Raw genomic sequence first — 72,089 nt, forward strand, 5'->3', positions numbered from 1 at the left:
AATTCTATATAAAAATCCTTGCTCGTTTCAATTTAAAAGGGTTTCAAACCGATTCATAGATTTTTTGATAAATGAGGGAAATTTTTTATTTAAGTAATATAAATTTATGATTTATGAATAAAAAAATAATAAATACAATTTCGACAAGTGATATAATAAACAGTTCCATCTGCATTCATAACACAGACTGAATAATTTTATAGGTAAATGCGTCAGTTTTTAGATTATTATTTGATTTTATGTGGTAGTTAATAATGATATTACACTTGGTGCATAGTACCTTAAGAAAAGTTAGACTAATTCTATACAGTAGTTCCATATAGTTTTTAGTAGTATGACTAGTAATGACGCCAGAGGTGGTACGAGTATGATTAATTGTAAGACAACTAGAGACGTATTTCTCGCGCCACTAGTACATTTCAATAAAATGTATTTTAATAGAAAAGTAATCCGTAATTGTTTGTTATATGCCATGTGAATATAAATTTAATAAACCCATATTATTTTCTGTTACTTTAATTAAATATTATACCATAATTTTCTTAGAGAGTACTACCCATACAACCTTACACAACATTCACAGTGTGGTTGTTTGCGGAAAATAGTTCAGGAGTTTTAACTTTACTGATTGTGTTTGGCGTGAGATATAGCATTCTCCTTTTTCTGAGTGTAATTCTTTAATGGTGCTTTTTTATTTACTGCATATTGTGTAAAAACCGTATAAGTAGACTCGCCAGCGAAATAGAACGGCTTAAACAAAGCGTACATATTCTCAAAACTTATTTGTACAAGATTTTATTTCCCGGATATGTAAGTTTAACTTAAGTAAAATTTATAATATTTAAATATTGTAATTTCATTTACATATTAGCGCAACAAATACAAACTAGTTGTTATTGGTATTTTGCCTTGAGGCAAGTTACATGAACTTCCAGATTTGTGTAAATAATCGACCTAATTAATAAAAGTAAATTAATTTATGAGTGATTAAAAGTATTCCGAGTTGATTTATTACACATAATTGAAAACAAACGAACACGTTCACTCGGAGAAAAATATCTATCTACATTTAGTATTTTCTAAAAGCAATATTTCAAAAATCAACCATTTTTATAATTGAGCCAGTTTCCATAGGACTTTAATGGTTTAGTATGTAATCTAACGTTATACCAAGTAAATCGTCTAATTTTAGTTTTAGCAAACATAAAAAAAACTACTCATTTTCTCAAACTTTGATGAATTTTTAAAATTAAACTAATTGTCGAAATGCCATAATATTTCAGTACGTTCTATAAGACCATGATATATATATATATATCACCAAAAAAAGTTCCATAAAAATCGGCTTATTTTTTTTTCAACAGTTAATTATAAGAAACCGGCTCGGTAGATTTTCACATAAAGCTAATCAGTATCGTTCCCAGCCAATATCTTTTGAACAGTTTTTGATTTTTTAAAATCGATTCTGTAGTATGAGCGTAAATGTGGGAGAAAAGTTTAACACTGCTTGGCAGATTGTCGCACAAAACAAACAATTGTCCTCATCGAGATACATCGAATGGTTTTTAAATGATTGAAATGGGTCCAGCTATTTTTGAGAAAACGTCGATTTACGGCAAAAAATCTGTTTGCACACACACACCCACACACATTTCAAATTTGATCTCATTCGATTCAGAATGGTTTGAAACGTCGGTTTTTTTTATGAAAATATAAACTTCTTTTTTGGGAAGTTAATAACAATGAACTAAGAACAATATTACAATATTATTATAATAAACATATAAGGCTGATTAGTCTTATAGGTATAACTTTTTTAAAAAAAACAATAATTCCAAAATTAAAATTTAAAAAAATATTACTATACTTCAAACTTTCTATTAATTACAAATAAAATAGCAATTTTATATGATGTGTGACTAAACAAATTAGTAATCTTTCTTTAGAAAACTTTTGTGGGTACATATTACAAGTCGTACACTAAACATCATGCTGTAGAGACAATTTACTTAGTTTTGGAAGTAAAACTTTAACATTATACTTAATTAGGTACCTCGTTCAAGTAACTTTATGCCGTATTTAGATTTAACTATTTATGCTTGGCTTGTATTGAAATATTTCTTGTTAAATTGTTTTCAAAGTAGATAATTGGCAGTACTACAACAATTACAAATAGTAGATTGCAAATTACCTAACATATTGTGTAAATACAAATACCGACGGACAAGATTATAAGTTGAAAATATTTTCATTACGCGATATGAAGTCTATCAATATGGATCTTAAAGTTTGGTGCCTAGATTCTTTATGTATCAAATCCAGTATAAATGTTAATATTTTGAAGTAAATTTATTTGATTTGATAAAGAAATCAAAGTAAAACGATTTAAATTATGTTTCAAACAACGCAATCCTAAAAGCTATTTGAATGGATATCATATGAATAAATCAATTTATTCGTAAATGCATGCTATCTTAAATTATTTATATATTCGGAACTGGAAATGTGTCTGTCGTAAATCTTCTTCACCAGAATCATCCACTTATATTTTAAGCGGTTTCAAAAACCTATTTATATTGGCTCAGGAAATATAATGGTATGGTAACAAACGGACAAGCAAATAAAATGACAGAATAAGGGTATTAGATTATATATACGGTCTTATATGGGAAACACATTTTCTTCAAAGCGTTAACATAAAATAAAACTGCCAATGCATTATTAATTTTGTAAACAATCTATGTATGAATAAAATTCTTCAGTAATTAAAAAATTATACAAAATTAAATTGAAAATGAAAAGGTAACATACAATATAGTTAGTATTATATTTAATATTTTTTAAAAAATTTGTATGTACAATAATATATATTTATATATATATATATATATATATATATATATATATATATTATATATATAGGGTAGTGCGGGGCACAATAGTCCTATTTGAGCAACAACTAAAGTAATTATGTTGTTTAAACAAAGTGAAATTCCCTGTTAATTTCTAGTTATAGAAATGTATTTTTACTGTTTTTTTTTTTGGATAAAAGTGCTGGATAAAAATAGCCAGGGGGCAAACAGACCTAATGTCGCGATTTTAAATTAAAAGGAATTATACAAAATAATATCCACAATATTTAACCAATGCAAAATATAAATCTTTAGGACATATTTTTTCACAAAGAAAACACTGTTTATAACTTTGATTTGGAATTTTACCAAAAATATCTATCAGCAAAGTTGGTTTATCAGCAACACTATTAATTTAATTTTAAAAGTGCCTTTTTTATTTAAACTAACTCTTTAGTTACTGTTTTTATTTGTTTATACCTTTGCCAAGGTAAAGTTACGCCAACCATATTGTGTAAGCTTTTATAGAGGTAAAAAAACTGCTGGATCTAATAACAATACATTTTATAAAACAATTGAATGTCTTTATATCTCCGAATAGCGATGTTGCTGATTACACATAATTTTCCCACTATTTTCAAATATTGTTGTTAAAAAATTCCTGACTTTACTTCATAAACAATAAATTACTAAAACAACTCTCTCTAACTTAAAGTACATGTTATTCAAATGAAAACTGGCAACAAATAATTCATTTAGTCATTTTACTATAACTTGTTCAAGTGCTTATAACTCCCACTGAATCCCCGAGATGTAAATATTCATTTTATACACAAAATCTGTATTAAATTTCTTGAATTAAATTTCATTATTCGAATGTAAAATAAATATAATTACAGAGTACTTCGGTCATGAATAGAACAGATTTTTCAGTCCGTATAATTTCATTAGGTTACTCGAGCGGAATCCGGGAACTTTTGCGTCAATTTAATTGGTAAAAGTTTCACTTTTTAATACAATATAATTTATGGAAAAGTTACGGAAACAAAATGTACGTATTTATTTCTTTCTGTTGACATGTTCATACATTTAATATTAATAAAAATATATGTACATTATACATAAATATAATATACTATAATGAGTGGTACTGTACTAGAGTAGATCCATAAGTTAAACTCTAACTCGATTCAGTGAAGAATAGCGTGAGAGATTGTTGATTGCCATTTCACACCGCAGTGCTCGAAATGACTATTTTCAATTAGAAATATTTTTCATCTATATTATATCTATATATATATATATATATATATATATATATATATATATATATATATATATATATTAAAAACAGTCGAACCAACAATATATTTAGGAAGAAAGACTTTTCTGGAATTTTTTATTAGATTATATGTCATAATTTCTTTGGATACAAATTTATTATGCATAAATTTTAAATTATTATAATGTTTAATTTTTGTTCAATTAAAGAAGAGTTTTTGGCAAATTACAGCAATATTTTTTCCTGAATATCGCATTATGAATTCGATTTTATCACTTCAAAAGTGACATATGTGTCTGTGTCAAAAACACGCGCGCCCAACGGCCTGTCATAAGATATTGACTTTTATGTGCTTTTCTTTTTTTGGAAATAAGTTTTTTATAAGAAGTTTATTATGTAAAATATTCTTATTTTTAGTATATTAAATACTGATAAATATGTATAATTATTTAACACACTAGTTAATACATTTAGTATATGAATTATATGCGGACTGTCCTAGACCTTAACATCAACCCGAAACGGAGTGATAGTATTGACCTTAACAGTCCTGAAAAAAATCAAGAAAGAAAATATTTTATGTTGTTTCGAAATTATCAGTTAATTTCAAGTGAAACCTAAAGCTTTGGTGAAATTATGACCATTTTTCGCTTATGATGGTAAATTTTGATTAATATTGTTCAATTGAACTTTCGGTCAAAAATAATAACACAATTGTGCTCAAGTTTTCAATAATTATTAAAACTTTTTGTTGAAATATGAATTCAAATTTCTCAAATCGGTCGACACTGAGATGCCCTCCATAAAAAAACATGAACTAAAGTGTATTGACAAGTTTATCAAACGTTAATCAGGCGCAATTAATCAGGATTCATTTGAACCAATAACAATAGTATTTTTAATTCATGAGCACTCAAAATTCAATGTCGACAAATATGTTGTCATGGATAATCCCTTCGAGAAATCAGCATCTTATATAACGGTTGGTACTCTAGGTATGAAAAGTGGAATCGTCTTTCTCAAACTATATATTTTTTACTCAAACCTGCATTTTTTCTACAAAAAGTAAATAAAAATGGGGAGTGTCATATACACATTATCCTGATTAAATTTCATGGGTTTGAATGGTCAGTGTTTTTGTTAACAAGTTTTAAAATTAAAAATATGTATAATAGTTAAAAACAATAATGTAATTAAAGTCATACTTCAAATATGGCATGATCGGTTTGTCATTGTAATTAGCATTTAGAAATGAACCTTTGTTAGAGAAATAAAGTAATTGCTGATTAATAACTTCTATAAAATTCGTTCACACAGTGGCTTATGTTAAACGACGCCTAAACAGATTGTTTTCGCAACTTCACTCATCATGTAATAATTGCGTTTGAAGAACTTCATGTAGTTAAAATTAAGATACATTAATTGACTGATGGTATTTGTTTTACTGGAGATATAATCTCATTTCTATACAGCTATAATATCTGTTTTGCCTAAAAGATATTTTCCATTTCAATAACTTCAAAGATTTGTAGAAACTACGACTAATAAAGAAATTATTTCAATAAACTTATGTTTCATACACGGCGCAAATAAGAATAAAATATTCATCTCAAAACCAAGATTTGTACTACGATTTAACTTCAAAATGTTTATTTATCTATGCCGATTTTCTTGTTGATATCGGAACGCATCGCATCACAACTTTGAGGCCGGCATGCATACACCGACAGATCTTTATTCACATACGCAACGACTAATCACAATAGACCCGTACAGAAATGATATCATCGAGAGCGAATGACAAATTCAAAAATTAAAATTATCAATAGTTTAACTCATGGCGATAAATGTTGAAGCAAAGCCCGGCATAGAAAATGTCGTCTATGGACAACATCCGTAGACACAGGTAGCGGAGATGATATCGTCCATGGACGACGTTAGTAGCCAAAGGGTTAATAACTGTTGTAAACGTCGAAATCCAAATATTCGCGTTCATCTAAAACGAATATAAAGTTGTTTGGAATTCCTTTGCAAACCTTTTGCACAATAATTCTCGATCTCTCTTGTATCTATGACCTTCGAAATAATTCTACGTACATCGAATAATAATAGATTCAAAATAATACCCTATTGAGGGCATGACACTACCGTTCTATGCTAAGTCGAGCAGAAGACCTGTTCGCCCACAAAACATGCCGTCGCTTATAATGAATCGCCTTCAAACTTGAGGGGGCTCTAAAAATAATCTCAATAATATTATTATGCTTTACATTTCACAAGGTAACACGAACATTCTTCCCTGATGTTTAAGTTAAACGAATCAATATTTTTATCACGGTTCAGAATAACTCAGTTAGGAGAGATCTGCTTATGTATCTCTTGAACGAGTTTACGCTTATTATCCTCGTATACATTATGCATGTATTTATACAATAGAATATAAGAAGATGATAAAATGGAATGTACTAACAAAACTTTTAATGAAATTTTTAATAAATAATAAAGTATATATATATACATATTTTAATTTCAACTTTCTTGTGAATGATAAGTATGTACTTTGATTTTATGAAATACATAAAATAGAAGGAATAAGTAAAATTTTATGAAAATAATATATATATATATATATATATATATATATATATATATATAAAATATAAATGTAATATATATATTATGAAATATACGAGGTGTGTTCAAAAAGTACCCGGAATTACTAATAATTAAATTTCGCGGGTCTGGAGTGTCTGATTGTCAAATTTTTTTTTTATTGTGTTGGTATACATGCCCCTAAAGTATGATGAAATTTTCAGCTATATTCACTGTTTACTTTGTCTGTGGTAGTCGCTAAGGTTCGACGTGTTTTTCTGAGCTCGGCGATTTTTACAATGGAAGAATTGAAAAGTCAAAGAATTTGTATTAAATTTTGCGTAAAAAATGAAATAAAGTGTTGCAAAGTGCAAAAATTCACCAGATATGGCTCCGTGTGACTTTTTCCTATTCCCAAAGTTGAAGAGACCCATGAAAGGACGGCGGTTTTCCTCGATTGAAGAAAATCGCTGAGAGTGCTCAAGGACATATCAAAAAGTGAATATCAAGGGTGCTTCGAAAATTGGAAAAAACGCTGGCATAAGTGTATTATATCTGGGGGGGACTACTTTGAAGGGGACCACATTAATGTAGACGAATAAATAAATATTTTTTTGAAAAAACGAAAATTCCGGGTACTTTTTGAACAGACCTCGTATATATATATATATATATATATATATATATATATATATATTAATAATAAAGTAGACACGTCTTCAATAAGTTTTATTCGATTAAATTTATATATTATGTTATTAAAATGAATTAATTATGCTTATGATTGTGAATTAATTATTAAATGACACATAGAATAACTTGGTAATCGTATTGTGTTACTCAAATTTATATACATATATCTTATTTGAGTTTAAAAATCGGGCGTAACATCAATAAAAAATAGTATGAAAGTTTTTAGAAGTTTATTTAAAATTTATACGTTTCGGCTAGCGTCTTAGCCTTTATTTAGTGACAATCAATTTAAAGTTTTGTATCCTAATATAACAGATGAAAACATTATTAACCCATGGTATGAGTATGTGCACAGTGGTAAAATATATATATCTTTTGACATCACAAATGGCAAAACACACGAATAAACACAAATAACTTTTAATGAGTTGTCAAAAAAGTGTATTTACTATTCGGAGTCTAAGATGGAAATGTATGTATATTATATATATACATAGCTGGGCACCGTTAATCAAATAGTTAACTTCGTTAATCGTTAATCCGCTACAAAAAAAGTTAGCTTCGTTAAACGTTAAAGCGTTACATTTCGGAAGAATTAACGCAAGTTAACGTTAATCGTTAATCCGTTAATATGTGTAAAATTACATTTTTATATCCTTGCGTTAGTGAACTTATAAAACTTATTAACTTCCCGTAGGGCAAGTTATAGTAATCGCAAAAAAATCGAAAATGAAAATTTTTATATATCTTCACGTTTCAAAGGTTTCTGAACATTTTGGCATACCTCAGAAAAAATGGATGTATGTGGGTCATTTTTTTACAAATCGTACGAATTTTCAAAAAAATAAAATGTCACATTTTACAATTGTCTGAAATTTTTTTACAAATATCATACATAAAATCATTTGACACGTATTTCAAGATTTTGTTGAAAAAAATTTTTTTGTAAATATTTACGATTGAAATATGGATTTTTTGCTCAATTTCTATGAACATCATCTGCGGTAATTAATTATCTCCAGTTGTGCTGATCGGATCAGTATTATTTTTTTTATTACACTCATATTGAAGCGAACTTTGTAATGATTAAATTTTTTTTTATTTCTGCAATTTTCTTAACTTCTTAAACAATAATAACCCTTAAATATATACAAAGGTTTTACTCAGTCTTACCCCAACTTGAACCGATCCAAAAAAAAACATTTTTTTTTTCTCTGCAACAAAATTCTTTTTACAATTTGTTGGAGACTTTGTTACATCAAAAGATATTAAATATTTTCAAGCGCGAGCCGCGCTTTACACTTCGGGGAGCTCAAAGACTTGTACTCATTTGTCACTTTCGAATGGCAATCTTATTGTTTTTGAATTGCATCGTTGAACGAGTCTTTTGATTTCATGTCCAGCCACATTTTAACGAGACTTTGCGCTTTATTTTTTAAAGAGTTGGAGCTCTTTGGTTTTTCTATAGACTGAGTGACAGAATTGAAAAAGTCTTCCTCCTCGTCATCATCGTTGTTACTCGCATTGCTTCCTCCGCCACTTAAACTATCTCTGTCCTTCGAATGTCCCGCTGCTTCTTGCCTTAAGGAAGAAGCCATATTTTTTCAGCCATATCAAGCGGAACTTTGGGTGCAATGCCGCGGCAAGTTGGCACTGTTTATCATTCAGAAGTGGTCCAAATCTTTTCTCTATGTTATTTAATAAGGCATTGGCGAAAGCTGTGCCGTGCGGTAAATAGTAGGCATTGGATTAACGGTTAACGGACTTCTACGATTTTAACGGAAGTTAACGTGTCCGTTAACATTTTTCAAAGTTAACTTAAAAGTTAATCCGTTAATCAAAATGTTAACTTCGTTAATTAACGATTAACGGATTAACGAGTTAATGCCCAGCTATGTATATATATATATATATATATATATATATATATATCACGATTCGGAAAATCGGATATAACTCAGTAGTGATATCCAGTTTTACTTGAAAATATCAATCAATCATTTGTCTTCTATTGAAAATAGCTCATTCGAGACTACGGTATAAAATGGCAACAGGAAATCTCTCACACTAAACTTCTCTGATTCCAATTGGTGTTCAAATCGGTTCTCGGATCTACTTCTGAGCAGAGTTTTTATTATATATACCTTCAGGCACATTTTTATACATTTGGTAAACCTAAGATCAATAAAACTACTACACTTTTGCCAAATCCATCTCAGAAAGATATTTTTTTTAATTCTTGTATTGTTGTAAACCTTGTATTACATTTTTTAAATTTTCATTATTTCACTAGACAGTAACGTATTTTATTTCACTAGTAATTTAAATATTACTTGCGTATTAAGTATTAATAAAGGAAATACGTATATTGTTTTTTTTAATTATTTTATTGATGAGATAATTTTATCAATGTATATTGAATTTTCAAATTGCTGCTCACTATATTGCCCACCAAAGTGGTGAATTAGTAAAACGGTTAATCGAAAAACTTTTTTATGTTTAAAAATTAATTTAATATATTAGGGTAGGGCGGGGCACAAAGGTTTCATTTCCCAACCAAATGAATTATATCACAATGCATCACACGTATCAAATATGCAACTAATGTTCAGTAAAATTCCTATTTAATTTCTATTTATAGTATGGTAGAGCGGGGCTTAAAAGGGCAAAATGTCTACCATCACATGAAGTATAGAATATGATAGTAATATGGTTTTTTACTATTTATCTAAAATTTGTCAACTTTTCTTTATATAAAAAGGAATAAATACGTTGCAACCAAGTGAAATGTCTTATTTTAATTTTGTAAGAATATTTCAAAATAATAGCTATATTATTCAACGATTTCGAAATATAAATTCTCTGGGCATATTTTTTACAAATACTACACTGTACATATGCTAGATTATGAACTAAATAAAAGAGCTCAAAATCAACAACTGCGAATGAAAGAAAATACTGTTGTTATGTTATACATGTTAAAAATTTCCATACTTTACTTATTTTTGAGATAATGGTGGTAGACCTTATTACCCGCGGATTTATAAACCCCGCTCTACCCTACTTACTTGGACATAAAAGATTTGTTGCTTTTTAGCAACCCTTCACAAAAAATAATTATAATTATATAATCTATGTTTACCTACACCTTCTAGCGAGAGCATGTTACTTCATTATCAGGTATGAAGACGATGATATGGTTTTTTACAGTATTTGTTTTTGTTAATTTTGAACAGCAATCAGAACCTAATAGTCCTATAAGCTGTTGTGCTGATTTTAACTTAATACTAGTCTGTTTTATAGATGGCAACCCGTACAGTTGTCACTTCTCTATATGATATATTATTATTATAACTTCTGTAACAGGGCAAATATTTTTATTGGTGCATCAATGCCGAGTGAGGGCTTTTTTTACTTGGAAGCATATTGCTATCTATATTTCCAAGTGAAAATCGTTGTCACTGCTGCCTGTCAACAGGCTGCTCGAAGTGGGTATCGGACTCGGAATCAAGTCATATCGCTTTTTACAGTGAGTCCTTATACAGTATTTAAAATTAATTTATTACTTATTTAAACGCTATAAGAGTAAAGCTTTATTTTTGTCAAACTTTCAAAAGCTTTGAAACCAAGAGAGGTTAACTAGTTAACCATCATTGCAAGTATTATCAATTTGGTTTATACAGTACTGAACATGAAGTGAATGCTTTGTGGTATTTTTATTCGTGTCTAATTGGAGTCGTCGTCCATGGTGCCCGCGTCGCCTCAGATTGTTGTAGTTCATTAACTCTATCCCCGTCCAGAGGGTGTGGATTAGCGCGCTTGCTATTGATTCTTCGACAAAAAAGTAAAGAAAATTATTCGACCCACGGCTCATTGGCTACTCCAGAATCCGGATATTGCGCCCTCGGCTAATACATGATGTTTTTCTTCGTTTGGTTTTTACATTAATCACATCTAATTGGATTGTATGACTCGGATAGTTCGGAAAAACGACAGCCGGCTGATTGAGTTTTCTTTAATTATCTAGTTTGAGTATATCTACTGATACACGACGTAGAGGAGACTGGGTACGATTGTGCCAGGGTACGATAGTGACAGTCGTCATAACAGCTAAACTAAACAGATTTTGAGATAGGGTCCAAAAGAAGAAAGATAAAGTATGTTTGTTCAAACGAGTTATCATTATTGCTTGCAGTAATTGTCTTACGCTAACATGATCTGCAGACCGCATTGCTTTTAAAGCGTCCAAGGTAAAGTTATCATGTTCGAACTATTTGAATCATAATATAACTTGCTCATTGTGTACAGATAGATTTCTTTTTTGTTATTTTGTTGTATGTTGAATATCAGTAGATATTCTTTTCGATAATTAATTAGTTTTTTTTAGATAATTTAGCTCAGTAATGATGATGATTTGTTTTCAAAAATGTGCGTTGGGTGCGGTTGTGACTTTTTTTGCGTACAGTTGTGGCATGTATTTCTTGACCTTAGGATGAAGAATAAAAACATAAAAAAAATCTAACTTAACTGAGACAAAATACGAAAAAAAAGTAAAATTCAATACAAGAAAAAAACAGATTTTACAAAGAATTCTTATTAATTTTATTTCAAAAATCATGTTTTGTTATATATTCTTATGTTATTCATATTATTACATATTATTTTTATTAACAAAAATAAATGTCATTATAAATCATTTTATTGTTCTTAGCTATTGTTTTTAATTTTTTATTGGACGGTTGTGACACTCGCTCGTTACTTGTATAATTTGATTTTATTACTAATTCATTGTATTTAAGGACAGTATTTCAGTATTTCGACGTACTCAAATGTCCAATTCTCATTTAATTTACTTTTCTCTTAGCTCACTGACAAATTATCAAGATTATGCCTGAGCAAAAAAGTGGCATAATAGTTGCCAGTCTCCCCTACTCTCAAAAACATTAACGATCTAGTTGTTTAAAAAAAACATTATGAAGAAAAATTAGCTAAAAGTTATTAAGTTATATTTTTTAATTTAAAAATGACTATAAATATAATGCAAGCATACTAAAAGCTACAGCTGGCACATGTTTCGAGATATTGAATAATTGACAATTAAATTTTAAATTTAATTTTCACTTGGCTTTTATAATTAAACATTTAATGAAGTGAATAAGTACATTGTAACTACAAAAGTTCCGTGAAATATAATCAGAGACTTCATATTAAAAATATCTTTTTTTTGCATTTTTTATCATCTAGTGACAATAAGTATTACATAAATGAATTGAAGCAATAATAACCTAGGGGCCGTTCAAGTATTACGTAAGCACTATAGGGGTGCGGGGGAGGGTTGTTGATTTGCTTATTTTGGGTTGACATGGGGGGCAGGGAAGTCTCGATGATGATTACGTCATAGGTAGTATTTTTAATTTTTTACATTAATTGCAGAATGTTTACGTAAGCCTGGGGGTAGGGGGTAAGAGCTTTGCTTACTTTTGCTTACAAGGGGGATGGGGTGGTAAATAATTGTAATAAACCTGCTTACGTAATATTTGAACAATCTCCTACGAGTTTTATTAAGAACAATAATTTAATGAAATAATTTACGTCGTAAATTTTTTTCAAGATTTTGAAATTTTCTCATAATAATGAAAAAAAAATTAAAAAACGACGATTTTATAATTTACATAATTTCATCATTTTTAAATTTGCAAACAAAATCGCATCTACAAATGAATCAGATAAATTATCATATTTGATTCATCTAATTGTTGTTCGAATATTATACAAAATTAAATTGAATTAATATAAAAAGAACATAACGTTGAATAGGCATTTTTATTTTTAACTTAGTATTTGTTTATTTTATTGTTGTATCTTTTTAATTTTTAGACCAATTGCTCTCATTAGACAAATATTATATTAAATTATTTTTTTACAAATTTAATTATTTGAAAATTTCGGTGTGAATATATATTTTATATTATGTTCATAATGCAGTTTGAATTAATATTTTGTTCCAGAATATGCAATTTTTTTTAACTTTTTTGAAGTATTTTGAACTTTTTTCAAATTTCGGTAAAAAATATTTATACGTAAAAGGACATCAGGAAGATGCACCTATGTATAAATTGTTATTTGACGTTTGTAGGTTAGGTTTTATGTGTGAAACGCCTGATCGCCCAGAAAATACATAGTTTTTTGACAGTTTGTTTCTACTATTCATACGAATATATACTCGTAACATAGCATTATTAATATATTTCTATTATTTTACATATTTTTTCGGCTAGCAAGTATTATTATTTTCAGCTTCTCGGGCAGGGTAAGTAATAGTAATGGCAAAAAACCAAAAATATTTTTTTTATATATTCACGTTTCAAAGGTTTCTGAACATTCTAGCATACCATAGACAAATTGAATGTATGTGTGTTTGTATGTTTGTGCTGATACAATATTTCGTCGATGTTTTCCAGAGCACAGATCAACCGATTTGAATGTTTTAACTAGCTGTAAGTGGAATTCTGTCTTAATGCAATTAGGGCATCGTGCCTTAAGGCAAATTGCTGGTACTTCCCGTACCAAAAATTATTATTTTTTTAAAAACGATTAACATTTTTGAAAAAAATTTACTTCGAAATAATTAGATTTTTGAGAAACTAGGAATATGACAAAAAATTACTTTTTTTTGAAAAAAAATTTTTTATTTGAAAAAAAAAATTTTTTTTTGAAAGAAATTTTTTTTTTTTGAAAACAAACTATTTTTTTGAAAAGAAAAATGTTTTCTTCATTTTGACATATTTTGGAAATTCTGAACTTTTTTCAAAGCAATCGTACTGCTTGAACTGCATAGAGACGAATTGTCACAGCGCAAGTGCCGCGCCGCCGTCTAACGCATAAACATTGGTACGGAACCCATAGAAATGTAAAAAACTAGCTGTAAGTGGAATTCTGTCTTAAGGCAATTAGGGCATCGTGCCTTAAGGCAAATTGGTGGAACTTCCCGTACCAAAAATTATTATTTTTTTTTAAAACGATTAACATTTTTGAAAAAAAATTAGTTTTAAAAAATAAGATTTTTGAGAAACTATAAATTGGACAAAAAATTAGTTTTTTTTGAAAAAAAAAATTTTTTTTAAAAATTTTTTTTTAAAAAAATTTTTTTTTTTTTGAAAAAAATTTTTTTTTCTTTATTTTGACATATTGTGGAAGATCTGAACTTTTTTTTCAAAGCAATCGTACTGCTTTAACTACCTAGGGACAAAATATAAAGCGCGTAAGCGCCGCGTCGCTGTCTAACGCATAAGCATTGGTACGGAACCGATAGGAATGTTAACAAAATGTATACTTATTGTTAAAATCTCTATAAAATGTCTGATAATTTGATGTGCATATGTCTAATGATCATTTTTGACCGCCAAATGGCTCATTTTTTTACTTTTTCCTCTATATCTCCGAAACCGCTGGACCTACCTTCATGAAAGTTGTATCGATTTTTCACCTTGTCAATACAAATAAAATGTTTTTTGAATTATTAAAATCGGACGCTCCGTTCTCTTAAAAACTGAGCTACCGTTTTCGGAACTTTTTGCCCCGTATCTTCGGAACGGCTTGACCTGCCTTTGCCAAAAACTAATCAGCACGTCTCCTTATCAATACGGATCGAATGTTTTTTGAATTATTCAAATCGGTTGATCCGTGTTCCCGAAATCGTCGACGAAAATTTGTATCCGCACATACATACACACACATACATACATACACACACACATACACACACACACACACATACATCCATTTTTTCTAAGGTATGCCAAAATGTTCAGAAACCTCTGAAACGTAAAGATATATAAAAATTTTCATTTTCGATTTTTTTGCGATTACTATAACTTGCCCTACGGGAAGTTAAAAAACATTCGATTTATATTGATAAGAAAACGTGTTGATTAGTTTTTGTCAAAGGCAGGTCCAGCCGCTTCAAAGATACATGGCAAAAGTGCCAAGAATGACAATTCAGTTTTTGAGAGAACGAAGCGTTCGGTTTGAATGATTCAGAAAACATTTTACTTTTATTAACAAAATAAGGAATTGTTTAAATTTTTAGGAAGACAGGTCCAGCAGTTTCGGAGATCGAATGAAAAAAGTAAAAGAAAGTGGTCATAAATGATCATAAGATACATTTGCATCACATTATCAGATATTTTATAGGAATTGCAATAATAAGTACAAATTTTGTTTTTATTTTTATGGGTTTCGTACCAAGATTTATAATGTTTAACCCTAAGACGGCAATACGGCGCTTTCGCGTTTCGATATTTGGTCCCTATAACAACAACGTAGCGTCAGTTATAAAAAAAATCCAAAAATTTATAAATTACTAAAGTACGGAAAGTACTAAATTACGGTACGGGAAGTATCAGCAATTTGCCTTAAGGCACGATGCCATGCACCATGTTCTAAATCTTCATCATCTCATCTTCGTATTATTTGTGTGTCATGGACGAATTGAATTTAGGCTTGCGGGTCTTATTCAGTTATAAAGCGAACTCTGGTGTGCCTGGATTTGATGTATAGTCGATTAGGTTATTATCATACATCAGTGCATAACTTGTCTTAAATATACGTGTCAACCCAGTTCGGCTGGTAATGTCAAGTCACGTTAATATCACACACAACGTTGATGGCGAAGCGTGATCAATAATTAGCGAAGCACTTACAAACAGATAAACCGCAGCCGAACATATAATAATGTTACATCACTCGGAGGATTTCAAAACATCACGCCATCAGGATTATTGAAACGTGATCATAATGATTGTAGCAGACACTATTATTTTCATGGTCATTGTTTATTATGCAATTCACTCTGTTTTATAACAACCTCGTTTGTAAGAATTTTAGGATCGGACAATAACTGTATCATATACTTTAACAAGAGCTATAATGCAAAAACTTTTTAGAAGTAACTTTCGTATGCTGAGGATCATTAAGTTCAAAGTCAGTTTAAATTGTCTTCTTTCAATTTATTATTCAAATTTTTATTCGCATGTCGCATATGGAATACAATTCGCGAAAATTTCATTATCAAGAAGAATATATTTAAACTGTAAAAAAGCTCAAAAAATAGTTGGTTTTCTTAGTTCATACATCTACAGTATATGATATAACTGCGTATTATTTTTCATACTTTACTATATTAATAATAAACAGAAATAGTAATAAGTTATACGCCGGAAGACAAACCACGTTCTGTCCTGTCTGTAAACATGTTCTTCATTTTTCTTTTGCTTACAGTCTCCTCTCGTTTTCCAATAATAATACACACAATACTAATATATATTTATATGTTTATGCACAATTGTAAGAAAACTGGTGATGCAAGGCATCGTGGCTTAAAGCAAATTGCAGCAACTTACCGTACCATAATTTAAAATTTTGAAAAAAAAATAGATTTTTTTTGAGTTCTGATTTTTTTTGAACATTTATAAATAAAACGACTTTTTCGAATATATTTCAATATTTTGAAAGTTTTGAAACCCATTCAAGTGTCGAAAATGTCAAATGAGGAAAATTGGTTGAACTATATAAATGAATTTTAAACACTCTAAATTTGATGTGAAACCCTAAGAACAAAATTTATACTTTGTTAACGCCTTATTCAACCCTGGTCTAATGGAATAATATTATTATATTTTATTACCTTCATACAGGATAGCAATAATAACCCTCATCCCTTATTATAGAAGTTAGAACTATTAAATAATCCCTCTTATTGTCATGCATCCTGTCCCTAAAATTATCATTATACCATTAATCCATTTTTCTAAGAAGTTCTAATCACATGTTCCCGATGAATTCCACGTACCATGGAATCACCGGTTAATACTTGATTGGTCAAAAATGTAATGGGATGTCGCTTGAACCCACAAAAACGAACCAATCAGAAAAGTCATATAAAATTGCAAAATCTTTATAATTTAGTAATTTTTTCGAAAATATAAATAAAGTGCAAGTTTTTTTAATAGGGTTCGGCAGCTTCTCGTTACGAACTTCTACATACTTTTAATCTGTCTATCCTGTCACAACATATTTTTGGTTCATTCGAACCGGATGGTTAAAAAATGAACATACTTACTATTAAAATCTCTATAAAACATCTGATAATTTGATGTGCAAACGGTGTCTAATGATAATTTTTGACCGTTAAATGACATTTTCATTTATCTTTTTCTGCGAAATCGCTGTACCTACCGTCAGAAAAATTTCATCAATTATTCACTAAATACAAGTAAAATGTTTTTTGAATCTTTCAAATCGGGCGCTCCGTTCTCACAAAAACTGAATTGCTATTGTTGGTATTTTTGCTCCGTATTATTGAAACGGCTGGACCTTTCTTTGCCAAAAACTAATTGGCCAAAACTTGATTGATCCGTGCTGCCAATATCTTCGACACAAAATTGTATTCGCACATGCATTCACTGTGTATCCACAGTGGAGTACAGTGGTCCTGTATAATACACATACTCATATGTACATCCATTTTTTATGAGGTATGCCAAAATGTGCAGAAATTTTTCAAACGTAAAGATGTGAAAAACTTTTCATTTTTGATTTTTCTGAAATTACTATAACTTATCATACGAGAAGTTGATGAATATTATGCATTTTTATTATTTATATAGCATGATATTATAAATACTCATTCACGCTTCAGTTATTCGCATTCATTTTAATTTCAGTATAAAAAGAACAACAAAAATCGATTTGCTTTATATCATGGTCATATTTAAACGTTTTTATTTAGGTCACTATACCACATCTGTGCACATCATATAATTGGCGATATATTGCCAATTATTTGCAAATGCTCTAGCACAGTGGTCGGGGAACTTTTGGAACTGTTACCCCAAAATGTTTTTGTGCAACCTCTCATTACCCCACAAAGAAAAATTAACTAAAAGAGCCTATAATTGGAATCTGTTTGCAACATATTTTTGTATAACCTGCCATAACCCGCAGATTAACGGTTTGCTACATTGTTCGTTACTTCTAAACTTTGAAAAAGGCTGAAACAAAGGGTTTGAAAGAAACAATAAGTAAAAATTATATTCATTATGAATAAATATATTTTTCATGAATATCCTACTAATACATGAATAAACTAGTTGGTTTGTTATTTAGCCTTGAGGCAAGTTACATGAACTTTCCGATATGAGTAAATAATCGACTTAATCAATAAAAACTAAATTAATTTATGAGTGATTGAAAGTATTCCGAGTGAATTTATTATACATAATTGAAAACAAACAAACAGATTAACTCGGAGTATTTTCTAAAAGTAAATTTTCAGAAATCAATAATTTTTATAATTGAACCAGTTTCCAGGACTTTAATGGTTTATTATGTTCAAGACCAAGTACTCTATCATTATACCAAGTAAATAGCCTAATTTTAATTTTAACAAATGTCAAAAGAACTACTCATTTTCTCAAACTTTGACGATTTTTTAAAATCAAACTATTAGTCGTAAGGCCGTAATATTTCAGTAAATTCTATAGGACCATAGTATATATCGCTAAAAAAACTTCATAAAAATCGGCTTAAATTTTTTTTTCAACAGTTAATTACAAGAAAACGGCTCGGTAGATTTTCACCTAAAACTAATCAGTATCATTCCCAACTAATATCTTTCGAACTGTTTTTGATTTTTTAAAATCGATTCGGTAGGATGAGCTTAAATGTGGACGAAAAGTTTAACACTTTTTTTCAAATTACAAAGAAACGGCTTGGTAGATCGTCGCCCAAAACTGACAAACGATAGTCCTCGCCGAAATACATCAAATGGCTTTTAAATTTCTGAAATCGGTTCAGGCGTTTTTGAGAAAACGTCGATCAAAGGTCTAATTTTGACAAATGTCAAAAAAACGATACCAATTTTTGCAAACTTTGACGAATTTTTAAAGCTAAACAATTAGTCATAGGGCCGTAATATATTAGTATGATCTAGAAGACTATGGTATCTACCGTCAAAAAAATAATCATAAAAATCGTCGAATTTTTTTTTTTGAAACTTTATTACAAGAGAACGGCCGGGCCGATCTCTACCAAAAACTAATCAGCACGATTCCAATATCTTTCGAATGGTTTTTGAATTTTCAAAATCGGTTCAGAATTGCGGGCTAAAACGTAGACGAAAAAATTTTCACGTTTGTGCGATTTATAAAGAAACGGCTTGGCCGATGGTCGCACAAAACTGACAAACAATAGTCCTCGTCGAGATACATCGAATGGCTTTTAAATTTTACACACACACACACACACACACACATACTTTTTCCAAATTTGGTCTCATTTGATTCAGAATGGTTTGAAACGTCGAGAAAACGTAAAATTAGCGAATCGGATTTTTTGATGAAAACATAAACTTCTCCTTCGGGAAGTTAACTAGTGGTATATGGTATCATGCGTTAAGGCAAATTTTGCGTGACGAAATTTTCGAGGAATTTTAAATGTTTCCAATTAGATTATTATAAATACTGTAACATTGTATAATATTTATAAGATATATATAAGCTGAATCACAAAATTAAAAAAAATATATTTATTCGAAGAATATAAGTGACCTTTAGGACTTTAGCCAGAATCAGAATTAAAATATGAATTATTTTCGATATACAAAGAAACATTTTTTGAAATATTTTTCTTTCCCAAAAGTAATTGTTTTGTCAACATAAACAGCAAGTTTTTTTAATCATTCCAATCGGATGCTTAGTTCTCTCAAAAACTGCCATTTTTGTACATTTAGCTCTGCATCTTCGAAATGGATGGACATGCCTTTGCCAAAACCTAATCACTTTTTCTCCCAATCCATACAAATTGAATGTTTTTTGGATCATTCATATGGGATACCCCGTTCTCTTAAAAACTCGATTTCTATTTTTGGCACTCTTTACTCCGTATCTCCGTTACGGCTGAACCTGCCTTTGCCAAATACTAATCAGAATATCTCCTTATCAATAGGAATCGAATGTTGAATGAACCATTCAAATCGGTTTATCCGTGCGCTCGAAAACGTGAACGAAAAAATGCGGACACACAAAACACACACAAACACACATCCATTTCTTCTGAGGTATGGCAAAATGTTCAAAAACCTCTGAAACGTGAAGAAATGCAAAAATTTTCATTTTCGGCCCATTCCCATAACTTACCCTACGCATACATGTAATATAAGAACATTACGATTTGGAGAAATGGTGTTGCTTCATCTTTGACACAATTTCTTCAAAATTTCAAGTCTGCTAAATATGCGAGATATGCAACCCTGGAAGCGTTTTTCAAATTTTCAGCAAGAATATTTTTTTGAGAAACCATAGAGATTTCAGCTTCATTTTTAAGAGTCCATACTCAATTCAAAATATTTTCGCGTAAGAGCCACCATACTTCTGTATAATAAAGAAGGTAAGTCTCAGCTTCACCACGCAAAATATTTAGTTTGTTTTAATGCAAAAACTTCACATTTTTTGCTAATGCAGATTTTCTTTTCGTTAGTAGGTTTTACTCAAGCTGATTTAGTGCTTTGCAAATATATACTTTTTACCCCCAAAAATTCCTCTTTTACCCCATTTGGGGTAATTTACCCCGGTTCCCCGACCACTGCTCTAGCAGTATGCAGTTATCTAATAAAATTTCAAACTGAAACTGTCATTTTGTGACCATCACGTAGCTGACAATATTGCTCGAATGCTCGATAGGAAGGCGGAACTTCGTATCGGCATTTCACACGGCACGATGAGTTCATCATTGAAAGCATTTCCATCAGATATCATCTTGTATCAATATATATGTATTATATATATATATAAATATATATATATATATATATATATGTTATGTTAAAATGACATGAAAATTGCATGTTTATCGATGTGTAAACCAAACAACTTGGCATGTCAGATATTTATATAAAAGACTGCAATTTTTCTCTTCTTACAAAACATTTTATTCATTATTAGAAAGTGCTCGGTTTCCAATTCTGGCTTTACGAGGTATTTGCACATTCATAAAAATTTCACCCAAATTCTACAATTATGCTACAAAACGTATTCATGTATGACAGCAATTGCCTCATACGGCACGTCATCATATGTTCAGATATTAAACTTTTATTCCTGACGTCCAACGTGACCTAAATAAAAATGTAGAACAAAAACGGCTTGCACGTGTCATATTCCACAAGGCGTATATTTTCTTTGATCTTAAGTACACGTTCATATCATTTCCGGGTTTGCAGTTCAGTGCATCCGACGGCCACTCTTCTTCTCATAGAGGCTGCGGAAGTACCGCACATATTTCACGTTTCAAGAGTTTCCTAACGAAAATGAAATCTTATTGAATTTTCAAGTGCTCTATAATTTAATTTGAAGGCATGAAAATAATATAACTAAATATAAATAAATTAATTAACCTATCTATCAGAAGCAAAGTGAGTCCCAACATGGTCTCGACATATGGATGAATCTGATAAAGTGCTAAATTTAGAGTGTGGACATGTAAGGATCAAGAGCATGTACTCTATGGAACATTAGCAAAAATGTTTCAAAAATTTCAAGATTTGGTGTTAAAGAAGAATGCGGAAGATAAAATAGTAACAAGTACTAATAAAAGTGGTGAGGGAAGAAGTCAACTGGATATGATTGTGAGAAAAATATTACTTCTTCTAATTGTGAAAGAAGTGCTTTCAGCAAGACTTTACCGAAGATTAAAAGAAACAGGACGCATATAAATATAGGTAATGGATGACATACACGAGAAGAAAAAATATAAGAAAAGATATGGACATAAATGTTCAAGAAGTAAAATGTGAGTATAGGGTTATTCTATATGTAGTGCTCTCATATAACGCAATCGAGAGATTATCAAAAATAAATCTGTCACAATAGTTTGCTTCCAGTCTTAACAACATAGGATTATAAAATTTGAACGCGTATTATGTTGAATCCACTGCTTAAGACTGTCTTGTTAATTGATATTATCACTGGGATAATCAATATTGTCGCCTGAAAAACATTAACTCCAGGGTGAATCAACCCCATTTTTAACGTCTACGGCATGCAAATACTTGGGGTCTAACAGGAATAGTTTCTTGAGGTCCAATCATTAAAAGCTTCATAGTCCTTTTAATATAGAACACAATGTATACTGATTGTAATTCATGAGTAAAAGAATGCTCTTACTGAAGAAGCTATGCCAAATCTCTCGACTATATTCATTCGTTTCTTATTTTTTGTTTTATTTAATAAATCTATTTAACTAAATGTTTACGTTTGGAACCAAATGAATCTCTTACCATCGAACTTTTAACTCCTTAACTTACAATTTAGATCCGAAAATGTCGGCCAAAATTTGTTCAAGCTGGCGCGGCGTTATGACTATATTCCCTCATAGTTTACGGTTTATCACAAAAATAAAAATAATTTTGTGTTTTATAGTTTTGTATGAATAAATATTTTATAATACTTGCGTTCACCATACCAGGCCATGACCGAAATGCGTAATGTTTGCTTCTGTCCCGAATATCGTACGCGGGCTATGCCCGTAATATTCACTTTTGGCCTAGCAATCGCACGCGGGCTCTGCTTGTGATTTTAAGTTAAGGGGTCAACATTTAAGATATCATTGCAATTTATGTTTTCATCCTAAGATTTTATTTACTTATTTGTATTATGTGTTTAAAAAATTACTCATTCAAGTTACCGTAAAAATAACCTTGCATACTTTGGTTGTGCTGTTGGTGTAGCGCTGGTGCAATAAATATTTCACTATCTTAAACCATATTCCACACATCTGATCGGGAACATTTGAAAATTATGATCTCGTAATGCAAATAATATAAAAAATATAAATTCGAAACTCGTTCAATCGTCGACCTCATTCTTCCCACGAACGCTGCGCTGCCACTCGCTATAAATCTGCTTTCATGCATTTCTTCGAGGCGATTTTTCTCGAAAAGAAAAGCGAATTGCTTCTTGTCTTTTATTGCGCTATCAAAGATGAAGTTAGACAGAAACTAAGAACACACCTTTATAAAATGAAATACTAGAAGCACCAATATATATATATATATATATATATATATATATATATATATATATAAATTTAAAAATATGAACAAACAACACTCCTTTTTTCACTAATTTATTAAATGATAATTTCACAAACGTTTTGAGATTAGGTTTGTCTCATCATCAGTGTGTTATAATTTAAAATCTAAAATATGGAAACCTATATTAGCATTATACTTGTAACGGATAACACATAATGCTAAGGTTTCCATAATTTAGATTTTAAATTATAACACACTGGTGATGAGACAAACCTAGTCTCGAAACGTTTGTGAAATTATTATTTAATAAATTAGTGCAAAAAAGTGTTGTTTGATGATATTTTTAAATTAATATTTATCTATCCACTCAAAATACATTTGTTCTCGTATATATATACATATATATATATATATATATATATATATATATATATATATATATATATATGTATATATATATATATATACTCGTATATACAGAGCATAAAGGTCCAATTTGACTTCAAGTAATTATGCTGTCTAAACTAAATTAATTACACAACAACACTTAACACGTATTAAACAAGCAACTATCAAACTATGTTCAGTTAAATTTTCAGTTAATTTCTAATTATTGAAATATATTTTTTTTGCTATTTTTCTAAAACATGTCATCTGTCCCTTTTTATCTTATAAGCTGGGTAAATATTACAGCTATTTGCCAAACAGATACAATGTTTTATTTTTAATTTTGAAGAAATTTGACAAAATAATAACTTAATTATTTAACCAATGCAATATAAATATTTCATGGACTCATTTTTTATGAAGCTTACACATTATATACCTTGATCTAGTATTTCGACAGAAATATTTATCAGAAGTGTTGGAATTACTATTTATTCAATTTATCTCTTATAAAATTGCATTTTTTAACTTGATTTACTTTTTTATAAACTATTTTTTATTTTTACACCTTTGCCTGCGTGAAGGTTCAGTTGGTACTTTTTACCCTTCTCACTTCTCACATGTAAAACCTTTTATAGAGGTTACATAAAAAAATGTTGAAACCACCAAAAAAACAATACACCTTAAGAAACAATTTAGTAGCGTATACATAAATATTGTATTAAGGTCTCGTAGACTAAAAAAACAACACTGCTCACAAGGAAGTAAAATGTTTTTGTTAGAGATTTTCAAACATTGTTGTTTATCTCCTGATAGCGACGTCGCGAAAATCAAAGTGATGACTGGTTATACACCTTATGCTCTTTACTTTCAAATATTGTTAATAAAAAATTCTAACTTTTGTTTTTGAGATGTCGGTGGTGGACCTTTTAGCCCTGCTCTACTCTAAAAAATATTCTTGTATTTTTGATAGATATCAACCCACAGCATATTGACTCATTTTAGTCGTTCAATAACTGATTTGCGAGAATAGTGCGAAGTATTCATTACAACGACTTAGTCCCGAGGAAAAAGAAATAGGATAGAATGGTCAAAAATAAGTGTTTGATTTTTCATAGTCACGCCATTGAGACTCATTACTTCTCAATACAAAGTTTGTTTACAAATCGAAAGTGTCGTCAATTTTCCGATATCATGAATCGGCAGTTTTTTCTTAAGTTCGAATGCGAGGTGGCTGATAGTGAATGTGGTTTATAATCGTGTCGTCGATTTTTGGTATCGCCGGAGCGATATAGTGCGAAGTATTCATTACAATAACTTAGCCCCAGGGACCAGGGAATTGGATAGAATGGTCAAAAATAAGTGTTTGATTTTTCGTAGTCACGCCATTGAGACTCATTACTTCTCAATACAAAGTTTGTTTACAAATCGATAAGTGTCGTCAATTTATCCGATATCATGAATCGGCAGTTTTTCTGAAGTTCGGGTGCGAGGTGCCTGATAGTGAACGTGGTTTATAATTGTGTCGTCGATTTTTGGTATCGCCGGAGCGGACGCATGCGCGCCACGCCCAAGGATCATCTCGCGGTGCTTTTCCATTGATTGCCGTCCGACGGCTCCCAGACGGGTGTACGCGCGAACGGGGTGCTTCAGCACGCGCTCGACACGGCACTGTCTCTTTTTTGTCTCGCTGCACATGTAGTGCGAATGAATGGAAAGTTGTACGCCGAGAAATTCCAGCGAAAACATGAAAAACGTTTCTAAAAGATATGTATGACGGAGCTGGCGGGCAGGTTTCAGATCTGTACCTTTTGGGTTAAATTTACTATGGCATAGGGGTTTACGGTATTGGAATTTGATTTTTGTTCAGATTTTTGGGTCAATACTAATGAATCAATCAATATTTTAACTTTATGTAGGATAAGTTATAGTAATCCACAAAAATCGAAAACGAAAATTTGTATTTATCTTTACGTTTCAAAGGTTTTTGTATATTTTGGCATCACTTGAAATTGAAAATGAATGTAGGTGCGGATACATATTTTCGACGACGAATTCTGGAACATGGATCAACCGATTTGAATAATTTAATTCGTATTGGTAGGAAGATCTGTTTATTATTTATTAGGCTCAGTCATTCGAAGATACGGGGCAAAAAGTGCAAAAAATGGTAATTCAATTCTTGAGAGAACAAAGCGTCCGATTTAAACATTTCAAAAGAGATTTTATTTGTATTGACAAAGCAAAAATCTGATGAAATTTTTGGGAAGGCAAGTCTAGCGGCTTCGGAGATCCAATAAAAAAAGTAAAAAAAAAATCCATTTGGCGGCCAAAATTGATCATTAGTTTTTCAGATATTTTATGGAGATTTTAATAATAATTACAAATTTTGTTTATATATTTACCATACCAATGTTTATCTGTTAGACTGCAATACGGCGCTTACGCGCTACTTTATTTCGTGTCTACGTAGCGCGATTGCTTTGAACAATAGTTCAAAATTTTCAAAAAAATTGAAAATTTTTAGTTTTCGGTACGGAAAGTTTCAGCAATTAGCTTCAAGGCACGATGACATGCGCCACTAGTTTAAATTTTATGAAAAGATGATAATAATAATTAAAATATCGAAATTACTTTCCGTACCGTAATTAAACATTCGAGGGGAAAAGTCAATAATCAATAAATATTGAATATGATTAATAACAGTTATTTTAGATGTTCTCAAATAATTATTATAAATACTGTAATCTACTGTAATACTCGTATTTTATTTACTATTCTTTTACAAAACATGTAAGTTAAAAAATCAGATATTAACTTATTTTATATATGTTTACAAGATGATTAAATAAACAAAATTTAATGAAACCGAGTAATTATCTCATATTTTATCATGCTTCAAAGGACCTTATCTTATCTTTCTAAAAATTATATAAACTGAATTGCAAAGTTCAACTTATTTATTTCAAGTATTTAAGTGAGCTTTAAAATTACAGATAGAAATTAAATTAAAATCCCAATCGTTTTCGATAATTTTTAAAAGATGATTTTAATTTGAAATTTTATAATTATTTTTTTTTGTCATACCTAAAAACTAATTATTTGTTCACCCTTCACTTTACATACACACACATACATACATTTTTTTTCAAAAACCCTTGAAATGTAAAGATATATAAAAAAATTAATTTTATCGCAATAACTATTACGGAAAATTAAAAAAAAAACTGTTAAATAATTTATTAAATTATATAAAAACTAAGGTTGCTAAAACTTTCTACTCTATAATTTTGATCGACTTCTCAATAAATGTTAGGGTAGGGCGGGGCACAAAGATTCATTTTCACTTTCAGTAATTATACTGTGAAAAAAACCCAGCTACACAATAAATAACGCTTATAAAACAAACAAAAGCGAGCTATTATAATAATAAATGGTAGTCTGCGCGAAGGCAGGTCCATGGTGTGAGAGCCACTACAACAAATGATTTCTTTGCCCTTCATCTCATTACCACTATTCCCATTTTTTTATTATGCTTCTTGATCATGTACTTCGGCTTTCAGTTCCCTGTATTTTCTCTTCTCGCGTAAGTCGTCTATGTTAGCTATTATATGTTCAGTAAATTATCATTTATTATTAGTAAAAAAAAATTTAATAACAGTTAGAACTTAAAAAAACATAAAATTAAATGTTAAAGTCTAATGATTTAGATATCAAGAAATCGATTTAAAATTGAAAATATAAATCATATCAGAATATGATCAACTTTTAGATTTCACTGATGATTCGTCAAATTATTCTAATTTATAATTCGATAGTAATGAATATTCCTTATTTTAATAATTTGATGTCTCTGATTTTGACATCTTTTTGACTGCTTTGTTTAATGTTTCCTTAATTACGAGAAAAACTACGTGACTGAATTACAAACAAAATTCAAGATTTCATTTCAATGTCAGTATACAATGAATATCTCTTGAATAATTTATTGTCTAGGGATAGATATAATTTGTTCATTACACGTGCACTCTGAACTCATCTCTTATAAAGCAATAAAATTAACATGCAATTAAACCAACATTGTTTATTATATTCAATTTAAAAAAATGATCGATTAACTATTTTATTAACTATTAATTACTTTTGATATTTTTTAAATATTTGCGATATTTTTGTTTAACACGATAATTGACAAAAATTCCAATTGTATTAAAAATAATATAATCAGTTGTGAATTGTATTAAAGTATTGTTCTTTAAATCTATCTTTACATACTTATACATATACACAATTTCTATAATCGCAATTTCAATAACTTACCCAACAAATGGTTAATTAAATTAATGGTTAATTTATTCCGAACCTATTTTATATGTCAAATTTACTTAAAGTTTTGCAGTACAAATTGTCAAAATTAATAAGAAATAAATAAATCAGGTAATAAAAGCACATAAAACGAATGAAATATGAAATTCAAAATTATGTTTTGTAAGCATTTCAGAATCCATGTGATTGTTTTGACTTTGTATTTAATACTACCAGCGTCGAAAACAGTCTGTTTTTATTGAGAATTTTAGTGAGAGAGATTTTTAATTTTATATTTCAAAGTTAAATAAAACACAAATTAATATATCAACAATTGATTTATCTCTATAATTATATAACCATTACATAAAAAACTTAAAGCTTTATTTATCTTGTATAATTATTTAACCATTACATAATAATATCTTAAAGCTAAAAACTTTTACAACAATTATATATATAATTTTTTATATTTATTAGCAATGCCGGGTGAGGCTTATTTTCACATAGAAACATATTGCTATTTATAAAGTGAAAATCGTAGTCACTGTTGCCTGACAACAGGCTGCTCTTAAAATAAATTAAATTAAAAATACGTTCAAGTATTCATTAGTTTTCTCATATAATAATGGCAAACTAGTTTCAAAAACCATTAGTTCTGGTTCCGTTTCTAATACTTCCAGAAAATACAGAAATGATTTCTTAATTGTTGGACGTGTGAATATTTTAAATTTAAGATTTAAAAAATCTAAGGTCTTTTTCATTTTTTCTTCGTGTCCTAACGAGTTATCCTGCAGAATGTTTATAGCCGCTTGGCGCTTTCCCACATCAAGCGATGCAAAACAGTCATCATATAAATTTGGTTTGCGGGATTCAAACATAACTTTATTCAATACTAATGAAGGAAATTTAACTGGTTTTGGTTTAGGTACATCTATTTCCTTTAAAGTTTGCAATAGCTGGGCCATGTTATAAGCCGATAATTGCTTAGCAGCCTTTTTAGTAGCAGCAGTTGCATCTCTCTCGAATGTCGCCACCTTGCACTTTATGGTAAATTGTTTCAAATGTGGAAGCCCCTCATCGGCGATCAAAACAAATTCAGGTGCCGGCAGGTTGCGATCATGGCATACATCCATTAGCTCTTTAATTGCTTCGTGTCGATCTGTTTTGGGTGACGTTTCTTGTGGAACAATAACATTTTTAGCCAGAGGACTGTTCAATTTCGAGGTCTGTTCAAGCATGGCTTTTGCGGCATCATGCTTAGCTTCCTTTTTATTTTTTCCTTTCCCTGTAGCTCGTAATCTTGATCCTTCCCAATTTATATATACCTCGAACATAAATTCAGTATCTAACACGCAGGTACGGTCCATGATTAAGTTAAATGTAGGCTCTCCAATATGATTGATTGAGCAGAATTCGTATAAAAGTGAGATTGGTGACTTGTTTTCCATTTTGATTGTTTACTAAAATAAACAACAATTATATTACTATCAAAATAATTAAACATGAATTTGTATTTTAATTATATACGGTTACATAAGTTTCGAGACTATGATTTACGAAAATATCACTTTTTATAAATATATAATATAATAAACAATTATTCAATTATTGAATAGATAATTGTACAAAAATTATAAACACGTTTACAAAAATACGAAATCAACAAACATGACGTGGTGGGAATGGCTCACTCAGTAGCGTTCTCGACACACACGCTGGAGGAATTCGGTTCGAATCTCCAGCAATACCAGAATTGAAATATAAAATATTAAATTACATTAAAATTGTTAATTTGTAGAATACAAGAAAAAAAATTATATTAGAAGTAAGAAGAAAAAAAAAGAAGTTTAGTATAGAAGATGAGAAGAACATATTGAGAAACAAGAAGAAGAATGAAAATCAGTTTAAAGAGAAATTGAATGGAAGATTAGGATATAAGAAGAGATAGTATATATGATTAGAAATATATATGTAAGAGTTGTATAGAATATGCTGAAAAAAAAATAATACGAATAATGTAGGTGGCTAAAAATGCTGTAAAGCGGAGGCCAATAATAATTAAAAAAAAAACGAATATGACAGAATTGTTATTGGAAGCAATTGGGTGGATTATACATGAGTAATTGCATATATTATGACATAAATACGCCCGACAATTACAAAATACAACAATAACTTTGTTGATATAATTCAATAACTGAGACAGTTATAACTTTAGTGTATTCCTCTGATATAATATTTGATTTAAAATGCATTTGTCATGTATATACTCTCAACTAAGTATAGGGAATTGTTTCACAAAACTCAAAATAATTACGGAATCATTAATTTTTTTTGTCGTCTTTAAAATGGACATTATATAAGTAATGAAAACATGCCAACAATTAATCAAATCGTCAAAGCACCTTATAAACAGAATCCCCTTCAGCTCTTTGGCAATTTTTCCTGAGTGCCATCTATCGACTCAAAGCGGTGTCTAATAAGTGGCAATTAAATTTGGGAAACTTTGAAACGTAGTCATATGCAAATATTTTCATTTTTAATTTTACTGGAAGTTTGGACAATATTATTTGAAAACAAAAATTTAGTAGTGTTTTCTGAATTAAGGCAAACGGTAAGGATTTGTTCTGATGACAACAGTTTGCTCCTTCGACGAGGACACGGGGTTCAATTATCAAAGATTTTTGACAAATCGGAAAATTGGATAAACGTGACAGAAATGCTCGGATTTACAACACTTATGAACTTCGTGGACAAATAATTGCAAAGTCCAACTAGGATCCTACTAACCCGCCAAAGGGTACTGAGAAACCTAGTTCACCAGTCTGAAGTAAAAATTACTAATGATCTCATTTAGAAACATTTTTTTCTTCACTTTTGTAATATTTTTCTTTGATTTTATATTACACTCCTATTAGATTCAGACTAAAGTGAAAATAACTAATGATCTCATTCTCAAGAAACATTTTTTCTTCACTTTTGTAATATTTTTATATTTTATATTATACTCTTAATTGATTCATCGCTGGAAGTATCTATTACAATCAAATTATAATGTTATCCCTTTTTCATATTGTTTACAATCTTGGATCATTGTTTTATCTAACATATTACATAATATAATTTAAAAAACAATACACACACACACATATATATATATATATATATATATATATATATATATATATATATATATATATATATATATTAAGGTGATATTAATTATGGGTTCTCTTCTTGACATGTAAAAACAAACACTTTTTAAAATTTATTAATTATATTTTGAATTATAACTTACATGATTGAGTGTTAATATTTTAATCTGTACTTTTTGGCGGTTCAAACATGACTAACCTCCGCTCAATAATAATCAGTTTTTACCTGATTCGATCCTTATTGTCGGATAAGGGTCGATTTATGAAAGTTTTATATAAATGGTACCAACTTACAAGATAAAATTACAAACTTATTTTAATGAAAATGTGATGAACATAAAATATTATAATAAATATATAATAGTTTTTAAAAATATATATAAACTAAATATACATAAATACTTATATTCAAACAAACATTTTTGTTTCCTGTTCGGAGCACAAACACAAGTTAACAACAAGCCCAGCATCATCAATCAAACTTATACATACATACACACATACATTTATATATATATATATATATATATATATATATATATATATATATATCATATAAACTCATATTATAAGCAAACTCACAGAGCACGTTGAGCCAAACTTGTATCTCTACAATTTACGATATTTGTGTTTGACTTGAATCATCATACTCAAATGCAGTTCGAATATTCGCAGATGATATTATACATACAAGAAGCATGAACACTTATCTTCAATTAAATACATATACCTACTTATATAGTTTCTGATATTCACGAACTCCGATAAGATATGACAATGGTTCATAATATTATTCGCACATAGAAATATATTGCGATTATTGAATATACATACAAATGTTTTTGTTCATTTATTTACTTCATATCTATGATGCCGCATATACTATGGTGATTAATTAAAAAATTAGTAAATAAATGTAATAGGTAATAACGTATTTCTAAAGTTTCTTTATAAAGCCACATTTTAGTTTTAGTAGTAGTAGTAATTTTTTTTTAATTATTATGATATTCAATTTCTTAATTAATTACCATGTACGCACTGAGCGTTATAATTCTTATGCATAACTTGTTCGAACAAGTATTTTGATCTTTCATTAAAGATTAATTTTCCAGATACATAATATATAGATATATATAGCTTCGATCAAAAAATCAAACTAGCTGTAAGTGGAATTCTGTCTTAAGGCAATTAAGCCATCGTGCCTTAAGGCAAATTGCTGGAACTTCCCGTACCAAAAATTATTATTTTTTTAAAAACGATTAACATTTTTGAAAAAAATTAACTTCAAAATAATAAGATTTTTGACAAACAATTAGACAAAAAATTACTTTTTTTTGAAAAAAAAAATTTTAATTTTGTTTTTTTAATATTTTTTTTTGAAAAAAAAATGTTTTCTTTATTTTGACATATTTTGAAAGATCTAAACTTTTTTTCAAACTGCATAAAGACGAAATATCAATCCGCGTAAGCGCCACGTCGACGTCTAACGCGTAAACATTGGTACGGAACCCATAGGAATGTAAACCAAAATTATACTTATTGTTAAAATTTCTATAAAATATCTGATAATTTGACGTGCATATGTCTAATGATCATTTTTGACCGCCAAATGGCATTTTTTTTACTTTTTTCATTAGATCTCCGAAACCGCTAGACCTGCCTTTATGAAAATTTGATCGGTTCTTCACCTTGTCAATGCAAGTAAAATGTTTATTGAATTATTAAAATCGGACGCTTCGTTCTCTTAAAAACTGAGTTACCGTTTTCGGCACTTTTTGCCCCGTATCTTCAGAACGGCTAGACCTGACTTCGCCAAAAACTAATCAGCACGTCTCCTTATCAATACGAATCGAATGTTTTTTGAATTATTCAAATCGATTGATCGGTGTTCCCGAAATCGTCGGCGAAAATTTGTATCCGCACATACATACACACACGCACACACACACACACACACACACACGCACACACACACACACACACACATACATCCATTTTTTCTAAGGTATGCCAAAATATTCAGAAACCTTTGAAACGTCGAGAAATGCAAAAAATTTCATTTTCGATTTTTTTGCGATTACTATAACTCGCCCTACGGGAAGTTAAAAATTAATAAAAACAAAAAAAGTTTTTTAAAAAACACATTCCTTCATTTATTTACTGTCGACGTTGCGGAACTAGACACGTTCCATCTTCAGGACATCTGTCAAGAACATGATCTTGATAAGATTTAAACAAACAATATATTTAGGAAAAGTAGATAATGATGGATTTTTATAAAATGAATAAAATTGTGGAAGAGATAACGTTATAAAAAATGTGACACAATAATCAGAAAAAATAATAAATTTTAGAAAATAAGAAAGTTTTAAAAAAGGTTAAGAAAAAACAAAAGAAATTACCTGTATGATTGATTATACATTAACACTTTTTCACTAAGAAGTATTTTATCAATAAAACGTGTATTTTTATTGACCTCTTTTCAGGCGAAGAACAAATTTTGCAATTTAAATTTATTATTTATGTCTTTTTTTGGAGTTTATGTGAGACAAAAAGTATTATTTTTTCGATATTATGGGATAACTATTTGTTACCCATCAAAACAATAATACGTTTCTTCTTTAACCTTTTTTAAAACTGTCTAATTTCCTAATATTTCTAATATTTCGAACACCCATAATAAAAGAAAAAAATAATTTCATCAGCAAAAAAAAATTGAGAATAAAAAAAATTATTTCTTACTCTAGATTACGTGATCATTCCATTCTTTTAATATCAGAAGAATTCAAAGAATTCCTTCAGTTCAACTACCAAATAATTAAATATATAATAATAGAAATTGATCGAGACAGGTAGACGAAGTAATCATAAAATAAAAAAATAGAAAATATTTTCATACCTGCCATGAATTAAAGGTGGAACAAATACGGTTACTGACACAAAAAGCAACTATTCTGTGGTCATTATTTCATCCCTATATAATATAATAAGATGACTAATATTAAAAGTCCGACTATATAAATTTGAGTTGTTTTATTTTCATATTAATCGTTACAAGTTGTATTTTTCACTCTAGACAAAATAAAAATAGATTTTTAAACCTTACATTAAAAACTGTGGGTACTTTGCTTGCACAGAAATGATTTCAACTGTGTTATTAATTTTAAAAACTAGCTGTAAGTGGAATTCTGTCTTAAGGCAATTAAGGCATCGTGCCTTAAGGCAAATTGCTGGAACTTCCCGTACCAAAAATTATTATTTTTTTAAAAACGATTAACATTTTTGAAAAAAAATTACTTTGAAAAAATAAGATTTTTGAGAAACTATAAATTGGACAAAAAATAACTTTTTAATAAAAAAAAAAATTAAAAAAAAAAAAAATTAAATTTTTTTTTTTTTGAAAAAAAATTTTTTTCTCTTTATTTTGACATATTGTGGAAGATCTGAACTTTTTTTCAAAGCAATCGTACTGCTTTATCTGCGTAGGGACAAAATACAAAGCGCGTAAGCGCCGCGTCGCTGTCTAACGCATAAGCATTCGTACGGAACCCATAGGAATGTTAACAAAATGTATACTTATTGTTAAAATCTCTATAAAATATCTGATAATTTGATGTGCATATGTCCAATGATCATTTTTGACCGCCAAATGGCTCATTTTTTTACTTTTTCCTCCATATTTCCGAAACCGCTAGACCTACCTTCATGAAAATTTTATCGATTCTTCATCTTGTCAATACAAGTAAAATGTTTTTCGAATTATTCAAATCGGACGCTCCGTTCTCTTAAAAACTGAGTTAGCGTTTTTGGCACTTTTTGCCCCGTATCTTCGGAACGGCTAGACCTGCCCTTGCCAAAAACTAATCAGCACGTCTCCTTATCAATACGAATCGAATGTTTTTTTAATTATTCAAATCGGTTGATCCGTGTTCCCGAAATCGTCGACGAAAATTTGTATCCGCACATACATACACACACGTACATACATACATACATACATACATACATACATACATACATACATACATACATACACACATACACACACACACACACACATACATCCATTTTTTCTAAGGTATGCCAAAATGTTCAGAAACCTTTGAAACGTAAAGATATATAAAAATTTTCATTTTCGATTTTTTTGCGATTACTATAACTTGCCCTACGGGAAGTTAAAAATCACTATTATTTTAATGCAATTTCGTGCTTCTTATGAACATTTTCGACTTTTGCAAATATGAGTTTGAGTAGGAACATATATTGTAACTGTGTTTGGTACTTGCAAGTATTTAATTTATTATTCATAAATATATAGACTATGATGATTATTACATAAATCAATGATTTAACTTTTGTAAATATATATCTTCTAAATTTTTTCAAACAGTTTTATCTGTAATATCTGTCAGATGTATAAAGAAGAAAATGTGTATTCCAGACAGACTCTACTTTTTGCACGTAAACAAATAACTACATACTTATTACCTTATAAACAGAGTATGTTCAGCTTCCAATAGTTAATTCAATTTCATTATTTAACTGTGGTATTTCATATCAACAATTATCTGTGTTATCATTAGTGGCATAGCAATTGCTTTAAATATTAAAAAAAATTGTGATAAATAATTTAATATTTCGGGCAATATGATATGTCCATTTATATTTGAATTAAATTTTAATTAATTTTTTTGTTTTCAAGAAATTTTTCTTCACTTTAATTTTGTGTTTAAATTGATGCAAAATGAATAGAATCATTTTAGAAATCATATTATCATGGTCTTGTCATTATAAAAGACTTGCAAATGAAAAAGCAATTAGTTTTGGTTCTATTATAAATTGTCGAATATAAATAAAAAACATTAATATTTAGAAGGTGATCGACCAGTATATAATATTAATTATATCCACAAACCCACAAAACTGTAGTTTAAGTATTTATGTATATATGTAAGAAAAATAAAAATAAACAAAAAAATAATAAAAAAATCAAATAAAAACATACATAATTCTACTAAAAAATATATTAGAATAATAAAAAACACTTTCCATGAAACAGTTGCTTAATGGAAATGCCATAGTGAATGTAAGGGTCGTATTAATGTATAATAAGCCATTTTATTAATGCTATTTCTTACCAGAAAATAAAAAAATAAAGCTTAAGTTCCAAAATGTTAATTTATTTACAATAACAACTCGATTCAACATTTTTATACGAATATTCGAAATACATTACATTTTTACAAAAATAATTTAGTTGTTTTACAAAAGGTAATTACATTACAACAATTAACTACAACAACATATTCCTACATAATGTAGTACATATAATGCAACATTAAGTAGATTAACATATTATATTATAAGGTGTAGTATAGCAAAACCAGTGTGGGAGTAGATTATAGAGTTTAGTAGGAGTGATGAGTAGAAACAGGAGGGATTTTTGGCAATTGAAATATATAGAGAAAGTAGTGTCATACCTTTTAATTCAGTTTAACATAAAATACGTCTATGATCACTCAAACAAATTCACACAACAACACAAATCTCTGCATTTTACATTGACTCGTACAACCGACTGATGTAAGACGAATCATAAATTTCATTGCACAGCAAACTGTATGTGTATGGCGCTATTTTTGAAACGCAAGCGGGGGATTTCCCGAAATGCTTCTTATAGAATGTAATTCGAAAGTACAGAAACAAAAGAGACGGTTATATTTCAGTTGATTCATTTCAGCGTTAGTTTTTTATCTGACAATGTTTATCTGTTTACAATACTAGTACCGAGAAATTGGACACGAGTTATATGATGTCATGGTGTCATATGGTTTAGTTTATATTGCATTTATAAATAAAAGGAAGGCTTTATTTTCAAGTTATTGTTATTTATTGTATTAATGTATTTTAGTAAAAGAAACGTATGATGAAGATTTTCTTCTATATTGACCTTTTTGAATGCGACGAATGGGCCGCAATTTGTCTCAAAATCTCAAAACCTCAAATATGTTTCAACGTGGACAAAATTATCAACATATGTATTATTATATATATATATATATATATATATATACATATATATATATATACATATATATATATACATATATATATATATATATATATATATATTTATTTACCAATATTTTAGAAAAATGTATATTATTACTGTCTAAAATTATAGAACAAAATGAAATATTAATTAATCGAAGTTAAATTAATTGAATACCATAGGTATGTACAAATAACATCATAAAAAATATACTATAAATAAACATTTATGGCAAAAATAATAATATTTATTTTAAAAAGAATTGTAGGCAGAAGAATGAAATAATGAGAAATATGTTAGTGCCAAACATTAAATATTTGCAAAAGAATCAAGTTTAATGCTGATACACATTGTTATTTAATCAACTGCAGTATTCCTAAAGATATCAACATAAAAAAGAATAAATAAAATATAGTCGGTGGATTTTAATAAAAGCCACAGCAAAGCGTGGCTAGGCATGCTAGTATATATATTATATATTGTTGGGCGCCGATTAGCTCTTTTCTTCATCAACCAATTTCGTTAGATGTATAGTAATATCATAATAAATTCAAATTAAACACAATATTATACATGTAACATTTATTTTCCCGTTCATTAATACTCTTAGATTCTATCGTCTATACGAAAATTACACAACTGCCAACATTAAGTTACATTTAGGCTTTATATAACCTTTTATTTAGAAGAGGGGCTTTACTCCTTTTAGGATATGATGAACTAAATTTTATTTATATGTGTGAGTGCAAATTATGTGATTCCCCGATCAAAAATCATAGGAATTACTGCGTCGTGTGCAGAGGATCACGTACGCATTGGGAAAAAGTTCATCGATCCTATTTTTGATTATAATACTTTTATTACTCGCTATGAATTAATACAATGTTAATACAATTCTTGGGATGAATACAATGTTGAGAAACTGAGAATCGGATATATGCGTAGCGTATATTATAATTAGTAATATATTAGTTATAGTTAAACCATTGGGTCGAAACATATATATATATATATATATATATATATATATATATATATATATATTTATAAGTGTATATATTTATAAGCTAGTTCATTGGAAGGTTTTGACCCAACGCTATATAAGTTAATATTAATAATTATTAAAGTAAAATATCCTATTCTGTTTCTTAACAATGTATCCATCCTAAGAATTGTCGTTACATTGTATTGAATCATATCGAGTAACAAAAGTAATAATAGGATCGATGAACTGTTCCTAATGAGTACGTGAACTTCTGCATACAACGCACTCATTTTTGGGAATTTCGATCCGAAAATCACATAATTTTCTCGCACGCATATAAATGATATTTAGTTTATTAAACATTCATAAAACAAACAAAGCCCCACTACTTAAAATGAAATAACAAAGTATTTTTTACATATTATTTGTTATCCGCAGGAAATCTGCCAAGAACCTTAAAAGATAAACAAATTACTTTTTTAAGCTTTAAGCAATTATATTGTGAAATCCAAACTACACAACAAATAACACATCAAACAAACGACTATCTGACTATGTTCAGTAAAACTTCTAGCTAATTCATTTTTGTAAAAATGTTTTTTTTACTGTTTTTCCAAAATTTGTCACCTGGTCTAATCAGTATATAAAATATCAGATATAATTCGAATAGTTCATCGGTACAATTATTAACTAGAATATTACTAATCTGCTAGTTTATTTCACACATTCAGATTTATAAACAATTTGAATAGTTTGAAATTTATAGCAAAACTTTACAGGAGTGTAATAACAAGACTTCAGAATAATATTTCACGGAGCGTAAAGTACAAGTTAGTTCTTGTACTTCTTTAATAGGATATTGCAAGAACAATAGATATAACAAAATTAATTAAAATTCACAATATATTTCAAGTATAAAATTTTGCTACATTTTGGTACCCCTTGTTTTCATTCTGAAACCTTCTATTGCAAATTAATTGATTATTACTAAATACTACGCATAATATTGTTATTCATATAACATTTATTGCTTGATTTAATCTTACACGTTTATTTAGGGAAAAACTAAGAATTTTCCGGAAATTGTGCGAAAAATCTATTTTTAATTTTTCTCGCTGAATATTTTCTCCTCGGGCGAATTTCAGCAGCATGTGAATAAAAATAGATTGTTGATATTAAAAGGTTCCATCATGAAAATGGTAACACCTTTGCACGATATTCTTCTATAAACTTATCGTTAGTTCGTTTTCACAATATACTTGTGTTGTTTGAAAATATAAAGATCGTAGTATAAAGTAATAGTATTTCAAAATTTATTATTATAATCATATTAGCAGTATTTTAAAATATAAAAATTGTGGTTTTAAAATATTTTATACCTTTTGATGCTGTAAATACATAAGCTTTGTGTGTAAATATACCATAATTATGAGTAAGCAAAAATAGACGAAAAAGTAACAAATGTTCAAATACACAGGTCGTCTCACAATTCAAAGTCAAGCTGAAAAGGTGTAATAGTTTTGATTGTAACTGTCATGGCAAAAATTAAAAAAAAATCGTTTACTTTTTCAAAAAAACGTAGTTTGAAAATCTTGAGTAAAACTGTGACCATTTCTCGTTTATTTTGATTAATTTCCAGTAATTTTGTTTATTAAACTTTGGATCCGTTATCGTAAATAACATTTCTAAAAGCACAGTCAAAAATAATGACAATTACTGCTGACAAGTTTTTTAGAATTAAGACAATTTGTTAAACCATCAATTTGAAACATTCAAAATTTGTCGACTTTGAAAAGACCGCCTTTAAAAATATTTACTGAAATGGGTTGTAAAGTTTTGTGAAATAAAACTATCAAGCAATAAAAATAAAACTATAAAATAATTTGAGTAAAGAAATCACAATCTAAAAAGAACATGATCTCACTAAAACTTTAGATTACATTTAAAAGCTTAGTTTTCAAACTACATACAAAAAGTTTTCTAATTTTTTTGAGAATATTACAATAGTTTAACAACGTTTCAAATTAACGTTGAGTTCTGGGACACTGTATACTAATTGCTATGAGAACTCTTCGTTATGGTAAATTTTTGTTTTTTTTTACATTGTGTTTACTAAATTTAACTCCCATTTAAAAAAATATTAGAATTTTTTCATATTAGAGATTTCTAGTGCCATTGAATTTTCTCAAGTCAACATTATTCTACAAAGCTTTAAATTTGTTTCAGTACATTTTATAGCTTATAGCATATTATATCCAGCTAAACTATTCTGAGTCTGTAATAAGATGGGTATGTTTCGCCAAGTCTTTCAATATTGCTCCAACGGTTTTAGGGGAGAATAAGTGGCGCTATTTATCAAAAATGCCTCGAATTATTAATGCTCGTCTTCTAACTGATATATTGAAACTAACTTTTATTTTAGTAAATAAAGTTTTGTACGAAACAACCGGCAAAATGTTTCGAAATAGGTTCCTTGTATTAAATCAATAACTATTTAAGTAAACATCAAATCAATAAATAGAATTTCAATTGCCAATGATAAGGTGGCGGTTAAATTAATTGGCTTTCGAATTATATTATTACTTTGAATTATTAAATTTTTGAAGAAAAAGTTTATGATTTTGCCAGAAAATCCGATTATCTAATGTTATGTTTTCTCGACGTCTCAGGTGATTCTGAATCGTTGATACCAAATTTGAAAAACGTATATATTTTTTTTTGTTATACTTTTTTTGTTAAAAAGACGTATATATGAGTCAATTTTTGAATCATTTGATGAAACTAGATATGGTCTAGCGTTGATTTAGTTTTGCAAGATGTTCTTCCAATGAGTTTCTTTAGAACTTTTTCAACGCTTTCACAAAAAATCCATCTTGAAATTTTGAAATCCATTCGAAGGATATCAGTTGAAATTATATTGTTTATTTTTTATGAAAACGATGAATTTTATTTTCGAAATAAAGAGTTAAGCATTTTACCAAAATAGTTGATTTTTTTCCTTATTGCTTAAGTTGATTATTTACACCTATCGGGAAGTTTAGGCAAATTACCTTTGCAAAATGCCACTTACAGTTAGTTAGAAAATATATTTCATTTATCATTACCTAAAACTTCTTTGTTCAATTTATTAATAATATATATAAATAATGTACTTGCAAATTGATATAGTTTCAAATCACTAGTTGCGATGGAAACCCATTATTTCTTTTGAATTGTTGACGTAGTTTGTATGTTTGAATAATACAAAACCGTTTTGATGCATTTATATTTGTTTTACATTCATATTATAAAGTTGTATGTAAAATAAATACATTTTTGTCGTATTCCAGAATCCGGAATAAATGCAAATTATATTTATGCGTTGCGAACTTTTAGCACGTTTCGATGTATAACTCTGTATTGTACACTTTTAACAATGAGTTGCTACGAGTGTTCGGATTATCATTCAATAAAAATTTATTCCTGAATAATACTATACACACAGTTTGGATAATGAGATATGGCATACATTAAGGAATCTGTCACAATCACTTCCCTGAATAAAGATGTAATGCTATCATGAATATGTAAAAGGATTGGGATATATTAAAAAGAAATAAAATTGGAATACTTTCTTTCAATTTTCAACAAACTTTCTAAACTTTATTTACTTGAGGCATATTTTGTAATCATTACGAAGGGATTTCTTTTATTGTTAATCTACATAAAACAACCTTTTCTAAACAGTCTTTTGAAAGTATTTATTTCGAAACGGTCGGACAAAAGATCTAGCAGGGACGTAGCGTAGCAGGGGGTTCTCACCAATGGCAAATCTATCTCACACAATAGAAAATTGCATACAATTAGAATAAATATTTTTATATCATAAATATATATTTTTTACTTTTCCACAATTCCTAGAAACAATTCAAGTTTAATGTACACTTATTAATACAGTTAAAGTGAGAGTATTAATAAAAAGCAGGGACGTAGCGGGCCCCGTAACAATTTTTTTGGGTGGTTCTCACCAATGGCAAATCTATCTCACACAATAAAAAATTACATACAACTATAATAAATATTTTTATATCATAAATATATATTTTTTACTTTTCCCCAATTCCTAGAAACAATTCAAGTTTAATATACACTTATTTAGTTGCCTATAATTTTTAACTTTTGAGTAGATTCTAAATTGATGCTAACTAGGTTCTGATCAGGTTCTAACGTGAAACTAACTAGTGAAGTAAATAGTGAAGTAAAAAATTTGACAATCATTAAAAAATCATAACCCGCTGAAATTATATTTTTACGTTCTTTGCGATCATTATTTTGTAAAATAAAATAAGTCAATTTACAGTAGCACTTATTGAACAAACCTAATTTTTATTAAATTGCATTTCTTCTATTAAGCTTTTGTGGATGAATGTTACTTCTTATGGAAAGAAGTATTTGTTGTAGTTAGTTAGGGGTTTCAATTCGTTATAAAGATATTTCGGTGAAAGATGGGCGCTTAGGACACCCATTCCATAGAAATATTTAGTTTGCAATTTGCTATTGAATTCAGGAAAGTACATGAAATAAAAAATAAGTGTTTTTTGATACAATATAAGGTGATTGCAGAGTGCATAAAAATTTCATTCCATTTGGCATTAAAAGTACATTGGTGAATAAGGAAATTACATCTAAACTGAGTAATGAATGGATGTTTGAGACTGTGATTTGTTTGAAAAGTTTAGCGAGCACGAAGATTGATCAATGGCTTATGGCATGGAATTATTTAATTATTCAGATAATTTATAAAGAGGACGTCGAATTTATAAAGAGATAATATATGAGACATTAGGGTGAAAGGGTAAAACGGGTTATGTATTGATACCAGATTCAGCCTTGGATGATATGGATGATTTTTTTTATGTTGGCCGCAATATCAATAGTTTAGCTAAAAACACACATCATATATTGTTGTCATGCATATTGTTGGAGAGCCGATCAGTTTCACTCTTTTTCGAAATTTACACAACACCTTTTTTTAGTTATAGCAAGGCTTTATATGATATTTTTAAGCTGAGTGGCTTTATGCTTCTTAGGACATCACATTTATGAACAAAATTATTTCATTTGCAGAAGTACAAATCTGTGATTCGTTCATCGAAATTTCTAAGAAGTTACTACGTATTAAGTAGAAAAAGGTCATCGATCCTATTTTTGATTATAAGACTTTTGTTAATCGACTTGTGACAAAAACTAGCTAGATAATTTTGAAATGTGGTGCTGGAGGCGAACGGAGAAGATAAAGAAATCCTAAGAAGAGTGGACAAAGAAAGGACTTTAGTGTGCACAATCCCGAATCGAAAAGGAAACTGGGTCCGACCTATACTGCAAAAAGAGTACCTCCTACACGACGTGGTTGAAGGCAAAATATAAGAACCGACAGAATTGGGAAGAAGAAGAATGCAGACGATTGACGACTTACGCGAGAAGAGGAAATACAGAGAACTGAAAGCAGAAGCACAGGACTAGGAAGCATGGAAGCAGATGTTTGGAAATAAAAATTTATAAAAACAGGAATAAAGTGATTAGTGGTCATTATAGTAATAAAATGGTAATGAAAATAATACACAAGGGAGGAGAGGAAAATCATAGATTTTGTGGAGGTCTTATACCATGGACCTGTCTCATACCTCATATTATTACTATATATATATACCTATATATATATATATATATATATATATATATATATATATATATATATATATATATATATATATATATATATATATATATTAGGGTGGTCCTTAAAATGGTCATTTTCGAATTTTCTTGCTCCCAGGGGCTCAAATGGTTCCAAATTGATAAAAAACAATTCTCTGAAAGTTTTAGCTCTTAATATTAACGTTTAGATAGAGCGCAATTCAATCAAAGTTTTGTATGGAAATAACATGGAAAAATTTTCAAAAATTTTAAAAATGTTTTTTAGATGTAATTTAGCGAACAAATTAATGAATAAAACTCATTCATTTGTAGCTAAGTTATACCTAAAACATTTTTTTTTAATTTTTAAAATGTTTTCCATACTCTTTCCATACGAAGTTTGATTGAATTGCGCTCTATCTAAACGTCAATATTAAGAGCTAAAACTTTCAGAGAATTGTTTTTTATCTATTTGGAACCATTTGAGCCCCTGGGAGCAAGGAAATTCAAAAATGACCATTTTAAGGACCACCCTAATATATATATATATATTGCCGTGATCCATTGTCCACATTTCACTTAAGGGAATACATTGAAAAACATGACATAAACCCGGATAGGTTATGATGTTGCAGTATATATTGAACCATATCTAAAGGAAATCAAATAATACGCGAAGCTGGAACAAGTCGTTCGAACTATATCGCTTGTGTTCATTAATATTTATGAAGTTTAGCAAAGCAACGACACTGATATTGACCCGTTCTTCCAGCCACTAACCTCGTACAGAATATTACATATGAACAGAATTGATCAAATAAAATAAAATATCATCAAATATACTTCTCGAGTGGAAGCTGAGAGATGAAGCTTGGAAAATAAATACCTACATACTTTTTACTGCTGCATATTTATTCTATATATATACGCATTCATACACACACTCATATATATATTTTATATATATATATATATATATATATATATATATATATATATATATATATATATATATATATATATATTGGTGGTCCTTAAAATGGTGTTTTTCGAATTTCCTTGCTCCCAGGGGCTCAAATGGTTCCAAATTGATAAACAATTCTGTGAAAGTTTTAGCTCTTTATATTAACGTTTAGATAGAGCGCAATTCAATCAAACTTCGTATGGAAAGAGCATGGAAAAAATTTTGAAAATTAAAAAAAAATATTTTAGGTATAACTCAGCGACAAATGAATGAGTTTTATTCATTCATTTGTTCGCTAAATTACATCTAAAAACACTTTAATTTTTTTTGAAAATTTTTTCAAGCTATTATAATTTAAAAGTTTCGTATTAGAATAGAATAGAATAGAATAAAATTTTAAAATAATCTGGATTTTTTTACATTTTATTGTATATGAAATACATTAGCCAATAAACAAAGGCAAAAATTACATTTGTTGTATTTCCTTAGTTTTCTTTTCTTCAGTTTGTTTTGCGAACATTCATTGAGAAGGAATGAACATAATTGCATGATAATAAAAATTGTGAAAACATTTTTTGATTATGTACAATTGATAATATAAAATAAAATAAGTAAAATATGGCATCGTACTTTAAAGCAAATTGCTAGAACTTCCCGTATCGTAATGAAATATTCGAGGAATATTAAATGTTTTCAAATAGATTATTATAGATACACTCACTTATATATGTTTACAGAAAAGTAAATAAACAGAACTTAATCAATCAAATTTAAAATGAAGGACATAGTCCAATTTTTATAAGATCTATATAAACTGAGTTGCAAAGTTCGAATTATTTATTTAAAATATATAAATGTGATTAGCTAGAAAAAAATTAAAATTCGAATTATTTTCGATATTAAATTTTTTTTTTCCAAATTAAAAAAAAAAATTGCCGTAAAGCAATTAGTTTTGTCAATACAAGCAGAAAGTTGTTTGAATCATTCAAATCGGATGCTAGGTTCTCTCAAAAACTGCCATTTTTTGCACATTTAGCTTGGTATCTCCGAAACGGCTAGACCGGCTTTTGCAAATACTAATCACCATTTTACCCCGTAATTACGAATTGAATGTTTCTTTAACCATTCAAATCGGATACTTCGTTCTCTCATAAACTCGATTTCTATTTTGTGCACTCTTTGCTCTATATTTTCGTAACGGCTAGACCTGCCTTTGACAAAAACTAATCAGCACATCTCCCCATCAATAAGAATCGAATGCTCTTTGAGCCATTCAAATCGGTTGAACCGTGCGCTCGAAAACGTGGACTAAAAATTATATCCATACATACACACATTCATTTTTTCTGAAGTATGCCAAAATGTTCAGAAACCTTCAAAACGTGAAGAAATGAAAAAATTTTCAATTTCGATTTTTGGACGATTACTATAATTTACCCTGCGGGAAGTTAATTATCCAACGGAAAATTAATAAAATGATAGTTGTCTGTGAAATTTGAATTCTCTACATTCGTCAACATTGTTACACCAAATTTTATTTTTATATAATAAAAACACAATCAAAATTTCCACTAATCCATTAGTAAATTAATTAGAGCACTTTGCTAAAATCTTCTTGATTATAGGAGAAACTGGGTACGGCTGTGCCATTTTTTTAATCATTTTGTTAATTTATCACATGTACCATAGGCTTCATCGTTCTCGAACATTCTGTCAGCATGTATACTATATTAGAATTTATCGATTACAACTTGCCTGTAGGCCACACTGTGCGGAATTCGAAGTTGCGATATATGGGAAAAAACTAAGAATTTTGAGACCTTTCTAACGATGTATAATACTTTATATGTTTTCTTTACAGAAATATCTAAACCGTAAGATCACTAGATCACTAGGACCACTAAATGGACCACCTTGTACTTTTTACTATGTTTAATCGCGATTTTAATCTTCTACCGTTGAACTTTTTTTTCAATTTCCGATTGCTGAAAAACTATAATGTGACCGTAGAAAATCCAATAGATGGTTCTTTTATCACCCATTCATTGATTATTGTAATTGTAAAAAATTGCAACATTTTTTGCGACAGAAAAAGTTGTCTTACTTGTTAGCCTTATGTATGAGAAGGTTGTTGAACGAAGTAACAGTTGACCACTATGATTGGAGAAGAGAGCGCTCATGTATATACATATATAATACATATATAGAGTGTTGGTATGTATCTCTCTATGGGTGTATATATATATATATATATATATATATATATATATGTATGTATATGTATATATACATATATGTAGAGGCGCCACTCTATAAGCATAAATCTCTACAATAATCAATTCAGTAATTTTGTTTTAACATGTAATTTTTATAAATCCCGTTTTAAAACAATGTATTAAGACCATAACATTGTAAATAACCTCAATCTATAAATTTTCAATTTACCAAATGCATATATTTACTATATTATGCTTACCGTAGGAAATGTTTACCCACTAAATCAGCATTTATGATAAAGCACACGTGTAAACATAACTATTCAAGGTTGAATCATTTCTTGTTAAATGAGCGTAGGTTCAATTTACTCCACGTATGCGCCATAGAGAACGAAGCGAACGTTCGGAGATTGACTCCAGTACCATAGACAACGTGATGAGAGCGCTGATGGTAGCGCGAATTTCAAACATAACAATTTCAAATAGTTTAACAATTCATTCTCTTACCTGAGGATAAAGTTACTCTTTAGCTTGCGGGTGTTTATTATGTCTTGACAATGTTTGAGCAATTTATGATCATATATAATTTTCCATATTTACTCTGATGATAAGGCAAACGCATATTTTCGAATCGTTATAACTTTTAATATTTTTTTAAGTGTGTGATGTGTTTAGATTTTTATATATATATATATATATATATATATATAAATGTATGTGTGGGCGTGTATAAGTTAATGCGGGACTTAAAGATCCGCGGGTCAAAAGATCCACCACCGATATCTCTAAAACCAGTGATAAGAATTTTTCAAGAACAATATTTGAAAGTAGAGGGAAAAAGATGTATATCCAGACACACACTTTGATTTTTACAACGTTGCTATCGGGAGAAAAATGTGGTAAAAAATTAGGTTACAAATTTTTGAAATACAGCAAAAGAAACACCCTTCAGAATGGTGAATTAGCTCGGATTTTTACTGAACACAGTCAGATAGTTGTTTTTTTATATATGTATATATATATATATATATATATATATGTGTGTGTGTGTTACGTTATAATTGATTTGATTCTCACAATATAATTGTTTTTTAGGTTGAATTGAATTTTGCTTTTCGAAGGACCGATTGTAAAATACTTTGATTTTGTAACTAGTAATATTTATTTTACTTTAATTACATAAATTACATCGTATTTATAATAATTTAATATGGTTTTATTCCGTGTTGAATGATTTGAGTTTTAATTTTATAATAAATCGATTGATGATTTTTTGTTTATATATCAAATATATCCGCATGCTTTGATTGGCGCGAACAATAATTATGCTCAAAAATATACTTTTAAAAATTGCTGTAGGCAAAATATGTGTCCGTTTTTATTTGCACATAATATATAGAATTCATCTATATTTAAATCTTGAAATATAAATATAGAGTAAGGTATTTGAAATGAGAACAACAACTCAAATGCAAAAATAGAAATTAACAATACATTTTGTGCATAATAAATACATATTTTAATTAAAACATTTCTTTCACGTTCATTATTGTGAGTTTATACATTATCAAATAATACGCTTATTTTCATGGGTAAACATTATTATTCTCTAAATGGATTAGGTACATCATTTGTTAATATATTTTAAATTATATTCTTAAATGTCTGTCAATAGTGTCTAGGTATATTTCTTTTGGAAAGAGGTAACGTTGCGTTTAATGCATTAATCCTATTTTTTGTTATAACAACCATTGTCCTTAATGACAACAGGAATATTTATACCGAAAGTTCACAAATGAATTTTAATCTGTTTTTTCCAAAGCCCGAAATTCCCTAAATTAACCTTTAACACCTTAGTTTGCAAAATAAAAATCTATCAGTGCATTCAATGGTGTAAGAAAAATATATAATTTTTTATTTCAAATAATTATGAAACAATATAAATATGAAAATCGAATTCAAATCAAAAGACTTTAATATCATTTCTATATAAAAAATGAATGTTTAAATGAATTTAAAACGAACTAAAATATTTATAATTATTTAAAATTTAATTTTTAAAATTTAAAATTTTGAAGTATCTTATTTACTTTTTTCTATATAATGCAATAAATTGTTAAAACTATAAAAAAAACTATAATAATTTCACAAAAGTGACTTTTTTAGGTCAATCAGCTTATGCGGCCTCTTTTATTGCTGCCTAATTAAGTGTGGCCTCTAATGGCAAAAAGGTCCCCACCTCTGCCATATTCTATAAAATTTTCATTTGCAATACTATTTTGACTGATTTCTCCAATAAAAAATTTTTACGCAAATAATATATATATATATATATATATAATATAAATATAAATATATACATTCAGACTATAAAATCCGCTCAAACTTTTGCTACTTTGATCCTCATTAAAGTTTTAACAGCATTCGGATCGATACGGATATAAAGGATTTTGTTCAGAAAGACAATGGAAGATATGTTCATAAATCTTTTCATTATTTTCATCCTTCATGATAATCAAATATATTTTTCTAAATATTTTTATTCAAACTTAACTAAATATGATCGTCAAGAAAGTAATTGCTCTGTTGAAGTAAGAAATATAACCATAATGATACTGATTATACAGTTATCACTGTTTCGTATAATCAAAAATAACTTTTAATAAATGATGGCGATCAGATGGATAAATAAGTATTAATTCTATGTCTTTTCTTTCATTTATGGATATAAATTTGTTAACATTCTGGGAGTCATTGGGTTTTAGTATTTCATGAAGATTTGACATTTCCTAATTACGTGTTTGTTATCGTAGTTGAGTGTATGAAGTATTTTATAGAACACTCAGAACTGTGAGATTTCAATGTGATTTAAAATTATTGTTAATAAAAATAATTTAGTTATTTTAAGTTTAAGTTTTAGTTTAAGTTAGATTAGTTAAGTTAGATTTAACAGTTTCTTGTATATAACCTGTATATATAAAGCTTACTTGTGAGTGGGGTTAATTGGACTAAATAAACATTTACATTTGCAAAGGTGTAAACAAAATGAAATAGTAAACAAAAACGTAAATTAAGTTTAAAAAAGCAATTTAACAAGAGATGAATTAAAATAGTTATTTGATCCCTTCTGGTAATTTTTTTTTCGAAATACCAGATCAAGGTTTATATACAATGAAATCATTGTAAAAAAAATCCATAGAATTTGAATTTCACATTGCATAAATAATGAAGCTGTTATTACACAAAATTCCTTCAAAATGAAAAAACAGGTTGAATCTGTTTGCCCTCTGGCTGTCCCGTCTTACTTGGCCTATGGGGAAAAATGGAACCAGAGACAAATTTCAGAAAAATATTTTAAAAAATATATTTCTATAATTAGGAGTTAATTGGGAATTTTAGTGAAATTAGTTCAACTGTTTCTTGATTGATACATGTTTTGTATTGTCATGTAGTTCATTCAGTTCAAGGAATATATTTACTGAAAGTTAAATTCGACCTTTATTAAGTCAAAACCGGGATGGCAATTTTTACCTATGTTAATCCGGGATATGAAAGGGGAGGGAAGTTCAATTTAACAAATTTTATTTAAGAATTCAATAAAATAAGTTCTTTATTTTGAATTTTTTTAATCAGAATTGCGGACTCTTAGTAACAACTTTATTATCCGTTTATATGTTATACTTTCTTATATATGCTCCGTATCTCGGAAACGAACTTTCCCAAAAACTAATCAGCACTAATCCTCATCAGTGGGAATCGATTTCTTCTTCAATCATTAAAATCGGTCGAGCGGTATTCTCGAAAACGTCGGCGAAAAATTGTATGCACACATACATACATACACACATTTCATTTTTTCTGAGGTATGTCAAAATGTTCAGAAACCTCTAAAACGTGAAAATATGCAAAAATTTTCATTTTCGATTTTTGGGCCACTACTATAACTTACCCTACTGGAAGTTAAAAATAAATATTCGTATAAACTTTTCTATTAAAAATGTAAAATTACAGATTTTTTTGAAAGTTTTAGATTAATAAACAGTTTGGACTTTCATTCTATTTAACGTATTAAGTTTATATGAAAACGGTTGCGACAGATGGTGAAAATGACAACAGAACCGCAATAATTGAATTGCATTCGCATACGGAATCCTAAAAGGCATCGTATAAAATATAAATCCGAAAAGTTAACTGTTTAAATACATTTCCGAGCCGTCGTATTAGTTAAGCCCTCGCGGCCATGCATAATTAGTGAGTTCATAGGTAAGCTATTCGCGGACCTCGTCTGCTGAGCAGCTTAGACTGGCGCACCCGCACAGAGCGCCGACTGCGGTTCATAATGGTTTGTTTGGTGCAATTGCAGATCAGCACTCCCTAGTTAACAATTACAGATGCAACTTGTTTCCAGGTTTCACAGTCTCATACCCCCGATTCAAATACAATAGATGCACTGATTTGCGGTTTATAGTTCCAAAATCATGTAATTATATAGCTGGTGGTGCTTTAGTGCTTGAACTAGTTAATATATCATTTTGATGGTTTGGAAATGATATGTGTTACCATTGATTAGATATTTAGTATTAACCAAATGATATGTGTTGAATGATTGGTGTTATTTGGTATTATTTTTCCGCACAAAACCAGTTTCAATTTCAAAGTGAAATCGCATAAAACCAGTTGCACCAAAACAAAATTGCATAAAAATGCATCACACAAAAAAAGTTTTCACAAAACATATATGAACATACTCAAACACCTATTCATGCACATACATACGCATACACAGGCATAAAAACTATGTTTATTATTATTATTAGGTCGGAATGTTCCAATTATATCACAACAAATAACACATATAAAAAAACAACTATCTGACTATGTTCAGTAAAGCTCCCAGCTAAATTAGTTTCAAAGTGTATTTTTTTGGCTATTTTTCAAAAATTTGTCACCTGATCCTTTTTTACCCTTAACGGACCAGAGGCCAGAGATCAAACAGGTTAAATGTTTTAATGGATTTTACAAAATAATAGCTACATTATTCAACTAATGCAAAATATGAATTTGATGGGTACATTTTTTACAGAGATAACACTTTATATAACGTTGATCTGATATTTTGTCAGAAATAATCATCAGCAGAGTTGGAATCCTATACTTATCTAGTTTAATTGTTTATTTACTATTTTTATTGTTTACACATTTGTCAGGGTAAAGATTCAGTTGGTCCTTTTTACTCGACATACAGGTAAGCTTTTATCGGGGTTAATAAAGTAACCCGTCGAATCTAACATAAAATTAAAAATACATCATATAAAACAATTAAATAATGTATACTATGATTACATTTTAATGTATACTAAGATTATATTTTAAACTAAATAGCAATGCTCACAAACAATAAAAACTAGCAACGAATGATTTTATGCCAATATAAACATTTCTCTGAAATAAAATATAAATATACGTTATCGAGAAGTTTCATCATAAACAAGCTAATTCAACTGCTAATAAAACTCTTAAGGTCTAATCGTTGTTCAAAAATGAGATACTAATAATAATAAAGTTTGTATAAGTGATATGAGCCATCATTTTTGTTTTTCATATTGTTTTAGACGATTTATTAATATTTTGTTTAGCGTTTAACTCTTTTATATTATGTTAACTATGATGAGTTTATGCATATTGAAGATACAAAAAAAATACGTTATCGAGAAGTTTCATCATAAACAAGCTAATTCAACTGCTAATAAAACTCTAAGTCTAATCGTTGTTCAAAAATGAGATACTAATAATAATAAAGTTTGTATAGGTGATATGAGCCATCATTTTTGTTTTTCATATTGTTTTAGACGATTTATTAATATTTTGTTTAGCGTTTAACTCTTTTATATTATGTTAACTATGATGAGTTTATGCATATTGAAGATACAAAAAAAAGAAAGTATCCAAACTATATAGGAATATAGTAGTAGTATAGTATCCAAACTATATAGGAATATATATATATATATATATATATATATATATTGATTGTTTCTTTTCCGAACAGTAAATCCAATAATAAAAAACAATTTGTTTTTTGAAGATGTTTAATACGACGTTTCGGAACTAGGTACGTTCCATCATCAGGTTTATTCTGTAATAATTTATATATCCATATCACTAATATTTTTTTGTTAAAAACACTCGATTTTTTTGGAAGATATTTGTAGATGTTACGACTACACAAGACTTAAACACACATCAGTGTGTTTAAGTCTTGTGTAGTCGTAACATCTACAAATATCTTCAAAAAAATCGAGTGTTTTAACAAAAAAAAAAAAAAAAAAAAATATTAGTGATATGGATATATAAATTATTACAGAACCTGATGATGGAACGTACCTAGTTCCGAAACGTCGTATTAAACATCTTCAAAAAACAAATTGTTTTTTATTATTGGATTTACTGTTCGGAAAAGAAACAATCAATATATTGAAAAAATCCAGGACTTATCTATTGAATATATATATATATATATATATATATATATATATATATATATTACTCTATTTGGTCAAATTCCATCAATTTTAATAAGTATGGAATTACTTAAATCAAAATAATTTTGCTGGTACATTGAAGCCTTAAATGCCAGGATTTAAGAAAATTTTGAGAATTCTTTGAAATTTTGTTAACTATGAGTTTTATGATTATTGAAATTACAAAAAAGGAAGTTTTAGCTCGGTATCTCCAAAACGGCTGGACCTGCCTTTTCCAAAAACTAAATCTCACTTTTACCCTTCATTACAAATTAAATGTTTTTTGGATCATTCAAATCGGATGCTCCGTTCTTTCAAAAACTCGATTTCTATTTTCTGCATCTTTTGCTCTATATCTCCGAAACTGGAGCTGCTTTTGCCAAAGACTATTCAGCACATCCCGCTATCAATAGGAATCGAATGTTTTTCGAACTATTCTAATCGGTTGATCCGTGCGCCCGAAAACGTGGACAAAAAATGCGGATACACAAAACACACACACACATACACACGCACACATCCATTTTTTCTGAGGTATGCCAAAATGTTTAGAAACCTGAACTGTCCAAAACGTGAAGATATGCAAAAATTATCATTTTTGATTTTCGGCGCATTACCATAACTTACCCTACAGGAAGTTAATAAATCGGGATTCAAGGTATTTAAAAAAAGAGAAAAAGGAAAACCAGCATATCGATTATAACTGGCGTTCGTTGAAATAGTATCACCAGTTGTGGGTTAATCGCCGGATACTTGCCCTCATATGTCATAAAGATAGCTATGAACTAGTAATATTGAATGTGGCGAGCTTTAAAACGGAATTCGGCACAAATTTAATTACGCGATGCTATTACTTACGTGCAATGATTTCGCTACGTTGAACCGTAATGCTGTCGGTCGTTGCGGGGCTTATTCGATCAGATAAATCTACTGGTATTGGTTTTAACGGGACCACTCGAAAATATTACGGTTTTGAGTTATGTGTTTGAAAGGAAAAAAAATGTCATAGGAATAATTCAAACCTTATGGAGTAAATTACAAAATATGCTTAAAGCTGTGATATAAATATTTTGGTGTAAGTATTGTATTACATTGTGTGTCATGACAAATTGCTGAAACTTCCCAATTTCTGAGTGAATAAAAAAACTAGTAGTGCATGGCAACTATGCCTTAGGACAAATTGCTGGAACATCCCGTACCGTAATTTGATTTGCCCAAAATCGCAAATTGTATCTACTCAAAATACATACAAATTCATGTTCTCTAATATATGCTTGAATATCTAGAAAGTCTTGGAACGTAAAGATATGCTAACATTTTTTATTTCGATTTTTTTCGATTTTTTTAGTAATATAACTCACCCTGCAGGAAATTGAAAACTAGCTGTAAGTGGAATTCTGTCTTAAGACAATTAGGGCATCGTGCCTTAAGGCAAATTGCAGGAACTTCCCGTACCAAAAATTATTATTTTTTTAAAAACGATTAACATTTTTGAAAAAATTTTATTTCGCAAAAATAAGATTTTTGAGAAACTATAAATTGGACAAAGAATTACTTTTTCTTTATTTTGACATATTTTGGAAGATCTGAACTTTTTTTCAAAGCAATCGTACTGCTTTAACTGCATAGAGACAAAATATAAAGCGTAAAGCGCCGCGTCGCTGTCTAACGGATAAACATTGGTACGGAACCCATAGGAATGTAAACAAAATTTATACTTATTGTTAAAATCTCTATAAAATATCTGATAATTTGATGTGCATATGTCTAATGATCATTTTTGACCGCCAAATGGCATTTTTTTTTACTTTTTTCGTTAAATCTCCGAAACCGCTAGACCTGCCCTCATGAAAATTTGATCACTTCTTCATCTTGTCAATACAAGTAAAATGTTTTTATTTAAAATGAATGTAAAATGAATTATTAAAATCGGACGCTCCGTTCTCTTAAAAACTGAGTTACCGTTTTCGGCACTTTTTGCCCCGTATCTTCGGAACGGCTGGACCTGCCTTCGCCAAAAACTAATCAGCACGTCTCCTTATTAATACGAATCGAATGCTTTTTGAATTATTTAAATCGGTTGTTCCGTATTCCCGAAATCGTCGACGAAAATTTGTATCCGCACATACATACACACACGTACATACATACACACACACATACACACACACACACATACATCCATTTTTTCTAAGGTATGCCAAAATGTTCAGAAGCCTCTAAAACGTAATGATATATGAAAATTTTCATTTTCGATTTTTTTGCGATTACTATAACTTACCCTACGGGAAGTTAAAAAAACTAATTTGCATTTAATTCTAAATTTTATTTTGACTTGTCACTTTTCTAGTACAAGTGCAATATATTTTCTTATTTTTGTTTATTTATTTGCATGCCTGCATTAGTTCTAGTTTTGCTAAGAGCAGTTAATGTTCAAATATTTTGATAGTATGGTATTTTTGATTGTTACAGTATCTAATAGTATTTTTAATATTTTTAGGGGCCGTTCAAGTATTACGTAAGCACTATAGGAGGGCGGGGGGGTTATTGATTTGCTTATTTTGGGTGACATGAGGGTCAGGAAAGTCTAGATGATGATTACGTCATAGATAGTATTTTTATTTTTTACCGAATGGCAACCTTACATTGTCTTTGCTTGAAATCGAAACGCATTATACCAAAAATTCAAAATAAGTTTGTTATGTTCGTAAGATTATAATAATTTTGTTACTCTATGTTGAATACTATATCAGTAAAATCTCTACTTCCTAAATCTATTTTCTTATTTTTAAAATTATAATTATAACCTAAAAATTACAATATTTAAAAAAACAATACATTAATTGCAAAATGTTTACGTAAGCATGGGGGTAGGGGGTCAGAGCTTTGCTTACTTTTCTGACAAGGGGGATGGGGAGGGTAAATAATTGTAATAAATGTGCTTACGTAATACTTGAATGATCCCTAATGTAATTAGGAGGGGAGGCTATTGGTAACGTTGTGTCACTTTTTTCTGATCAGCTTATAATTTTGTTAATATACCAGTTTGCTGGGAGAAAAGTAAATTAATTAATTTTTTAATTTTTCAAATTAAATAATGGTATTTTAAACATTCATCTACGTAAAAATACTGAAATACTGTTCTTAAATACGATGGATTAGTCATAAATCAAATCATACAAGAAAAGGGCGAGTATCACAATCATCCACATTCGAGGGACTATTGTAACAGGCATATAATAGCTAAAAAAAACAGTAGCTATGAACTTCGATGGTTTATAACGACTTTTATTGTCGTTAATGATAATAATATGTAACACAACAGAACATAAATATTTAAAAAAAGCTTATGAATACAATATAACAATATATAACGAAGTTAACAAAAATTCTTTGGACTTTTTTTCTTACTGTGATTTTTTTTTGTTTTTCTTTCGTATTTTGTCTTAGTTAAGTTAGATTTTAATATTCACCAGAACTACATGTCATAACCGTACCCACAAAATTTGTCACAACCGTGCCCAACGCACACGTTTGAAAACATCATCATCATTATGAATGAGCTAAATTATCTAAGCAGAAACTAATTTCTGGTAAATAACAACAAATATTTAACTTACAGCAAAATAACAATCAAAGCGATCTATCTACATACAATTAACAGTTATTATTAACTAGCTGTAAGTGGAATTCTGTCTTAAGGCAATTAGGGCATCGTGCCTTAAGGCAAATTGCTGGAACTTCCCGTACCAGTTATTATTTTTTTTTAAAAAAACGATTAACATTTTTGAAAAAAATTTATTTTCGAAAAAATAAGATTTTTGAGAAACTATAGAAATTGGACAAAAAATTACTTTTTTTTTTGAAAAAAAAAATTTCTTTTTCTAATTTTTTTTTTAAAAAAATTTTTTTTAATTTTTTTTTTTTTTGGAAAAAAATTTTTTTTTCATTTTGACATATTTTGGAAGATTTGAACTTGTTTTTCAAAGCAATCGTACTGCTTTAACTGCATAGAGATAAAATATAAAGCGCGTAAGCGCGGCGTCGCTGTCTAACGGATTAACATTGATACGGAACCCATAGGAAAATAAACAAAATTTATACTTATTGTTAAAATCTCTATAAAATATCTGAAAATTTGATGTGCATATGTCTAATGATCATTTTTGACCGCCAAATGGCATTTTTTTTTACTTTTTTCGTTAGATCTCCGAAACCGCTAGACCTGCCTTTATGAAAATTTGATCAATTCTTTATCTTGTCAATACAAGTAAAATGTTTTTTGAATTATTAAAATCGGACGCTCCGTTCTCTTAAAAACTGAGTTACCGTTTTCGGCACTTTTTGCCCCGTATCTCCGGAACGGCTAGACCTGCCTTCGCCAAAAACTAATCAGCACGTCTCCTTATCAATACGAATCGAATGTTTTTTGAATTATTCAAATCGGTTGATCCGTGTTCCCGAAATCGTCGACGAAAATTTGTATCCGCACATACATACACACACATACATACATACATACACACACACATACACACACACACACACACACATACATCCATTTTTTCTAAGGTATGCCAAAATGTTCAGAAGCCTCTGAAACGTAAAGATATATAAAAATTTTCATTTTCGATTTTTTTGCGATTACTATAACTTGCCCTACGGGAAGTTAAAAATAGTCCAGTCATAATAGTAAGTTCACCTCGGAATTTGAGATACCCAGCTGTATGTTTGTAAATACTTGTAGATATATTAACACCTAAAAGTTGTCTCAAAACCTACACATGTTGCGTACACCCTACCATATGTAGGTTTTGAGACAACTTTCAGGTATCAATATACAAGTATTTACAGACTTACAGCTGGGTAACTCAAATTCCGAGATTCTTACCTAATATAGGCTTAAATGACTAAACTGTAAATGAATTCAAACACGAAAATTTATTTTTGACTCTTCAAAAGCAGTGCGGTCTACAGGTCGTGTTAATTTAAGGCACTAACTGAAAGCAATAATGGGAACATGTTCGAACAAACATACTTCATCTTTCTACATTTTAACTCTATCTCGAAATCAGTATAGTTTAGCTATTATGACGACTGTCACTACCGTACCCTAGCACAACAGAGTACCCAGTCTCTCAAGTACTGTCAATTTTTATATTTTAAATTTACTTAAATGGAATAATTTGTTTTTGCAATACGTAATGACTGCTCTGAAGGACTTTCGTCCGAGTATACAATATGCTTGGAAAGAGCTATCTAGAGAAGATGAGTCAGAATATTAAATCTGTTAATAACTTTGCCTGCATCCAGCACTATCTCATTTCACTCACTTAGCAATTCAAACTTCAATTTCTTTGAAGTTTTATTACAAAAGTGTGAAAGCTAATTATAATTTCTGTATTTAGAAAGCATATTGCAAAAGCTGTTTGTTCAAAGTTTGATATTAATAAATAAAGTACAATACTTTTCTAGCGTATTTATTTAGCGTATAAGTATATATTCTTTGTGATCTTTTAGTACATAAATTGATCTTTATTCTGGGTTAAACTGTAAAATGATTGAAGTAGAGATATATACAGCAAAATTATGAAACATTTTCATAAGATCTTTGAATTTCAAATACTTTTAGCGTTTATTTTCTTACATTAACGAGTTTTAAACTAGACAAATTAAAAATGTCTCAACCAATTTGTTACGGTATTAATAGCGTCGTCTTCTGAAAGTGTTCATCTATAATTATACGTATTTTATTTCTCTATAATGTTACAGAAATAAACATACATTGAATTGTAAAGTTTCAAGAAATTTTGTGTTGTGAACTGTAGTGTTCCAATATTTACAAAGTCATCTACTTAGTTGCTAAAAGTAAAACTAAATTGAGATTAAAATTGGTTTTAATAAAATTTCATACGTTTCTAGATTTGATCCGACTCTTCTTTAATGAACACAAAGCATAAATTTAAAAAATAATAATAATGTTGAAATTTTTAACTATTTTTAAAATAGTTTTAATGAATAAGAGTTAAATTGTCAAATTAGTCCATTACTATTAAATTGGACTCTTCTAAAAAAACAACAACTGGGTTCCATTTCAAATAGCGAATACATCAAATAGATTGGAAAAGTCGAGTAAAAATATCGTCACAGCACATTATAGAACTCTTAGTTTTGGTTGCTGTTCAAAAACAATAAAACTTACATTTGAAACTTGTGTATAACTAAAAAAATTTTATCGAATAAATTCAGGTATATTGTTTCAATTCAATAAACCATAAACTAACTGTAACTATACATATACATGTAACTATATGTTTCTAATGAACTGAAAATATTTGGAATATTAATAGCTTAAAACTAGTACCATGATTTGTGTATATCTGTATACATAGTGAGTGTTTATAATAATAATCTGCTGAAACAAAATTAAATTCAATCAAAATTCGACCTTTTAGCTTTCAATGATACGATATATATATATTCCTATTTGTGGTTTATATTTGGAATACATAATCATGAAATCTAACCGTCATAGATGCGATTTAACGGCCTGTTCAATAATGCAGAAGTCCAAATGATTGTTTATAGATTTATACTATGATATTCTGCTGACATTGGGCTTTATCATTCAGCATAGCTATATATGTATATTGTGGTTAATTACTATATGTACATGGTATGCACGTATTAAATTATGTATTTATTTCTGTGAAGATATGTGAATAAATATATATGCACATATATGTACAAATTTATAAAATATCATAATATTTCTGTACGTTAATTTAGGTACTTTCATTTATAGAAGTTATAGATTACCTCTAATTTATATAGAGCTCTACAGACTCTGTTTTTCCAAATGTGGTGTTGTTAAAAAATGCTAAGTTCCAGTTAGGCAGTTGAGTCACAAAAATCATAGATTGTATTTTATGAAAATAATTTTTTATCTTTGATTAGTCCCTTCTGATTCCAATATTTTCGTTCTCCATAATCAATGATACTAATTTTAAAGTATATATTATTTTTATAATATCATGTTCTGCTTAATTTTTACATACTATTTTTTTCTTAAATGTATGTGATATATTAGTACACAATGTTCAGTGTTCACATCATTATGATAAAAAAAATATTTGTATTTATGTCTAGTTCATTATCATTGAAAAACGCATTTTTTTTCTTTCACCTGTGGTCGATTTTACTCATTAATTTATGTTTGTTCATTTGAGTTATTAATTAATATTTTGCAATTATGTAAATTTAATTATATTGCAAAATCTTCAATAAGTTCAGATAAATAGTTGATCATTATTATCACACAAAACCCAGTTTTTTGAATGTTAAATCATTTTCATACATCAAATTTCTATTATTATAATGAGTTATTAATTATGAGATCAACAATTTATATAAATAACATAATACAAATAAATAACACCTGACTATAAAAATATATGGGTAACGCAAATAATTAGCATTTGTTTAGTTAATCTTTATTACCATTTGAAATTTTCACTTAAATTGATAATATAATTTAGATGATTATATAAGGTAGGGAGGGAAAATAAATCCCAATTTGTTAATGATTTCAATAAAACTTCTGATTTTTTCAAGAAACATATTCCGTATCATACTCGATCTTTAATTAAAATAAATTTCTATTTTAATGACATATTTTTCTCCATTTTATTTTCTTGTAATTGCTGTTCTATGATTGATAGAGTAAAAATGTGCTGAGACATTATTTTCCACATATGAAAATATATATCATGCTGCATTTCTATATAGTTGTATAAATAATAAGATCGTGTGGGTGCACAAGTAGAGAAATATGTGAGCGTATATTGTCACATAAAACTGCTTGTTGAAAAATTGACAAGGGTTCAAAGAATGATGATGGCATTGATAGATAGATCGGATGATGGATTTTAGTGAACATACATCATTGAGATTTTGCTGAGTGCATTATTATGTGCCCTGTATAAATGGCCACTCACGTAATTTTTCAACAACCTTATAAATCCCGTAATGTAGTACTCGCAAACTAAACTAAATAAATAGAAACGCTCTGAATAAAACATAAAATACCGAGTACCAAACTTTGCAAATGTAGTGTTTTGTGTGCTTAAGCAAGGGCTTTCATGCCAGAGCAAATTTGCCAAATGGGTTACCTCTGGACTAATAATACGCCGCCTAATGTACTATTGCTAACTATGAGGTCAAAGTTAACTTAATTGAAACTAAAATGTCTATTTTTTATCTAATAATATGTGCTTCACAGCGAATTAATCCGCAATTTTTTTATTAGTTTGTTTTAATTCGTAATGTAACGGATTATTGAGCACGTGATATATATAGAGTTGAGAGGGGCTTAATGGTCCTCGGATAAAAAGGACAACCACCAATATCTCAAACACAAGTAAAGTTAGGAAGTTTTTAAAAACAATATTTAAAAACTGAGGGCAAAAGATGTGCAATCAGCCATTGCCTTAAATTAAGCAACGACGCTATCAGGTAATAAATAGCCATGTTTGAAAATCTATTAAAAAAAAGTATTTTCTTTTTTAATATTTAAGCAGTTGTTACGACGCTATCAGGAAATAAATAGCCATGTTTGAAAATCTATTAAAAAAAGGTTTTTTCTTTTCTAATATTTAAGCAGTTGTTTATCTTAATATAATTTTTAAGGAATCGTTATTATTTACTTAATATGGACATTTTCAAATTTCCTTGCTTCCAAGTTTTAGATCTTAATATTGTCTTTTACATAGGGCGCAATTCAATCAAAATTTTGTATGAAAATACCTTGGAAAAAATTACAAAAATTTTGCAGAGCGTCGAATTTTCAATAAAAAAATGACACAAATTTTTACTTTTGATTCATTTGTCGCTAAGTTACACCTAAAAATTTTTTTGAAATGCGAAAAATACGAAATTTGATTGAATTGCGCACTATCTAAAAGTTAATATTAAGAGCTAAAACTTTTTTATCAATTTGGAATCATTTGAGCCCTTGGGAGCAAGGAAATTAGAAAATGTCCATATTAAGGGCCATCCTAATGTATATGCATATAATTAAATAAGAACTCAATATATATATTTTTTAAATCAATCTTTATTGTAACATTATTTGCTATTTGCAATAGGCATTATTTTATGAATATTCAATTGATGTCAGTAAATGCCATGAACATGAAGTACATATACATGAACCATAAATAATGGAATTTTCTAATATTTCAGATAATGGATATAAAACAATAGGATAATATTATAATTATAATTACATTGATGATATCGAATATTATTCAATCACTCCTATTATGAATAAAACATTTTTGTACTGCATCCATACAATGCATCGCTAACAATAGAATTTGTTAAATGTACTGATAAACTTGTTTTTGTTCATTTAATATTTTACATTTTCGTCAATAATTGAAGCATGTAATATACAAAATTTTCTACATGAATTGAATTGAAATTGAAAATTGTTAAACGTAAAACTTTTCATGTATATTTTGACAATTATTTATTTCATAATTTTTTCTTGCTATAGTTACTCGAAATGCTTATAAAATGCTACGCTGTTTGGTGAATTCCTACCAATGTATTATTATTTTTGTGTAATTGTTTAGAAAAATTGACTTTATTATGAATTATTCGTTAAATTATGCAAGAGTAATTCAATGTATATATTATATACGTCTATCTGATCTATGTTGTAGCAATGACTATCAAAACCAATTTTCACTAAAGATTTTATATTTGAGATTCATATCCTCAAGAGGAGGATTGATACCACACTGCTTGATATCGAACCCTGGGCATGTTTGACCCTCTTTCTTTCTTTCTTGTATCAGCTTTTAAGGTACAATTTAATGCATTGCAATGCAATATAATGTATGCAATATAATTTTATTATAATTTAATGAAATGAATTTTAATCATTAAATTGTTCTTGATTTATTTAATACTTATATTTGACTTATTGGTGACTTGGTTTTTATTATTATTGACATATTTCATGTAATAATTAACGTTTAACCACTGCTGACAAATGATTTATGAGTCAAATAATTTGCAAAAAGTTTTGTGTATAGAATAATGAATAGTGAAACTTTGTCGTCATACACAATGGCACTGTTGAAATTTGTAATAATTTGTTTGTCGAATCCGTTGGCAATTTAACTTTCTCTTGAATTCACAATATCGCGCGTTTAATTAACGCGAACTGGGGGGGTGTATCGAGTTTGCTGCTTGCTGCTCGCTGCTGTTACATTGCACTACGGCGTAAAAATACTAAAACAGCGAAGGTGAATTATATATCTTATATATAAAATTCTTCTGTAACAATGTAAGTTTCATATTTCCTCCTAAACTATAATTCGGATTTTCATGAATCTTCCTGAAGTTTGTTCGGGAAATTTTTTAGAATGTTTTGATTCATAGAAATATAGTTAAATTGTAGAAATAAATAGAAAAAATTACAAAAAACCGCTTATCATTGTTTGCCCTTGAAAATATTTGAAGCTTAGTTTGACATTAAAAACAATTGAAGACTGTCATTTGCCAAACATTTCTATTCACTTATAGGCTAAGGCAATATTAGAATATAATAAATTCATAATTATGAATAAGGAAAATGTAATGTCTACATTATTAATGCCGAAAAGCAGCTGAGATGTGCCAAAAATTAAATTAATATAAGATGCAAATAATATACATGCATTTGACAAGTGATGCAGTCTGCGCATGCGTCTGACGTGCGCGTGGTTTGCTTTTGCTTGCAATAATTTTGTTTGCGCACTTTGCGAACAGATTCGCCGTACCAATTAGCGCCAAGGAGCGAGCCATAAGTGATTGCGCTCAAATATATTCAATTTGCAGTCGTTTTGCCTTACTATACTAAGTCACAATACAAAAAAAACTAGCTGTAAGTGGAATTCAGTCTTAAGGCAATTAAGGCATCGTGCCTTAGGCAAATTGCTGAAACTTCCCGTACCAAAAATTATTATTTTTTAAAAACAGTTAACACTTTTTGAAAAAATTTTACTTCGAAAAAATAAGATTTTTGAGAAACTATAAATTGGACGAAAAATTACTTTTTTTTGAAAAAAAAATTTTTTTTTTGAAATTTTTTTTTTTTTTTATTTTGACATATTTTGGAAGATCTAAACTTTTTTTCAAAGCAATCGTACTGCTTTAACTGCATAAAGACGAAAATAAAAGCGCGTAACGCGTAAACATTGGTACGAACCCATAGGAATGTAAACCAAATTCATACTTATTGTTAAAATCTCTAAAAAATATCTGATAATTTGATGTGCATATGTCTAATGATCATTTTGACCGCCAAATGGCATTTTTTTTTACTTTTTTCATTAGATCTCCGAAACCGCTAGACCTGCCTTTATGAAAAATTTGATCGGTTCTTCACCTTGTCAATACAAGTAAAATGTTTTTTGAATTATTAAAATCGGACGCTCCGTTCTCCTAAAAACTGAGTTACCGTCTTCGGCACTTTTTGCCCGTATCTTCGGAACGGTTGGACCTGCCTTCGCCAAAAACTAATCAGCACGTCTCCTTATCAATACGAATCGAATGTTTTTTGAATTATTCAAATCGGTTGATCGGTGTTCCCGAAATCGTCGACGAAAATTTGTATCCGCACATACATACACACACATACATACATACATACATACATACATACATACATACATACATACATACACACACACACACACACACACACACACATACATCCATTTTTCTAAGGTATGCCAAAATATTCAGAAACCTTTGAAACGTCGAGAAATGCAAAAATTTTCATTTTCGATTTTTTTGCGATTACTATAACTTACCCTACGGGAAGTTAATTATTTAGAAGTTTCATTGTGTCAAAAATTCATATGTTTGTCATTGGGTATGGAATATTTACTCAATGGAGCGCTTTGGGTCTGAAATTTTTACTATTTTCCAATTCGTTTGGAATTTTGGAACTAGGTTCATCTTACTCTTCAGAAGTGAAAACAATTTAGACTCCTTTACCACTTCTCGGGTGGATGACATTTCTTTTCAGTGGTGTAATTTTACTTTTTTCAAAATAACGTTGGGTATCGATAAAAGAACTAATTATACGAGAAAAATATTTAATAATATTTTTCAAAAAAGGAAATACTTTTCAAGTTACTGGCTACTGAATATTTGTTTCTTTTTTGCGTTTTTTATCATTTTTTGCTAACACCTTCAAAAATATACATTTCAACGAAAATCATGTAATGAACAGAATTATATCAATTAAAATCTTAATAAATTGTTATTTTATAGTGTTTTAGGAACATTATTAGGCTAGATATGAAAATGGGGTTTTATAGTGCTCAAAATAAGCTTTAAAATGAGTACTTCTGCGTGTAAAATGAGTGAGCTATCATGCAGATAAAGGACGCATGCAATGTTTTTTTAACTTCCCGTAGGGTAAGTTATAGTAATCGCAAAAAAATCGAAAATGAAAATTTTTGCATTCTCGACGTTTCAAAACCTTCTGAACATTTTGGCATACCTTAGAAAAAATGGATGTATGTGTGTGTGTGTGTGTGTGTGTGTGTATGTATGTATGTATGTATGTATGTATGTATGTATGTATGTATGTATGTGTGTGTATGTATGTGCGGATACAAATTTTCGTCGACGATTTCGGGAACACGGATCAACCGATTTGAATAATTCAAAAAACATTCGATTTGTATTGATAAGGAGACGTGCTGATTAGTTTTTGGCAAAGGCAGGTCTAGCCGTTCCGAAGATACGGGGCAAAAAGTGATAAGAACGGTACCTCCGTTTTTAAGAGAACGGAGCGTCCGATTTGAATAATTCAAAAAACATTTTACTTGTATTGACAAGATGTAGAATTGATCAAATTTTCATGGAGGTAGGTCTAGCGGTTTCGGAGATCTAATGAAAAAAGTAAAAAATAATGCCGTTCGGCGGTTAAAAATTATCATTAGACATATGCACATCAAATTATCAGATATTTTATAGAGATTTTAACAATAAGTATATTTTTTTTTTACATTTTTATGGGTTCCGTACCAATGCTTATGCGTTAGACGGCGGCGCGGCACATGCGCGCTTTGACATTTCGTCTCTAAGCAGTTCAAGCAGTGCGATTGCTTTGAAAAAAAGTTCAGAATTTCCAAAATATGTCAAAATAAAGAAAACATTTTTTTCAAAAAAATTTTTTGTATCCAAAAAAAAAAATTTTTTCAAAAAAAAAATATTTTTTTTCATATAAATTTTTTTTTCAAAAAAAAGTAATTTTTTGTCAAATTTGTAGTTTCTCAAATCTATTTTTTTTAATTAAATTTTTTTCAAAATGTTAATCGTTTTTAAAAAAATAATAATTTTTGGTACGGGAAGTTCCAGCAATTTGCCTTAAGGCACGATGCCCTAATTGCCTTAAGACAGAATTCCACTTACAGCTAGTTTTTCATTTAAATCAAATACTTTGAGTGCCATATCCTCCAAAATTAAAAATAATCGTATTCAATCTAGAATTAACTTGGTTTAAGAGATCTTGATGGATTCTAGAAAATACCACAACTTTAGTACAAATGATTCTCAAAAAACTCATGATTTCATGAAAAAAAAACATTTAAAAAAAAACAACCAATTTCTCATCATAATACCTCTGAAAGAATACGTATAAAAGTATATATATATAAGAAAATTTGAGGTATTTTTCTAACTAATTGTTATTGTTTATTATTTTTTCGTTACACAAATATTGATAGATGTATGATTAATTAAGGAGCTGTCCAACCAGAGGTCTTTCGAGCCCTTTAACCCTTCGCCGTTTTACAATAAGAGAAGTTACGGTAAAATTAATGATAGAGAAAGTTGTAGCTTAAAATAGTGTATTACAAGTTCTGATAAAATCAGAATTAAAAGAGTAATAATCCAAATAATGCTGTGGATGGTGACGGAGTGCAAATTGTTAAAAACATTGAAATTAAGATAAAGATTAGCCTATTTCCAAAATATCAAGTAAATTGGAGCAAAGTAAAACAATTCACAGAGCAATAATTTTGTTGATTGTAAGTTGAATAGAGCACATGTGAACAGGATTTGACAAATTAATTAACTTCAAATATAAACTTAAGCAATAATGTATATTGATTTATTGGAGAAAAAAATGTAATTTAGATATTAAAATTACTAAAAGCCAGTTAAAATATGGTACGAAATTATAAAAATTATAGGCAACATTATTGAGGCATATATTTTGGGTAGAAAAATAAAAGGTGATATTGCACTTTTGCCGCGAATGCTATATATTAATTCTTTCTAAATTTGTTGTACGTTTTAAAAGATTTCAATTTTCAACACATGTATCTTATGCTGTGACATAAATCACAAAGGCAGACGATCATTTTTAGTATGATAAATTGGAAAATCGATGTTTTAGTCGTGAATAAACAAAAAATCATTCATTTATACATCCACATCTACAGGTATGACTAAAAATACTATATAACCCTTAAATGCAATAAAATAAATTGAGCTATTGGAAATAAATTTGTTCTATAAATCGCAGTGTATAATTTTTAATATACAATTTTATTGAACATTTTTTAATATTTGTTAAATGAATAATTAAAGTGTTAACTGTGGGAATTGAGAACAATCATTTTATTTGAAATAGTTCTACATTCAACATCACTCATATATTGGGTGTAAATGTAATTCAAAAAACAGTAATTATTATTTTTAACTAAGCAGTAAATATTAGTATAAAAAATTGAAAAATTGTAGACATGAGTACAGAACAACGTCTGTCGGGTCAGCTAGTATATATATATATATATATATATATATATATATATATCTGTGTGTGTTAATAGAAGACGTTTTTTGTCTAGGAAATATAATCAAAATATTATGGTTACGCTAAACTGCTTTTGAAATGCGTTTCAGAAAGTTTGTCGTTTTGCAATTTTTACATGTGTTACTATAAGATAAAAAATCTCTATCTGCTATATTACGTATACTATAATACAAAGTTGTTCATAATCTGTGTTTCATGGAATTTCCTGCTTTTTAGAATCAATTTGTTCTAGTTTAATGAATAATTCTGATGCCTGATGACATTCCATTAAAGGAATCCGGCTGCGAGCAAAGAGCAGAGCACAACACAGAATAGTCTGTTATCTTTTAGAGAGAAACAAAAAAATCTTTAAAATTATGATTTCATAGTAATACTTACACTTATTATAGAATTTATGCCATGTGAAACAAATATAACTCACTGAAGCTTGACTGAATCCTTATAACTTACTGAATCTTTTAATTCATGAGCACTGTTTAAGGTACTAACAGTATAGGCGACACGAAAAATAATAGTTTTCATTAACCAATTATATCACAACAGAAAACGCATTTCAAACAAACAACTATCTGACTATGTTCAGTAAAAGTCCCAGCTAATTCATTATTGTAGAATTGTGTTGGTAAAATGGGATAGCTATGGGGCAAACAGAACCAAGATCTTATTTTAAATTTTACATTATTCAATTTATGCATAATTAATTAACTTCCCGAAGGAGAATTTTGTTTTCATCAAAAAATCCGATTCGCTAATTTTATGTTTTCTCGACGTTTCAAGCCATTCTGAATCGAATGATACCAAATTTGGAAAAAGTATGTGTGTGTGTATGAATATGCGTGTATGTGAACAGATTTTTTGCCGTAAATCGACGTTTTCTCAAAAACGGCTGGACCGATTCCAAAAATTTAAATGCCATTCGATGTATCTCGATGACGACTATCGTTTGTCAGTTTTGTGCGACGATCTGCCAAGCCGTTTCTTTATAATTTAAAAAAAGTGTTAAATTTTTCGTCCACATTTAAGCTCATACTACCGAATCGATTTTAAAAAATCAAAAACTGTTCGAAAGATATTAGTTGGGAATGATGCTAATTAGTTTTAGGTGAAAATCTACCGGGCCGTTTTCTTGTAATTAACTGTTGAAAAAAAATTTAAGCCGATTTTTATGAAACTTTTTTAGCGATATATATTATGGTCTTATAGAACTTACTGAAATATTACGGTCTTACGACAAGTCGTTCAATTTTAAAAATTCATCAGTGTGTGAGAAAATGAGTAGCTTTTCTGACGTGAGCTAAAATTAAAATTAGACGATTTACTTGGTATAACGATAAAGTACTTGGTCCTAATGAACATACTAAACCATTAAAGTCCTACGGAAACTGGTTCAATTTTAAAATTATTGATTTTTGAATATTTGCTTTTAGAAAATACTCCGAGTTAACGTGTTCGTTCGTTTCCAGTTATGTATAATAAATCCACTCGAAATTCTTTTTCACTCGTAAATTAATTTATTTTTTATTGATTAAGTCGATTATTTACACATATCGGGAAGTTTATGTAACTTGCCTCAAGGATAAATACCAATATCAACTAGTTAATTATGCAATTACTACATTATTCAACTAATTCATAATATATATATATATATATATATATATATATATATCTTGATAGTTTTTTCGACGTTGAAACATATTTCAAAGTAACTAGCAGCCCATTCGTCGAAATAAAGAAGGTAATAAAGTATAAAAACTTTTATTTATACGTTTCGACACAAGATGCGTGTCATCATTCAGCAACACAGGACAAAAACACTCAACAAAAATTTATTTTAAAAAATTGAACTTAATAACAATTAGAAAAAAACATTTTTTAGAAAAAATTATGTATAACTAAAAGATTTGAAAACTAATTTTACTGAAAGTTATGAAATACATCATTGTGAAGCTAGAAGCACGCCCATACCGAGCATCTAGACTCGACTGAGTTCGCATAAATTTTTGTTGAGTGTTTTTGTCCTGTGTTGCTGAATGATGACACGCATCTTGTGTCGAAACGTATAAATAAAAGTTTTTATACTTTATTACCTTTTTTATTTCGACGAATGGGCTGCTAGTTACTTTGAAATATATATATATATATATATATATATATATATATAACACTATATTGTATATAATCCAAATCTGGTTCATTCGTCAGAAATATTCATCAGCAGAGTTTAAATAATTAGTGAAACACTTACAAATATATTAATACATCAAATTAGATTAAGGTTTTTTAAACTAGACTCACAACCAAAAAATCTAACATCGAAAGAAAATACTTTTGTTTTAGATTTTCAAACATTTCCATTTATTTCCCGATAGCAACGTCGTAAGAATCAAAGTGATGGCTGGATATACATCTTTTTCTGTCTACTTTTAAATATTGTCATTAAAAGTTTCAACATGTCTATTTAGTATACAATGTCCCTTTACGGCTGATAATTCTACGGCTGATAATCCTTAAATTTATTAAATGTCTTTAACTAGACAGTTGTAAATAAAATAGAAAATAAAAAGTTTCTTAACTTTGCTTGTTTTTGAGATATTGTTGGTGGACCTTTTTACTCGCCTTTAAGCCCCGCTCTACCCTATACCTTCGATAAATATATCTAATGTAAAACTAATATTTACTGTTATAATTTTATTAAATACTCAATATTAAAGTTGCAATAAAACATATGCAGGAAAAGATTGAATATACATACATAACCATCATTCTCATACATGATAACTGTATTTGGTAAAGAAATACTATTTCAATCTCTTGTCAAGCTCATTTATAGTAAGGACACATCTACTTAAAAAAAATATAATTTTGAATTTTTCTCGTAACACAACTTATCATTCTATGTTTTGATCTGTATCGGTCAGAGTAACTATTGGTTGGATAGTACTAAAATATGTGCCAGTATATGGTTCAACCATATAATTTTCAACCTGTTAAAATAATGACCACTATTACAATCGCAATTAAAAGGTAGAGAATAAACTTTTGATTGTAAAGCTTTAAAAATTTATCGACCACGAAATGGTACCGTCCCGTATGATGCTGAACAATGAAGCCGTAGAGCAGGGGTCGGCAACCTGATTGCCGTTAAGGGCGCAAAACTAAATCTGAAAATTACCGAGGGCGCATCGGTATGAAAAAAAAAAGATTTTTCATAACTTTATTCTCTTAGTTACTAAGACTTAATATAATATAATATATACATTACGAACATTCAGTACATCGATATAAGAAGAGTATGATTTAATAATACCTAATTATATACACATAATTTAGTGTGAAACTTGTGTGTCCGTATTTTCAGCTATTTTTTATAATCGGGAATATAATTAAAGTTCCCTGTCCGCAAACAGTTATCTAAATGTGTGT

The 72,089-nt window shown here is 28.9% G+C and overlaps 1 protein-coding gene across 3 annotated transcripts; it reads right to left on the minus strand.

The window, feature by feature from the left end:
• Nucleotides 1–28,763: 28,763 nt before the first annotated feature.
• On the minus strand, nucleotides 28,764–47,565 carry LOC113375141 (interferon-inducible double-stranded RNA-dependent protein kinase activator A homolog A-like). 3 transcript variants are annotated; one of them, XM_026615091.1, is made up of 2 exons: nucleotides 47,513–47,565; nucleotides 28,764–29,664 (listed from the first exon to the last, which is right to left on the minus strand). In XM_026615091.1, exon 2 carries the CDS (start codon nucleotides 29,650–29,652, stop codon nucleotides 28,783–28,785), a length of 870 nt encoding a protein of 289 aa, XP_026470876.1. In that variant the 5' UTR covers nucleotides 29,653–29,664; nucleotides 47,513–47,565; the 3' UTR covers nucleotides 28,764–28,782. The 3 variants fall into 3 exon arrangements, with proteins under 3 accessions (XP_026470876.1, XP_026470875.1, XP_026470877.1); XM_026615090.1 differs by lacking the exon at nucleotides 47,513–47,565 and adding an exon at nucleotides 36,840–36,926; XM_026615092.1 differs by lacking the exon at nucleotides 47,513–47,565 and adding an exon at nucleotides 31,942–31,957.
• Between the last annotated feature and the right edge of the window lie 24,524 nt (nucleotides 47,566–72,089).

The sequence above is a fragment of the Ctenocephalides felis genome, unplaced genomic scaffold, assembly GCF_003426905.1.
Source record: "Ctenocephalides felis isolate EL2017-DRISC unplaced genomic scaffold, ASM342690v1 CF-g0.4_SCAFFOLD_01886, whole genome shotgun sequence".
Taxonomy (NCBI): domain Eukaryota; kingdom Metazoa; phylum Arthropoda; class Insecta; order Siphonaptera; family Pulicidae; genus Ctenocephalides; species Ctenocephalides felis.

Excerpts from the sequence above, each read along its gene's own strand:
- LOC113375141 (XM_026615091.1), bottom strand. The coding sequence starts at position 29,652 with ATGGAAAACAAGTCACCAATCTCACTTTTATACGAATTCTGCTCAATC.